Raw genomic sequence first — 72089 nt, 5'->3', positions numbered from 1 at the left:
GCGTACACACTAGGACAGTGATGGGGGGGGACAGCGTACACACTGGGACAGTGATGGGGGGGGGGACAGCGTACACACTGGGACAGTGATGGGGGGGACAGCGTACACACTGGGACAGTGATGGGGGGGACAGCGTACACACTGGGACAGTGATGGGGGGGACAGCGTACACACTGGGACAGTGATGGGGGGGACAGCGTACACACTGGGACAGTGATGGGGGGGACAGCGTACACACTGGGACAGTGATGGGGGGACAGCGTACACACTGGGACAGTGATGAGGGGGACAGCGTACACACTGGGACAGTGATGGGGGGGACAGCGTACACACTGGGACAGTGATGGGGGGGACAGCGTACACACTGGGACAGTGATGGGGGGGGACAGCGTACACACTGGGACAGTGATGGGGGGACAATGTGACAGTGATAGACACCAGTATGAGCAGAAGAAGCGCTAGGCCGGGATATACAAGTCACCTTCCTCCTCCTGCTGCAGCTGATCCGTCATTCTCCCAGGGCCCTGCTCCTCCTCTGAGTCCTCCTGCCGTCACTGAGTCCTGTCACGCTGCACACTCACTTGGGCTTGTCCACGTCTCCAGCTAGGGGGGGATTCTCTACAGCGTCCTCAGTAAAGAGAGAGCAGGTGTCCTCCACAGTTCCTGAATTGAGTCATTACCAGGCGGGCTGCCCTCTGCTCTCGTCCGGCTTTTCCGAATTCCAACTCCCGGAGTCACCACAAGTGGCAGTTTCTGATTTGGAACAGTGATAGGGGACAGTTTACACAATGGGACAGTGGGGGGGGGGCGACGACAACAATATACACAATGGGACAGTGAGGGGGGGACATTACACACACGGGGACAGTGAGGGGGGGACATTACACACACACACGGGGACAATGAGTTGGGTGACATTATACACACACACGGGGACAGTGAGGGGGGACATTACGCACACACACACGTTGACAGCGAGGGGGGACATTACACACACAGGGACAGCGAGGGGGGGGACAATACACACACACACGGGGACAGCGAGGGGGGGGACAATACACACACACACGGGGACAGCGAGGGGGGGGACAATACACACACACACGGGGACAGCGAGGGGGGGGACAATACACACACACACACGGGGGCAGCGAGGGGGGGGAACATTATACACACACGAGGCAGCGAGGGGGGGACATTATACATACACACGGGGGCAGCGAGGGGAGTACATTATACATACACACGGGGGCAGCGAGGGGGGGACATTATACACACACTGGGGGGGGAAGCGAGGGGGGGACATTATACACACACACGGGGGCAGCGAGGTGGTGACATTATGCACACGGGGGCAGTGAGGGGGGGACATTATACACACGGGGGCAGTGGGGGAGGACATTATATACACAGGGCAGTGAGGTAGGACATTACACAAACGGGGGGACATTATACACACGGGGGGACATTATACACACGGGGGCAGTGAAGGGGGGACATTATACACACGGGGGCAGTGAAGGGGAGGGACATTATACACACGGGGCAGTGAAGGGGGGACATTATACAAACGGGGGCAGTGAGGGGGGGACATTATACACACACACGGGGGCAGTGAGGGGGGACATTATACACACACACGGGGGCAGTGAGGGGGGGACATTATACACACACGGGGGTAGTGAGGGGGGGACATTATACACAATGGGGCAGTGAGGGGGGGACATTATACACAATGGGGCAGTGAGGGGGGGGACATTATACACAATGGGGCAGTGAGGGGGGGGGACATTATACACAATGGGGCAGTGAGGGGGGGACATTATACACAATCGGGCAGTGAGGGGGGGACATTATACACAATGGGGCAGTGAGTTGGGGACATTATACACAATGGGGCAGTGAGTTGGGGACATTATACACAATGGGGCAGTGAGTTGGGGACATTATACACAATGGGGCAGTGAGGGGGGGACATTATACACATGGGGCAGTGAGGGGGGACATTATACACAATGGGGCAGTGAGGGGGGGACATTATACACAATGGGGCAGTGAGGGGGGGACATTATACACAATGGGGCAGTGAGGGGGGGACATTATACACAATGGGGCAGTGAGGGGGGGACATTATACACAATGGGGCAGTGAGGGGGGGACATTATACACAATGGGGCAATGAGGGGGGGACATTATACACAATGGGGCAGTGAGGGGGGGACATTATACACAATGGGGCAGTGAGGGGGGGGCATTATACACAATGGGGCAGTGAGGGGGGGACATTATACACAATGGGGCAGTGAGGGGGGACATTATACACAATGGGGCAGTGAGGGGGGGACATTATACACAATGGGGCAGTGAGGGGGGACATTATACACAATGGGGCAGTGAGGGGGGGACATTATACACAATGGGGCAGTGAGGGGGGGACATAATACACAATGGGGCAGTGAGGGGGAGACATTATACACAATGGGGCAGTGAGGGGGGGACATTATACACAATGGGGCAGTGAGGGGGGGACATTATACACAATGGGGCAGTGAGGAGGGGACATTATACACAATGGGGCAGTGAGGGGGGGACATTATACACAATGGGGCAGTGAGTTGGGGACATTATACACAATGGGGCAGTGAGTTGGGGACATTATGCACAATGGGGCAGTGAGGGGGGGACATATACAGCAGTGGCCGCCAGAGCAGCATGGGGGCAGCGTCCAGGGACATGAGACACAGGGAGGGAGCGGTAGTAGCGGCAGCCGGAGCTAACATGTCGGCAGTGGAGAGTGGACACAGGGGGGCCGCTCCGCAATAAAAATCAATGCCTCTGGTCACAAACAGCGTGACATCCTCCCCGCCGCGGCTCCCCTGGTGGCCGCACGGTGCACAGCTATACATCCCCCTCCCCGGCCGGTACTCACAAGGCAGCGGGCGCTGCGGGTCACACACGGGGATGCGATGCAGCCCTGATACAGCGCTGCTTGCGGGGGATCTTCCTGTCTCTGCAGAACCAGCGCCGTGCTGCTGCTTCTGCTGCTCCGCCTCCTCCCTGGTTCTGCTCCATGTCCCGGGTAGCTAGGTGTACCGGTGCTGTAGTGTCATGACCCCAACACATCACCGGCATCTGCTTCCGTTTCAGTGTGTGGCCACCCGTCTGACCAATCTTACGACCGATTGCATGTGATTAAAAGCACATGCAATCAGGTCAGCAGTAGCATCCCTGCTCTGCTGAGTGGCTGGTGCCGTCTCTGCTACTAGCTGTCCTGTCCTTCCATTGGGTGCAGGCAGCTGTCAATTGAGGCAGCGGGGAACCCAGAGCTCAGCGTAGCACAGAGCCACACTGACGCACAGATTTCAATGCATCCAGCCCCGCAGACCCCATTTGCACTGGCCACTGCGAGGTCTGCGCCATTATAGCTCCGCCACTGGTGTCACCTCATCAGCAGCCTCAGCACTCATCTCCCTGTGAATTCTGCAGAACCCTCGCATCGCCGTCGGCCATCTTAATACACCCAAGTGAGGCCTCTGTCTGTACTCCCCCTGATGGACGCACTGCGCATGCGCAACAAGTTGAGCTCTCCTATCTTTATAATGGGAGACGTTTCACTAAATTAAAAAAAAACTGTACCTATCTGAAAATCCTCAACCCCAAAAGGCACTCCACTGGGACAATATCTACCTAATAAAACAAACCCCAAGTCTCAATTGTTCCCCTACCCTGAGTTATGCCTTCCCAAAAAAAACCTCATAGACTAACATGGGTGACAAAGTGTCATTTCTAAAGTGTCAGAAAAAAACTGGCAGTTGGAAGTTTAGATCGCTCCCAATTGGTCATTTTTTAATATTTCGACCTGCAATTTGGCACGCAGCACCGGTTGACGATTCTACGCGTACATGCCAAATTTCAGCTCAGTACGTCCAGTCACTTTTGAGGTGCAGTCCCTCAAACACCATGCCCCCATCCGAAAAGTTCCCTATGGGAAAAATCCGTTCGTTGGATTCAGCCTTAATATAAGGGCACTACCGTGCCCTTATAATACATATATATATATATATATATATATATATATATATATATATATATATATATATATGTATATAAGCAAAATAGAGGAGAAGGGCGCCTAATGGTGCAATATCATTTGGTTTATTTGAATAAAATATTAAAATATTTCAAAGTACATTAAGCGTACCAGAGCATTCGTCAGCGGTGGACTTAAAAACCACCTGGCATAAAATAGTATCCACACTGGCAATCAGCTACAACTGCGGTTGGAGAGAGAGACCCTCTCGGTGCACTCATGGTTCCCCGGCTACACACTGGATGTGTGCAGGAACGGATTCACCACACGGCACAGCTCTCGGGATCGCAGCTCTCTCCTCCGCTTCCACAAACAATTGCGTCAGTCAGGGGCGAGACCCTCTCGGTGCACTCACGGTTCCCCGGCTACACACTGGATGTGTGCAGGAACGGATTCACCACACGGCACAGCTCTCGGGATCACAGCTCTCTCCTCCGCTTCCACAAACAATTGCGTCAGTCAGGGGCGTGGCCTGACTGACGCAATTGTTTGTGGAAGCGGAGGAGAGAGCTGCGATCCTGAGAGCCGTGCCGTGTGGTGAATCCGTTCCTGCACACATCCAGTGTGTAGCCGGGGAACCGTGAGTGCACCGAGAGGGTCTCTCTCTCCAACCGCAGTTGTAGCTGATTGCCAGTGTGGATACTGTTTTATGCCAGGTGGTTTTTAAGTCCACCGCTGACGAATGTTCTGGTATGCTTAATGTACTTTGAAATCTTTTAATATTTTATTCAAATAAACCAAATGATATTGCACCATTAGGCGCCCTTCTCCTCTATTTTGCTTGTAGATTTGTGTTTCTCTCGTGGGAATCAAGAGTGAGGAAAGGAGCGACGGTCCATTGGAGGGACAAGTGCAGTTTAAAAAGACTGAAAAATTGACTACAGGGTTTATCCAGCACAGGTGCCTTCACACCCATTCCAAATCTGTCTTATATATATATATATATATATATATATATATATATATATATATTTACAGTTGTGCCGTTTTTTGTTATGCCTTATAATTGTTGTGAAGCCTGACCCTGATAACCTGAGTACTCAGAACAGTTCTCCCTTCATGTTAAACACTATCTGTTTTTCAAAGGGCTGTCTTGTAACATTCTGTGGAGATATCTTTAAACATATACAGTACTTCAATGGTATCCAAACTAGCTATCATGCTTTATGTGTAACTATCTTCTAAGGCAAGGTGGACACTTCCACACTAATGTAGGGTACACACCAGGACGACCACCGTCGTCCATGACCGATAGACGACCATGGAACGATTTCCCTTGGACTTCCCGGGAGCTCCCAGGCAGTCCCCAGCAAACGATTAGCAAAAATTGTGTTTTTTTTGCGGAACGATCTAGATCCGATCCCGATGCGCCCGTGATGGTCGTTAAGACGGTCGGATTGCTGGTTTTTGTTTTTTTGCAAGAACACATGCGACCGTCGTCAGATTGGCCTTTGAAATTTAAATGAAGGGGCTGGACTAGCAGAGGATATAGGAATAGCAGCAGCCATTTTAAACCAGTGTATTTCTGCTTTGTTACTAGTGAGGCTTGGTTTATACCTGCTGAACGCTGGACATAGCTATTTACACATTACTTTGTTTTGCCAGCCATTACAAAGTGTCTTTTAACCCTGCACTATGGAGAATGCAGTGATGGGTAGTCACCAGCAACATTACCTGCTCTATTATGCAGTGCTGAAGCTCAGGCGTCAGAGGGCCCAGCGCAGGACAAAGCAGTGGCTACTGCAGCGTCAGACTCGTTCGCACATGCCACTGCTCAGGGACATCAGGGAAAATAACCCAGACGACTTCCGGAACTTCTTGAGGATGGATGATGCCACATTCCAGGAATTGCTGCGTCTGGTGACTCCCCACATCGAGAAGCAGGATACCAAGTATCGTGTGGCTATCCCTGCTGAGGAATGGCTGGTGGTGACCCTGAGGTTTCTGGCGACAGGACGGTCTCTTGCTGACCTGAAGTTTGGATCCCTCATCTCCCCGCAAGCTTTGGGCCTCATTATCCCGGAGACCTGCAAAGCCATTGTGAAGGTGCTGCAGTACCAGTATTGCAAGGTAAGGATGAAAAATACACCGTACACTTTATTGTGCAAACAAAAAATTTTTAATTATAATTTAGGCTTAGGACAGAAACAGGTTTTTTAAGCCTTTCATATGTAAAACATGTAAAATAGTAAATAGATTAATTGTGTCAACACAGGACTTCCGCTTCCGGCATCCTGGAGTGAGCAGCGCCTCCGATCAGCTCCGTCACCTGTTTGATCCCAGATCACCCGCAAGCTGTCTGTGCCACGCAGAACCCGTTCCAGGTCTCCTCGACACTGTCCTGCAACCATGGACAAGTTCCTGGGCCCGTCTCCACCCGCGAAAGTCGCTTCCAAGACGCCGCAGACGCCATTACCGCAACGCCATGAAAAACGGCGTGGAGAGCACAGCATGGCGCTGGAAGCAGACAACGCCCAAGGCACTCCTGTGGCTAAGAAGCCAATCTCAGAGTTGGAACCCGACGCAGACCTTAACACCAGACTGGCAAGTAATGTCAATATTGCCTACCCTGATTTAGTAGCAGCTATTAAGGAGACATTAACCCCTTTACTACATAACGCTGTTGCAGAAATAACGTCCCAGATGCAGGGACACTCAAAGCGTCTCTCCACTGCTGAGATTCAAATAGGGGATAACACTGACCAAATACATGTGTTACAAAAGGAGATCAAGCTCCTTAAAATCACCAATAAAAAACTGTCAGACTCAGTAGAGAATATTGAAAATCGTTCAAGACGCAAAAACATTCGCATAACTGGTCTGCCGGAGACATTAAAGGGCACACAACTAGACAGATTTGTACATGACACTCTCCCTAAATTACTGCATATTGAAGAACAGTGCAAAGATATTGTACTTGAGAGAGTACACAGAATTGGGGCTTTAAAACCGAACTCAGATGCCAGACCCAGAGTGGTAATAATAAAGGTACTGAATTATCTGCACAAATCCCTTATCTGGACAGCCTCCAGGAAAATTAACCCCTTGATCTGGGAGGGAAATACACTCCGCATATACCAAGATTATTCTCCAGACCTAGCTAAAACCAGAAGATCCTTTAACAATGTATGCTCTATGCTGGTAAAGGATAACAAGAGATTCCACATGATATTCCCAGTTCGATTGAGGATCTTTACAGCTACAGGATTTAAAGACTTTTTATCCCCAAAGGAAGCAGAGTCATATTTAAAGAATGACTTGACAATCTTGGAGACCGAAAGTATTGCAGATGACCCAAAAAGTTAAGATCTGATTTTCTGAAGTTCCAGTTTAAAGTTTTTCTTTTTTTAGAGACTGAAACTAGCACATGAAGCTCAAATGTGCACTAATATGTCACAACGCTTTGGTCAGCACTGTAGAGAAATTCCATCTTCCTGCGCATTTAGTGCACCAAGTTATGACATATACTGTTTATTAACAGACGGTTTACAGTTAAGTGTTAATAGCATAAGTAAAATGCATGTATGTTATATGGGTAGCAAACGGGAGTCAGGAGCTAAGCCGACCCCTCTTGTTAAGGTATGAAGATTATATATAAGCGTATAGTACAGGCGACATACGCTTTTTTCTATGATCGGAAGTCATACTTTCTAAAGCTTATTGCTGCATTATTAGTATTAGATTTAGTGTTGTCTTGTGAATTTACATGTTCCCTTTTCTGTCTCCCCCTCCCCTCCCTTTGCACTGTGAGATTACATGTGAGTTTTTATCCCTCTATAATGTTTAAAGATGATCTCTATAGGATCTCTTAATATAAGAGGTATACACACTCCTTGTAAGAGACGCAGACTTTTAATGTACCTGGATAAACAAAAAGTCGATTTAATATGCCTTCAGGAGACGCACTTGATGAGAGAGGAGGTAAAGAAATTGAAAATGCTTAACTGGACAGTATTAGGATCGGCGTCCCTAAACACAAAATCATGTGGGGTGGCTATTTTAGCCAAAACACACCTAAATACCCGAATCATCTCTGAAAGTGCAGATCCTGAAGGACGTTTCATCATTTTACAGGTAGAAATTGAAAATAGAGTGCTGACCATTTGTTCTGTCTATGCCCCTACACAGTATAAAAAGTCTTTCTTTGTTCAGTTGTTGGCCAAGTTGCATGCGTATGACCCAGGTTCCTTGATAGTGGGAGGTGATCTTAACCTAATAGCCTCACATTATATGGACCGATCTCCCCCTCAGAAACATCAAAAACCACTCCCAAAGATAGGAATACCATATATTTTGAAGTCTTTGAACCTGATTGACAGTTGGAGATGTTTAAACCCTCTAGAGAGGGAGTTCACCTGTTTGTCCCTAACATATAAGACTTGGACCAGAATAGATTATTTGCTTCTTGCTGAATCTATTCTTCCCCTTCTTAAAGCCTCCAAAATTAACCCACCTGTGCTTTCAGATCATGGCTTGATCACGGTTGATATTGTTTTGCAGAAGGAACAAAGAGTCCCGCCACAGTGGAGATTTCCATCTCACCTTTCTCAGTCTCGAGACATGGGCGATACACTCCAGAAGGTATGGCTCCAATATGCAACGGAGAATGAACAGTGTAAAAAAGACAACCCCGTTCTTTACTGGCAGGCTGCAAAAGCTGTTTTGAGGGGAGAGTTGATCGCCTATGTCTCGAGAAGGAAGAGACGTCAGATGACAAATTATCTAGATCTCCAGGTAAAATTAACAAATTCCTACCAAGATTTCAGACTAAATCCCACTGTGGAAAATAGAAATATATCAGTCAGCAAAAAATAATTTTAATGAATACCTTAAACTCCAAGGTGATAATTACCTGTTTAACATAAATGTAAAGTTCTATAAATTTGGCAATAGAGTCGGGAAACTACTCACGAATCTATTGCAAGGATCTAGAACTCAAAATGTAGTTAGACCTTTGAGGACACCTGGTGGCTCCCTCTCTGAGTCCAATCAGCAGATTGCGATGATTATGAAAGATTTCTATGAGAAACTATATGCCTCTCCTGGGGGAGCTCCTGAGGACCCGATATCTCAATCTCCTTCAAACTTTACTTCCCATTATACACAGGACTTCTGGTTTTCTTTGACCTTTCCCAAGATTTCTGACTTAGATTCATCTAAATTATTAGCGCCAATTTCCACGGAAGAGGTTAGATGGGCTATCAAACAATTAAAATTGGCAAAAGCCCCAGGACCAGACGGTTTTTCGAATGAATTTTATAAATCAATGATAGAGCAAGTAATAGAACCTTTAACATCCAGTTTTAATGAAATAATGGAGAGGGGAATACTACCTGATCATTTTTCTGATGCCATTATAAAGGTGATACCTAAGCAGGGTCGAGATTTAAATGAACCAGGGTCTTATAGACCAATTTCTTTGCTTAATGTCGACTATAAATTATTTACTAAGATACTTGCAGAAAGAATGAAACCTATAATGCCTAATATTATTCATAAAAATCAGACAGGCTTTGTCTCAGGCCGACAGTCAGTCGCAAATATCCGCAGAGTTCTGGCGGCTATTCAGGAATCGGAGGCCTCCTCCGCGTCGACGGCGGAACCAAAAGCTGTTCTGGCACTCGACGCGGAGAAGGCCTTTGATATGGTTTTATGGCAACATCTGTTTGATACACTTGATCGTTTTGACTTCCCCCCTCCATTTGTTAGAACTATTCGTACACTATATTCATCCCCCATATCTACAGTAGCCTGTAATGGCATAATGTCACCTCCGTTCAGACTCGAGAGGGGCACAAGGCAGGGGTGCCCTCTTTCCCCCCTTTTATTCCTTATAGCAATAGAACCTCTTGCGATAGCAATTCGCAACTCTAAGGACATTACGGGAATCCGAATAAGGACAGAAGAATTAAAAATATCTCTGTTTGCGGATGACACTTTAATATTTTTGTCTAACCCCACTGTCTCCATTCCCCCCCTTTTGGGCCTTATCGGGTCCTTTGGTGCTCTCTCAGGATATAAGGTAAACATGGCCAAGTCTGACCTAGTGTTGTTAGGAAAGCCATATAGAGATTCACTTAACGTGTCGGAAATCCCATTCACAATTAATTTAACGCATTTTAAATATTTAGGTATTCAAATACCAGTTAATCTTTCTCAGTTATATAACTTGAATTTTTCCCCAATAATTGCAAATATCTCTATAAAGTTGGAGTCTTGGAGGGATCTACCGGTGTCACTATTGGGACGTATAGCTATAATTAGATCAATAATCTTCCCAAAACTGTTCTACGCTATGCAAATGATCCCATTAGCTTTAACTAAACAGGATATCAACAGACTGGAATCAGTTTTCTCGAAATTTGTATGGCAAAATAAAAGGCCCAGAATTGCAAAAAATAAACTAAAATCTCTTAAATCGCAAGGTGGATTAGGATACCCTGATATACGGCCTTACTCTCTAGCTGTGTCCTTCAGGTATATTAGTGAATGGATCCTGAGCAAATCCGTTTACACAGATAGAACTTTAGAGGAGGCAGTCTTTGCCCCCTTTGCACCAGGGGCATTAGTCCAAACAAAAATTTCAAACATCCCACATCATATCAGACAACACATATTATTCAAAGATACGTACGCGAATTGGCTAGCGCTGAACAAGGCTTGCAATAGAAACCCTTTCATTTCCCAATTTATCCCCCTATGGGGAAATCCTTCCTTTCCCCCATCCGTTAATAATCCAGTTCTATTAAATTGGAAAATGAGGGGCATAGACAGATCAAGTAAGGTATTCGACCCAGGTGGCTACATAACATCATTTGATGCTTTGGCGACTCGGTATGATCTGCCAAGGTCTCATATGTATATCTTTTTTCAAGTAAGACATTTTTTTAATTCAATTAAGGCACCTCCCCCGGAAACTAAAACATATTATCTGGTCTCGCAAATCATTAATATTGATACGCTGTTGAACTATTTAGTAACTAAATCCTATAAGATCAAGCTTCTCTATACATTAATAATGAATATAGCATATGTTAATACCGAACAGTGGAATCTTTTACTAAACAAATGGAAGCAGGATGTTCCATCTATTGACACTAAAGAAGATTTGATTTGTTTATATACAAGGTCCTTCTCCTTTTTGAAATCTACATACCTTCAAGAAGTATACGTAAGAACATTGCATAGAGCCTACATTACCCCACATAGAAGAAAATACATGGTTAAGGGAGAAGATGGTAGCTGCCTCAAATGTGGAACGGCAATAGCAGACTACAAGCATTGCATGTGGGACTGTTTCAAACTGAGAAGATTTTGGAATAAATTGTTAAATTTTCTTCAACCTATTTTCAACACTACTTTCCCAATGAACATTCCTGCTCTTATGGGACTGCACTTCCAGGACTGGCCTATGGATAGAATCGATAATAGAGCGATACCCCTACTTATAACCATCCTCACAGTAGCCAGGAAGTGCATTCTAATCCAATGGACCAAGAAATCTGCCCCACAAATTTCTATGCTTAAGCGAAAATTATTGCAAATATTGTATTTTGATAGATACTATGCTCGGATTGATTTGGTCAACGGATATAAATCTTTTTATAGGAAGTGGTCCTTTTATATTAACACCTTGGATCCATTGACCAAATCTCATATAATGTCAATATCTGAAAACCTTGCTCTGCTTAATGTTTCATAATAGAGACTTAATAACGACTAATGAACTGTATAGAATTGATATATACAAAAAGTAACTCACAGTGCAAAACCCCTCCCCCCCCCTCCCTCTCTCTTCCCACCTCTTCACCCCCCCCCCCCATCTAGCCTTTGTCTATTGTTATTCCCCTTGTAATTTTTCAGAAATAGTGCTGACGGCTTAATATCTATTCAAGTGAATAGACCACAGGGGTTTTAACCCTTAAGTATATCAATGAATATACTAATATCAGAGGTGCAATATGAATACACAGTGCAAATGTAAGACGTACTTTGATATTAGATTATGCAACATTCAACTTGCACTCAAATTTTTATTATTGTAATAACACAACTTATGGTCGTTTTGGAAGTGTATTTTTACGTGGTCATATGCATTTATATCGCATTTATATAAATTGCATCTATATTGTTTTCTTTTTTTATGATATTGCTGTCAACACTTTATTGCCGACAATTATAACAAATTGTTTAAAAAAAAGGAATAATGACAATAAAAATCATTTAAAAAAAAAATTGTGTCAACACAAATATATTATAATACCATATAAAAGATATTGTACAAAAAAACACACTATATATAAACATTTAAGTATGTATGACCCAGTTTAAACTTTCCCAATAAGTACGGGCTACTGTGTTGCAGAGGATATCTGCCGCAGATTTGTAAAGGCTGCGGCCCACATGGTGCATGGCGCAGATGCAATGGTCCCGGCCCCATTGATGTGCGCCATAAGCCATGTGAGCAGTGGCCATCACATACCTGCAGCTGAGACCATGTCTGCCGCACAGTACCCCATACTATTGGCAAAGAAAAAAGGGCAATAAATGGAGTTTGCTCTCCAGATTGAGGAGAATCCTGTTCTCCCTCTGGTAATGCAGGAACAGGTAGCAGCATATATGTAGAAAACCAAGACAAAAGACACTCTGGTAACTTAGGAAACAGGCCCTTGTGTGGCAGAGGATGTCTGCTGCAGATATGTAAAGGCTGCGGCCCACATGGCGCATGGCGCAGATGCAATGGTCCCGGCCCCATTGATGTGCGCCATACGCCATGTGAGCAGTGGCCATCACATACCTGCAGCTGAGACCATGTCGATGGTAAATGATAAAATAGCATATTTTTTAAGACAGATCCTCAAAAACAGGAGACTCCGGATGATCTATCAGTAAAGAACTGTAGAATTGACGGTACTGGGAGGGTTGAGAAGGCTGTGTAGGTGTTGACTGGGTATGTGTTGGAAGTGTGCTCGACTGGCCTGGTACGGTGGCAGGCGGAGTAGGTGGTACGGTGGCAGGCGGAGTAGGCACTGGTGATTCTAATGACAGTGGTGTGTCTTGTGCACTACCCATGCCAACTATTTTAGTGCCACTGTTGAGATACCCTAAACTGCCATTATACACCAACTCCATGCATAACTTTTCAAAAGTAAGTTGCTGGTCAGGAGCCATGTTGCGAACACACTCTGCCACATAAGTGAAGTAGTTGTCATGTTTGTCTGGGTTTCTTTGCAGGACTCGTTGTGCCCGCATCATAAATTCTTCATGTGCTGCTGCTTCTCCTTTTTTTCCTTTGCCACACATTTTTTTTGCACGGGGGAGTGGTGGAGTGGGTTCCAGAGTAGGTGGTGGAGTGCGTGCCGGAGTAGGAGCTTCGCTCGATGTACATGCATTATCTAATAGGACAGACAGGTCTGGGGTTGGAGGTGGGTAGTCAGCAAGCTGTAAAAAAATTGAACATGTTTACTAATCAATTCTATTTACTTCTAATTTCAGTTCCCTACCAGCGTGAATGAATGGAAAGTCATCGCAGAGGAGTTTGAACAGCGATGGAACTTTCCAAATTGCGGTGGAGCCATTGATGGCAAACATGTCCTCATAGCCCAGCCTATCAATAGTGGTTCTTACTACGTTAACTACAAGGGCTATTTTAGCATTGTACTAATGGCTGTGGTGAATGCGAACTATGAGTTTATCTTCCTGGATGTAGGAAGGAATGGCCGTGCATCGGATGGTGGCACTTTCAAGGACACAAAGTTCTACGAAAGGCTCATAGCGAACACCCTTCACTTGCCGTCTGTCCAGGAAACTAAACAGGGGCTTAACTTTATGTTTGTGGCAGACGGGGCTTTTGGCCTGCACGAGCATGTCATGAAGCCATATGCGCAAAGGGGCCTGAACCATGACAAAAGGATCTTCAACTACAGGCTATCCAGGGCACGGCGCGTTGTGGAAAATGTTTTTGGCATCCTGGCTAGCCGGTTTCGCATTTTCCACACTGCCATTAACCTGAGGGTGGACAAAATTGACTGGGTTGTCATGGCGTGCTGTGTCCTGCACAATTTGCTCTGCAGAAAAGCCACACAGCAAAGGGCTACAGGCACAGCACTCCAAGAAGACCAAGATCTGCCAGAGGAGGTAGTGCAGATATCCTCCTTGCAAACCCCAACACAACACTTCACAGGAAGTGCACGAGCCAAACAGGTGAGGGAAGAGTATATGGCCTACTTTAATGGGGAGGGGGCTGTGGATTGGCAGGAGGAATCAATTAGATAGCCAAAAAAATAGACTCACCAATGCAGACTGCGAATTCTCCTCTTCCTGCGCCGTGACTTCTTGGTTTTCGTGTTCGACCATCAGGACTACTCCTATCCTCATCGACTCCTGGCTGAGGGTGAATGTCAGCCTGTCGTAGTACCAGAGCGATGTTTGATACATCTCGTCGACTCCAGCACCAGACTTCTTTGCAGCCTCCACCTTCTTGTGTTTCCGCACCCATTCTACATTGGCCTCTGGATGAAATGGGAGACTGTAGCGAGACAAGTCCTCCAAGGCTTGGTTTCTTTTCATTTTATTTGAATACTCCTTGGATTTGGTTCGCCACAGGCATTCATGGGAACGATACTTCTCGATAAACCCTTCTAAAAATTCTTGTTCTTTTGCGTTGGACATTGGGACTGTAAAAAGATAAAACCATTTTAGTTGTTATAGTTATAGCCATGTTTTGTTTCATATTTAAATTTTTATAGTTATAGTTACCAGTTTACCTTGTTGTTATGTTTTAAGTATTTAATATGTTAATAAACTTTTATGAAAACCACTATACATTTTATTGTGCAGATTGCTATTCACACACACAGGTGAATGGGGCCTAGCAGAGAGGAGTGCATGGAATACTGCAATGGTGGACAATGGTTATATCTATATGTATATATCCAGGGCTATTTTCCAGCAGGCTCCAGCAGGAACTGAGGTCCTTATTCTAGTTCACTCTTTCTGACAAAATATTTCTTAGATGGACAAAACCATGTGCACTGCAGGTGAGGCAGGTGTAAAACCCCACCCAAATCTAATTATCTCTGCACAAGTAACACCTGCCTCACCTGCAGTGCACATGGTTTTGTCCATCTAAGAAATATTTTGTCAGAAAGAGAGAACTAGAGTAAGGGCCCCAGTTCCTGCTGGAGCATGCTGAAAAATAGCCCTGTATATATCTATATATATACACAAACACACACACTCAGGTGAATGGGGCCTAGCAGAGAGGAGTGCATGGAATACTGGAATGCTGGACAATGGTTATATCTATATGTATATATCTATATATACACAAACACACACACACAGGTGAATGGGGCCTAGCAGAGAGGAGTGCATGGAATACTGCAATGGTGGACAATGGTTATATCTATATGTATATATCTATATATACACAAACACACACACAGGTGAATGGGGCCTAGCAGAGAGGAGTGCATGGAATACTGCAATGGTGGACAATGATTATATCTATATGTATATCTATATATACACAAACACACACACAGGTGAATGGGGCCTAGCAGAGAGGAGTGCATGGAATACTGCAATGGTGGACAATGATTATATCTATATGTATATATCTATATATACACAAACACACACACAGGTGGATGGGGCCTAGCAGAGAGGAGTGCATGGAATACTGCAATGGTGGACAATGGTTATATATATACACACACACATGGGGCCCACCCGAGCAAACAGTGACATGGTCGGGTGCACGGTTGCCAAACCAGTGCTCTATACACACTATATACATTGGTGGCAACAGTGAGCATGCATAGGAGAGCATTGGGAGTGCAAACATACCAGGTTGTTGTTCTGGGAGATGAGACAAGAAGGAAAGTCCAACTGCTGCTGCAGCACTGTTTGCTATGTGGAAAAACATGGCGCCGGGGGAAGTGTTTAGGAAATGCCACTCAAATAGGCTGGATCAAACGACGGACGCACCGACGGACGGCCGACGGAGGCGGCAAAAAACACTCACGATCTGCATGCGATTGACGATCGGTCGGCCTGGGATTGACGGATCCTACCTGCAGCACGTAGGACCAAAGATGCGACCAAACGAGTGGCGTGTACGCGCATCGGATCGGAATCGGATCAAATAAATTACAAAAATGCACAAAAGTACATACAATCTGCATACAACCGGTCGGTATTGGATCTAAATTGACAGAATCGGGCCCTAGTCATCCTGGTGTGTACCCAGCATAAGTAACAACCTCTTGCAGGTGTGACAGATTTTACATGCAGCAATGAAACATTGTAAATGCTATGGACACACAAATTGTGTCTCCCAGTTAACCCTGTGTATGCCTATCAAACAGGGTTTTAAAACACATGCAATTCTGAGTATTGGAGCAGGCTAGTGCAAACAAGAGGATAAATGGCCACAATAAAAATGACCAAAGAATTGTAGGGACCAATCCCCTGACATTAGCGCAGCACTTCTTAAATAATTTGCCGCGAATGTCAGGAGAGGTCCGATTACCAGTTCCTGACACTGGAATATCACCAACAAAAGTTTTTTTCACGTTTTTTGGGATGGTGATATTCCTTTAAGAAAATGTCCAATGTGCATATAAATACAAAAAAGCATCAACAAATAAAAATAAGAAATCAATAAATCAGACTATCACTGTAAATAATAAATAGGTGGTTAATGCTGCTTTCCCACTGCAGACCAGTTTAAAGTACTGGTAATCTTAAATGGTATTTAAAACGGTATTAGCATTCCCACTGCAGCAGATTACCATTTTAAATACCATTTAAGTACCATTTCCATTGAACCGTGTAAAATGTAGAGTGCCTAACCCCCCCCCCCCCCCAGTGTAAAGAGTGCCTAATCCCTCCCTCCCCCCCAAGTGTAAAGAGTGCCTAACTTTGCGCATATGTAATGAGTGCACGTGCATAATAATGAGCCACTCATTACATATGCACATATGTAATGAACAGCTCATTATTATGCACGTGCACTCATTACAGGTTGAAATACCATTTAACTTTAAATGGTATTTCAACTCTGGCACTTTCCCACTGCAGCCTTAAAACGGTAAATTGCGCTGAAAATCTGTAATTTACCGTTTTTTAGCTGCAGTGGGAAAGGGGCATTATGTTGATATAATTACAAAAAAATCACACAAGGAAACCACTCAAAGAGGGGGAGATAAGGTGAAAATTGCACTGCTGAATGTAATAGTATTAATAGGTATTAATATCTCAATACTGGCTTGAACAAATTGCATAGCGGACACACTGTTTAAATCTCAAATTTATATATAAAAATAAATATAAATAGATACATTCAATTACTTACACATAATAAACATAGTAGACATTACGGGTGAGACTTAATGGGATGAGAGATTCAGAAAGTGAGAGATTTGGTGAGAAATCTCCAGTTTTTTTAAAGCAGCAATCATTTACACTGCTAATCCAGTTTGATTTTGCAGTGTAAATGATTGCCGCTTTAAAAAAACTGGAGATTTCTCACCAAATCTCTCATTTTCTGAATCTCTCATCCCATTAAATCTCACCCTACATATGAAACAAAAAAATCTCTAGTAAAATAAAACACTGTTGCTGCTGAACTGGGATCCCGGTTTATAACGTGCTAGAGTAGCTTGGCAATATCTGAAATGCCGGATTATTGGTACCAATATAAAGTCCAATTATTCTCTATTATGCTGATAAAATACAGAGGGCTATTTTATTTATGTCCAGCTGAAAGTGAGGCTGACTCTCACATTTAGTGCTGTTGGCGTGAATACAGAATTAATGAGCGGTCATAGACTTGAATGTAATGCTGTGTGTATTATACAGGATAGACAATGTGCGCAAACAGCAGGCTAGGATACACAGGACTGAATAGCAGGAGAGGATTGTGGGACTTGTAGGATTCAACTGTCTAGGAATCCAACCGCGCTGCCGGAGTTCATTAGGATTGGCTAACACTGATTTAAAAGTCAGGTGCAGTGGGCAAAATACACACCTTGATAAAGTCCCCAGGCGGGGAGGAAACGCGTCGGTGGTGGAGCCCGCACCGAATACCCGTTTGTGCAGCTAAACAGAAGGAGGGATCCAGACACTTGGGGAACAGGACGGCGCGACAGAGGAGAAAAGGAGAACCGGTATCCTGACTCCAGAGAATTTGAATAACATGCTCATTTGAACTGTGCATCTACAGTTCCCTTGGATCTGGTAATCACCCCCTTTATATGCTGACAACGGAGGATACACTTTTATGTTCAATTGTTTTAATTGTTTCAAACGTTATGTCTCTGATGTAATAAATTTGTTACATGTGGTACTACACCATGAGAGATTCTGTTTATATATCCTACATGTGGAGTATGTGCTGAAAGAATTTCAGCAGAAGAAAAACGCTACAAAGCGCTGGATAAGTCTGTGACTCAATTTGTGTTTGTTTGGTTAAATGTAATGCTCACCCTTGTAGCAGCATGCTGTGAGTCTTTTTGGGTCCCGGCTATGTTTAGGAGCAAGAACCTTATCTTCTCCTGCCAGTGCCTGCTTCAGCGGTGGTGGAAATTGCGCTGGTCTGGTCCGCTGGTAGTCAGTGACGGAGTCACCATCCTGACCACAGCGGGACACGGAGCAAGGTCGATGGCGTGTAGTTGTTAGCGGGGGACTGGTGCTGTTAGCTCAGTCTGCAGCGTGGTGGAGGTCAGTGTCAGACAGCTGATTAATACAATATACAAAGAGTGGTGGTAACCTGCGCTCAGGACTATTAGTGGCTGGTGTATAGTAATTCTGATGTGCACGTTGCTATAAACTGCACGGAAATAACAGTGGTGACAGAAATGCAGCGTGGTGATGTGCACGAGGGAAATATGAATAACCAGAAAACATGAGATGTACAAACCATGAGATGCACAATATATGCTACACGGGTGGTAATGAAGGAAATAGGCTGTATAGGCAAGCAGTAGATGGATTTATTGTGATAATGCACAACAATACTGCCAAAGGTATGCAAGTGGGGATGGGGTATGGTGGGCTGCTGAGCAGCGGGGTGGTTATGGTGGGCTGCTGGGCAGCCGGATGGGGGTCGGTTCACAGTCCAGATGTGAGGGGAGAGAGAAATGTCACTGTCACAATGGGGGTGGGTGAGTGCACAGGGGTGGTGGTGCAGAGGGGCTGGCGTCCCGTCCCCTCCACAGTGCACCTCTCACCTGTGTTCACCGCTGCAAAGTTCCTCTGGGTCCCGGTTCTTCTGTCCGCTTGTGAAGTCCTTCTTGTCGGAGCTCGTTCAGCGCTGCAGCTGTGTGGTGAGCCCGGCTCCATAGTGCCTGAGCGGGATTGTCACTTCCGGGTTGTGGCGCGGGGTTTCACCGTCACCCGGTGTCACTGTCCTGCCGGCTCCTGTGCGCTCAACTCCCGGCCAGGAGGAGACTTAGGTGGATGGGGTAGTAGCTTGAAAGAATGGATGGGGTAGTAGCTTGAAAGAATGGTGTTGGAGGGGTAATTATCCTACACGTGTCGGCTTCCTAGCCTTCTTCAGACAGCTGATGACTGGCAGCGTGAAAGGGGTGGAGGCAGGGGCATAACTAGATATTCACAGGCCCCATAGCAAAAGTTTGTAAGGGCCCCTATATACCAAATATTGGCAATAAATGTATATAGAAAATATCATTTATACAGTAAAGATGGGCCCCCTTCAGCTCTGGGCCCCATAGCAGCTGCATCCCTTGCACCTATGGTAGTTATGCCTTTTGGTGGAGGCTGCACTTCAGCTGTGTGTCAGACTGGGGATAGTACGTCAAGTTTCCAGTCAGCAGGGAAGGTAGATGACGTCAACGCGTTTCGTTCCTGTAGTCAGCTGGGAACTTTTTCAAGACGGATTTCCCGAGTTTGTTTTCTTTCATTCTTTTTGCTAATTGATCCTTTTTTTACTTGCCAGAATGCTACTTCAGAATGAAGAGGATGTGATCTACGCCCGACACCTCAGTAAGTATAATTTCCTTATACAGGTACTCACCCTTGGATTTGTACTGGAGAAGAGGACTGGTGTATGATGGAACCCCTAGGTGAGTATATTAAGATTGAATGTATGTAGTATGTATTAAAGTTCTATTACTCTGGTGTCTGTCTGTTTTATTTAACTATTTGTTATGTTGTAGAACTACAAGTACCGGTGGGCCCTTTAATTCTCCACATGCTGGGGCTTGTGTTTCTCCATGTCCCTGCATGTGGTTCAGGCTTGCTGGGGCTTGTAGTTCCACAACATACCACAATAGTTTTCATTCTACTGTTACACTTCATCAGCCCGATGCCCACCCCCCTGGCTGACCAGTCAGGGGGATAATGCTTTGGCCGGCGGACTTGTATAAAAAATTTCTATTGGCTGTGCTATTACCCTGCTAGCTGTTTGGGTCCGGTGCTTTTTGCCAAACATGAGGGACCCCTATTCATTTTGTCCCCTGTATTTTGGAAACCGGTACACAAAAAGTAGGAAAATGGTACAGCGCTGTGTTCAATATTAAATTCAAAGATTTTTTATTAAAATAATTTCACAACATTAGTTAAATCAATGTGGCCAACATTGGGACAAACAAGACTTACAAACATAAAATTGGACTCTCCCCTCAGATAAAGGATCCTTTAAGTTCAGTCAATAATTAGCAGCATGCATTTTTCAAATGAGGGTTAGTGGTTGTTAAAAGTTAGTAATTTTAGCCTCTTGGTTAGTAGCCGGTATTTGTTTATAAAGTGCACAATAATTCAAATGAATACTTAGGTTTGTATCCGGATAGGCAAAAAACGGGGTCCAGTCTGCAGTCTCCAACCAACCTTCTCCAACCGCTGAATGTTTGGTGCGGTTCTAACTGGGATGGTGTGGTGGCTTTGTGGGGCGGCAGCTTCTCTCCCCAATCCTTATCCTCTAAGTGGGGCGGCAGCTTCTCTCCCCAATCCTTATCCTCTAAGAGGATAAGGATTGGGGAGAGAAGCTGCCGCCCCACAAAGCCACCACACCATCCCAGTTAGAACCGCACCAAACATTTAGCGGTTGGAGAAGGTTGGTTGGAGACTGCAGACTGGACCCCGTTTTTTGCCTATCCGGATACAAACCTAAGTATTCATTTGAATTATTGTGCACTTTATAAACAAATACCGGCTACTAACCAAGAGGCTAAAATTACTAACTTTTAACAACCACTAACCCTCATTTGAAAAATGCATGCTGCTAATTATTGACTGAACTTAAAGGATCCTTTATCTGAGGGGAGAGTCCAATTTTATGTTTGTAAACCTTGTTTGTCCCAATGTTGGCCACATTGATTTAACTAATGTTGTGAAATTATTTTAATAAAAAATCTTTGAATTTAATATTGAACACAGCGCTGTACCATTTTCCTACTTTTTGTGTACTATCTCTTTAAGGGGTTTGGTAATCCCCCTTAGGTACGAGCTGCAGTGTTGAATATCAATCAGCGCTAAATATCACTTTTTTCCTGTTTTTTTTGGAAACCAGGACTGGCCATTGAGCCTGGTTCTGGTTTTAGAAATAAGGGGGAACCTCAACTTGTTTGCCCCTAGATTTCTAAAACCAGGACCGGTTCTTTTGAGCCATGCCGCTTTCTTAAAATTATTTATTAATTTAATCTTTTTTTTTTTTAACACTGAGAAGCCTACACAAATCTGACTGATCCGTTCAGGCTTCCCTCAACTAAGGATGGGACACATGGTCTATATGCCATTAGTATTTACTAGTGATTCGTATTCTTATTCATCAGCACAAATCATTAGTAAATTTGTCGGTACCATTGAAAATAATAGGCTTTAATGGTCGTGTTCTCTTGATGGTACATTCATTCGTATGTTTTAGAAATTCTAAAAATATGACAAAAATACTAATCGTACTCATTTGTACATTCGTGTTTGTCAAATGGGAACAAATACAGCTATTAATATCCGTTTGATCTTTGTAATCGTCCCCCAATGAGTTATTTGTGAAACAGAGTAACAGAGAATGACCATTATAATGTTCTCTCTACATAACCATTCAAGCATAAGGACCTACAGTAAATAGTATATGCATGAGGGAAAGATCAACACTACCAGGATCTTTATTTCTCCATTGTCGTTTAGGTACACACTAAACTAAATAATATATCATCATAGCCTATAATGAACTTGGTCACATTTATGCTATAAAACCTGTATTTGTACATAAAATATCTGTATTATTTAGAAATATGTTTTATTTTTAAATTTAAGCGGCACTATATGAGAAACCTTCATTACACAGATCCCACTGGGGAAGAGATATTATTTAATGAGAGAGCAGATCTGCCCACTAAGTGGTCTATTGCAAACTGGGTCATATACAAAACTAATAACACACCGGAGTCTCTTCTAAGACCATTGATCACTTCAGAAAAATCACTAGAAGACCAGCAAGATTTCCACATAGATCCAGATGACATCATATGGAAAACAGGCAAGGTAAGATACAGATTGTGGCAAAAAGTGTATAGAATACAGAATACAACCAGATTCGCTGACGCAAAAAAGCAAGGACATGCCCAAGTTCTGATGCATTGATGGTACAGCCGGATATTATGCACTGCATATTCTGTCTCTCTGCCTATTGTATCATACAATTATCATTACTGCAACCATTGATACTTGGTAATAAAAGGATCCACATGATCCACAGTTTTAGTGTGATATATCGGGGTGATGAAGAAGGAGATTACCTTGCGTTGCCGGACGCTCTCGATTCCACACTGATTCTTCGCTGAGAGGGTTGAGACAACACTCCGCAGGAACCAAGACAAGGCGTTCAGTGGGTGCAACTTCTTACGTTTTATTTAGTACAGACAAAAGATAAATCATAGATACGCACCCAAGTTGCAGCAAGTACTTTAAACAATTTACTTATATAGTAACAATCTATACCCGCCTAGCGGCTCAATACCCCAGTGGGGTCACTAAACTCTATAACAAATCCCCCACAATTCTCCAGTATACTGGGGAGTGGGAACACTGATCCCGCCAACCGCCAACTGGGTCCCGCGGCCAACAGTATTTCCACTTGGTTATGCAAATATAAATGAGTGGCCCTAGCCACCTATTAGCATATAACTCCATAGACAAGCATACTGAATGCAAGACACAACATATATAATATAACTTAAGACAATAGACAACTTAATGCAGTCACTGGGTAAGTCCCTTCTGGTGCGCACCCTAGAGGTTGAGCAATTTAACTTTAAATCCGGACAAGAATTAACTCCGGACAATACTAGTTCTTGCCACAAAATGGCGGTGCTTCTCTCCAAATGGAGTTAACTGTGATAACTCCTCACTAGTGCTCACACAACATGGGACCCCACGTGGATAGGTGAAAGAGGAACAGTACCTCCTAATATGGGTAAAGTAGTGTGGCTACCTAGGCGGGCTACTAGGCTTAGTAGCCTTTCCCTGGCCAAATTAAGCTGTCTCTGATGGGGGTTTTCCTCCCCGATGGGAATGCTGCTGCAGAACTCTGGGGGACTGAGTCACTGGCCTCCGGTTACATGGCTCGAGGGGTATATTCCGGGAGCCCCAGGTGATTAAAGGGGTGGCAGGGCTCTTGGCACCCTTAGGGTGATTTCTGGCAATGGGGGAGTGTCTGACACTGCTAGGGTCTGGTAGCATGGGTCGAGGTTTGCAGGGTGATACCTGTTGGCTGGATCCCGTTCAGGCTCCTGCCTGTACCATCACATGGCATCTGGTTCCTCGGCTGTGGATGCTGCGTCCGTCCTCTTCTTCCTGGAGAGCGCACTAGTGCGGGCGCCGCCAAGGCAGCGTTGCCGCACTCAGTCACGCTGCTGTCTCTGTCTGCTGGAGCCGTGGTAGCTGGCTGTCACTCCCCGCCACCTCCGTCTCAGCTGGGCGTCTTCCTCCTCTTCCCCACAGGACCGCGTCTCCTTGGCACTCCGGCTGTCAGTCAGCTGGGTCCACAATCTCTTCCTCCACGCCGCTCCTTCACTTCATCGCCGCGCAGGTCAGTCTTTGTGCTCCGCCGTCCCCTCTCTAGACTTCAGCCTCCTCTTCCTCTCGAGCCAGCCACGCCACACCTCCCGGGACCTTTGACCACCCCCCTCTCTCCCATTCATTCCCCAGAGCTGTCAATCAGCCTGGGGATACGCTTTCGCGCCCTAGAGTCCTGAGGGTATTAACCCCTTACAGGCTGCCGTCCAGCCAGCACTATGACATGGTTGCTTAGCAACCCTGTTACCGCAGATCCCTGTGGATAAAGTGGCCTAGGTTGGGGTGCCACATTAGCATAACGTTATTCGTCTAATATATTTCTCAAAGACTGTGTTCTGGAGCATATATGACAGTGGTTCCCAAACTGTGTGCCGTGGCTCCCTGGGGTGCCTCGGGACACATGCAGGGGTGCCGCGGCTTGGTGGTCCAGGACCAACTCAAATTATTAATGGTTAATTAATTATGAGCAAGACCAGTACTGGTGGCTGGCAATCATAGAATGTGTACAAACAGAAGCAAATCCTGCCCTTTACCACATAACTGCCGCTAAGAATCGCATATAAACCCAATCTAATTCATTTTTTTTTGGACCTAGGGGTGCCGTGAAAAAAATTCTGATTCTCTAAGGTGCCCTGAATCAAAAAAGATTGGGAACCTCTGATATATGACATATACTTATAAAGAACTCTGTATTCAAACAAAATACAATGCTTAGCTGCACATCTGCTATAGAGAGAAGGGGTTTGTTACAGTTACAAATAATGAAGAACTTACTGTATGTAACAGCATGTAGCCTATTCTGGGAGCACAGCGGGAAATGATGCAGTCGCACAATCAGATTGACCCTCAAAGTATGACATATTATCAGTTTACACCCACATATTTTACAGAGTGGGGTCATTCAGACCTGATTGTAAAGCTGCAAATTCACCCCCCCCCCCCAGAGTAAAATCCAAATGAATGTGCCTACTGTGTGAATAGATGTGGATGGCTATAAATCTATTTGCAGCCAAGCAACCCATCATAACAGACTCACCATCGCCTGATTCTTACACTGGGCACAATACATCATAAGCTCAGAGTAGCCAGAGACTTACTCAGCGGTGCGACGGATAAAGGCAGATCCGGGCTGGAGCTAATGTCGCACACCTTCCTCTGTAATGCTCAGACACGCCTAGTGTTATCCCGGACACTCCCAGTGCTTTCCAAGGCACCCTAGTGTTATCCCGGACACTCCCAGTGCTTTCCAAGGCACGCCTGGCGTTATCCCGGACACTCCCAGTGCTTTCCAAGGCACGCCAGGCATTATCCTGTACACTCCCAGTGCTTTCCAAGGCACACCTGGCGTTATCCCGGACACTCCCAGTGCTTCCCAAGGCACGCCAGGCATTATCCTGGACACTCCCAGTGCTTTCCAAGGCACGCTTGGCGTTATCCCGGACACTCCCAGTGCTTTCCAAGGCACGCCAGGCATTATCCTGGACACTCCCAGTGCTTTCCAAGGCACGCCTGCAATTTTCTAACCACACCCACTAAAAGGCCGGTTTCCATCCTCAGACACCTGAGTGGGTGGTGTTTACCTGCTCACTGGGCTCCAAACACTCACAGCTAGTGAGTGGATTCGGGTGGGGGGAGGGGCATTTAGAGGAGCAGCATTGGCTATTTACCAATTCGCTAGTCTACAAATATACACAGCCTAGCAAACAGATCTGAATCAGGCCCCAAGAGAGATAAATAAATGTTACAGCAAAACCAGATAACAATAGGTGAGACATTGATCTTTGTAATGTGTGAACACCATTGCTGGCAGCATTTACCCCTCCCGTGGTAAGACATGGGTACACATCTCCAACCTCATATAAATGCAGCCCGGGATGAGAGTGTCGGTCACCGATGTCCCGGCAGGAAACTGCAACTGAAACTTAAATAAGGAACTTAGGGGTTTATTCTAGTTCATACTTTCTGACAAAATCCTTCTTAGATGGACAAAACCATGTGCACTGCAGGGGGGCAGATGTAACATGTGCAGAGAGAATTAGATTTGGGTGAGTAATTTTGTTTCTGTGCAGGGAAAATACTGACTGCATGATTTTACACTTCAATATAGATCTCACTTTGAAGAAAACCCCACCCAAATCTAATTCTCTCTGCACAAGTAACATCTGCCCCACCCGCAGTGCACATGGTTTTGTCCATCTAAGAAAGATTTTGTCAGAAAGAATGGACTAGAATAACCCCCTTAGTGCCTGATTCAGCCCAGCTTGCTAGGCTACGTATATTTGCTACCTAGTGAGCAGAAAAATGCCACCCTACAAATGCACGCTCCTCCATTGCCCCAATCCCAGTGCTACACTGCCCGCTCCCATGTGCCGCACAGAGGAAAGATCATATGACTTTTACTCACCATTGATTGATTTTCCGAGGTTTTCCTCTCCTCCTGAGAGTTGTGAATCACCACATACAGATGGAGATGCTTCTCGTCCATCACCAGAGAGGCGCTCCATCTGACCGGGACGAGCGAGCATCTCACATGTACACGCACGTATTTCAGCGGCAGGGCATTGAATCCCTGCCCGCCTCTGCTTCAGGGAGATGGGCAGGATTAGGGGGTGGAGGGGGCTGTGGGCACCGATGAGGGAGCGGTGTGGTGGGCTCTGTCGGAGGGGGATGCACGAGCTTCTCGTGCACACGCGTCCCCATCCGGAAGCTGGTAGCAAACATCTCGCTTTCCATAAGAACCCATGTAGAGAATGCTCCAATTCAGAGGCCGCCATAGCACCATTCGAGAAAAATTAGTCGCTAAAGTGTCACAGACACTCCCATTGTGGATAAGTGTTGTATTCAGCCCACCCCAACCCTCGCCTCCCTCCCCCCTTCCATGGGAGACTTTTATTAAATATAGCTTTCATAAATGTTTCACTTTAAAAAAATAAAAATAAAAAATGTACACTTTAACTAAACACAGGTTTCCAGCTTGTACAGTGGCGCAGTTATCCACTAGCCTACGCCACCTGGTGATAGCAGCCGCTGCTCATGAGTTTATGTAAAGACAGAGCTGTAATGCGGTTCGCTAAAAATTAGATTGGGTTTTGTGTTCACCATATTCAGGATCGGCTAAGAGAACTACAGGTTGCAGTTATTATTTGCCTAGGGGACCAGAACACTACAAGGTCCATTTGTTTGTATTGCACAGTACAGTTGGAGCCGCAGCAATGTTCACGGAAATGAGACGCTTGAGCGTCTTATACGTACTGTATAGTAAGCACCCCCACTCTTGGTAAACGGCACAGTTCCAATGGTATATCAATCCGCCGCTAGATTGGTGGAGCATTGGCGATATGTTTGCATGGATATTGTATTGCATGCATCCACCAACTTGGCACACTGGAGCGGTATTTGTACTTACCATGAGTGCCAATGACGCCATTTGCACATCGCCGAGGGCAGGATGGTTGTCAGAGTGCACGCTGGTGCTCAATTCTGCTTTTGTGTTTAGGAAAATTTGTCATGCATTACATTTATGTCTTGATAAAAGACTACACCGCCCAAAATGTTGAGTGAACCCATCATGACCTCCTATCTTCATCATATATACAGTAACAAGCCTCATAAGTACCAACCCATTGATCACATATACTTATCTTAAGAGGTTGGGCAGTGGAGCAGTTGATTATTAATGATGAGTGCCGGGGATCAGTATGTGTGTGTATGTGTATATATATATATATATATATATATATATATATATATATATATATATATATATATATATACTTTTGGAATCCGCACACAATTCATTGGGTCATCACAGTTGTGCTCACTCCAAGGCACAAGACCATCAAATAGAGTTTTTTTGAAAGGAGGGCACTCACCAATTCGCAGATAAAATTTTCTTTTTATTCAGTTCATTTAAAATATTGAACTCAAGTAGTTGTCATCATGACAACTACTTGAGTTCAATATTTTAAATGAACTGAATAAAAAGAAAATTTTATCTGCGAATTGGTGAGTGCCCTCCTTTCAAAAAAACTCTATTTGATGGTCTTGTGCCTTGGAGTGAGCACAACTGTGATGACCCAATGAATTGTGTGCGGATTCCAAAAGTATATATATATATATATATATATATATATATATATATATATATATACACATACACACACATACTGATCCCCGGCACTCATCATTAATAATCAACTGCTCCACTGCCCAACCTCTTAAGATAAGTATATGTGATCAATTAGTAATAAAGGGACGTAACAACGAGATGGTCACTATACGATATGAGAAGCCCGATTATGTTCCGTTGTGCAAAACGCATTTTGACACTATAGCCATAGAGATAAAGAATGATCAGAACGAGAACATGTCATTCAAGTTTGGGAAAGCGAACGTGAAACTACATTTCAGACGTCGCAAATCCGAATTTTATTAAAGACGATGGTAGCCGTTAAAAATTATGGTGACCCGGGGCTCTACGCGCAATATTATAAAACAAAGACCGGTAATGGATTACCCGGTTTTCACGGCAGCGCCTATATGTACGGGTGCGGTTTAGGCGGAATTTTTCGAAGCCTGTTCAGAAAAGCGGTACCGCTTTTCCGAAGAGGTCTGGCGTTAGCAAAGCCCCACGTGAAGAATGCAGCACGCAACATCGCGAAAGACGTCATCGGACAAGCCACAGCGGCGGTTGTGAGCAAAATACACGACGCAAATCAAGCGAAGCAAGATGGTTTAGGTTTAATCTATGCCAGGAAAGGGGCGGCTAAAAATAAACAGAAGCAGCCAATACGACTTCCGACATGGTGCAGGCCCCTTTTAAACAAAAAACGGAGCAGACGCGGCTTAATTAAAAAAAGGAAACCGAAGCGGAGGGTCGGTGATATTTTTTAAGCATGTCTTTCATACACAATGAATCCATGGAATGCGCAAAATCTGAACTTGATCTTTTTGACGTACCACCGACGCAGACCAGCGTAGAGAAAAGCCTCTACGTCGAAGTTCAACCTTTGGCGGCATTATCCGAGACCGCGCCGCTTGAATTCTACATAGCGGCCAGCGGGGAACACTACTACGATCTGAACAACACGTTGCTGTACGTGACCTGCAAGATCGTACGGCCTGATAACACGGCTATACCTCAAGACGCCAAGGTCGCTCTTATTAATTACCCCATAGCAACTTTATTTAGCCAGGTTGATGTTACTTTGGGCGATAGGCTCATATCGCAGTCCAATAATCTTTACGCTTATAGGGCCTACATAGAGACCATACTGAATTATAGCTCATATGCGTTATCCACAAAACACACAACTGGATTATTCTACAAAGATGTGGCTGGAGAACACAACACCAGAACCCTGGATGGTGTAAACACAGGGTTTATAAAAAGGGCAAGAACAACGGCACAAAGTCGAACGGTTGAATTATTGGGGCCGCTACACTGCGACCTTTTTCATCAACATAAACTAATATTGAACGCCGTGGACTTGAAGATAAAACTCACCAGAAACAAAGATGCTTTCTGCTTAATGTCTGCTGAAGCGGAGGCCTTTAAAATTCAGATTGTTGCAGCATCCCTGTTTGTGAAAAGAGTTCAGGTCTCACCCGCTGTCCGGATTGGACACGCCCAGGCCTTACTGACCACCAATGCCAAATATGCTATCGATAGAGTGGGCATGAAGATCTATAGCATACCGGCTGGGAGTCGCGTATTTAATTTAGAAAATCTGTTTTTAGGCCAGGTACCAAAAACCGTTATAGCCGCTTTTGTAGATAATGAAGCGTTTTCAGGAGCCTATGACAAAAACCCTCTACGGTTTGAACATAAAAATGTAAACTTCGCATCCCTATACCTGGATGGAACACCGCATCCGGCCAAACCATTTCAACCAGACTTTGAACACGGTAATGCGGTTCGTGAGTATATGTCACTCATTCAGACCGGTAATGGATTACCCGGTTTTCACGGCAGCGCCTATATGTACGGGTGCGGTTTAGGCGGAATTTTTCGAAGCCTGTTCAGAAAAGCGGTACCGCTTTTCCGAAGAGGTCTGGCGTTAGCAAAGCCCCACGTGAAGAATGCAGCACGCAACATCGCGAAAGACGTCATCGGACAAGCCACAGCGGCGGTTGTGAGCAAAATACACGACGCAAATCAAGCGAAGCAAGATGGATCAGGTTTAATCTATGCCAGGAAAGGGGCGGCTAAAAATAAACGGAAGCGGCCAATACGACTTCCGACATGGTGCAGGCCCCTTTTAAACAAAAAACGGAGCAGACGCGGCTTAATTAAAAAAAGGAAACCGAAGCGGAGGGTCGGTGATATTTTTTAAGCATGTCTTTCATACACAATGAATCAATGGAATGCGCAAAATCTGAACTTGATCTTTTTGACGTACCACCGACGCAGACCAGCGTAGAGAAAAGCCTCTACGTCGAAGTTCAACCTTTGGCGGCATTATCCGAGACCGCGCCGCTTGAATTCTACATAGCGGCCAGCGGGGAACACTACTACGATCTGAACAACACGTTGCTGTACGTGACCTGCAAGATCGTACGGCCTGATAACACGGCTATACCTCAAGACGCTAAGGTCGCTCTTATTAATTACCCCATAGCAACTTTATTTAGCCAGGTTGATGTTACTTTGGGCGATAGGCTCATATCGCAGTCCAATAATCTTTACGCTTATAGGGCCTACATAGAGACCATACTGAATTATAGCTCATATGCGTTATCCACAAAACACACAACTGGATTATTCTACAAAGATGTGGCTGGAGAACACAACACCAGAACCCTGGATGGTGTAAACACAGGGTTTATAAAAAGGGCAAGAACAACGGCACAAAGTCGAACGGTTGAATTATTGGGGCCGCTACACTGCGACCTTTTTCATCAACATAAACTAATATTGAACGCCGTGGACTTGAAGATAAAACTCACCAGAAACAAAGATGCTTTCTGCTTAATGTCTGCTGAAGCGGAGGCCTTTAAAATTCAGATTGTTGCAGCATCCCTGTTTGTGAAAAGAGTTCAGGTCTCACCCGCTGTCCGGATTGGACACGCCCAGGCCTTACTGACCACCAATGCCAAATATGCTATCGATAGAGTGGGCATGAAGATCTATAGCATACCGGCTGGGAGTCGCGTATTTAATTTAGAAAATCTGTTTTTAGGCCAGGTACCAAAAACCGTTATAGCCGCTTTTGTAGATAATGAAGCGTTTTTAGGAGCCTATGACAAAAACCCTCTACGGTTTGAACATAAAAATGTAAACTTCGCATCCCTATACCTGGATGGAACACCGCATCCGGCCAAACCATTTCAACCAGACTTTGAACACGGTAATGCGGTTCGTGAGTATATGTCACTCATTCAGATCACAAATAAGCAGAAATCAGATTCGGGTATACTAATTGACCGTGAAGAGTACCTCAATGGCTACACACTATTTGCTTTTGATCTGTTGCCTGAACAGGAATGCGCGGAGCATCTGTCTCTAATCAGAACCGGAAATCTAAGAGCTGAATTCCGGTTTGCAGGAGCACTAGACCGGACAGTAAACATAATAATATACGCATTATTTGATAATATCATCGAGATCAACCAGAGGCGCGATGTGCTGTATGATTATCTATAAATGAAATAAATAATTTTTATATTTATCGTATATTTACCAATATTCATCACCCCAACAGCGATATGAACACATTACAGATAAATTGTATACTGTACGCTAATCCGGTGACGCGCCTGTTTTTTAAAGGGACCTACCCGTGCGATATGCTACCGAGCGGTAAACTATCGCAATACACCTGCGCGTTTGTAATCAACACACACACCAGCACCCAACCGGGGGAGCATTGGTTGGCCGTTTATTTTAACAACCAGCGCGAGTGTTACTTTTTGGACTCTTATGGATTAGAACCTGACAACCCCCTATTCCCAAAGGCCATAATACATTTTTTAAACTCAAACTCAAAAAGAATTTACCACCAAAATAAGCAGTTGCAAGGTTTTAACAGCACCGTTTGTGGACAATATTGTATATACTTTATATTTTTCATGTGTAAAAATTACAAATATACAGATGTGTTGGCCCGTTTTAGTTTCGATACAAAACGTAATGATCGCTTTGTATCAAACTTTGTAAGACGTCTCCCTAGAAGTCATTGTTTGAGTCGATATACGGGTAACTGTATACAGTCCTGTGTCACCAGTAACCAACATGTGTTTGATAAAAATAATGTGTAATACAAAATTGTTTGTGTAACTTGTAACTAATGTTTTGATTGAAATGCTGTATGTACATTGCTTATGGTTACTTTCTATTAAAAAATCTTGCTTATTGAACTTTACATCGCGTGATTGCGTATTTTTGCAGACAAACTGATTAGAATCAAAGAACAAAACAGTATTTTATAAATCATAATCATATTTTATTGGTACAGACAAAATGTATTTACAGCAAAATAGTCACGAATAACACGATAAACTTTACATTTAAAACAATACACTAAATATTCATGATACAATACAAATTAAACGTCATCGTACAAATTAAACACACAAAAATACATTGTATAAAAACATTATAAATTAGTTATATGTTAAAGGTTCAACCACTGCGAATCCTGAAACAGATTTACGGATCTTTTCCTCGGTAGTAAGTAGCCGTGTGGCGTTGTTAACCCGGGGGAATTTAAAACATTTATACGACTTTTTTTAATGTTGTGTATTGGGGAGGCTATATTTACATTGCCAATTTCATCATCGTAGATTTCAGCTTTTAAGCGATCTAACTGTAATCTGTTTGATGCATTACCAACTACAGTGGATGGGATATTCAACTCAGCCATAGCGCGCATAAATTCAATCCAGCCGTTAGGCATTTTATGACTCGTCACGCTGTGATTTTGCGTGATACCCCTTATCAAGTCTAACACATTGGATCCTGGCACTGTGACGCCTTTATACATAAACACACCCTTGCTGTCCCAATTCGCAATGTCTTTAGAGCGAACCATTTTACTCATTAGTATTTCACAGTTCTTTTTATACCGCGCATTAACACTGTTCAAGACATCGTGGTAAACAGCGTCGGTAGCAACGTCTTGTGTAGGATTAGTTGTATCCTCAACAGCATTTGCACCGGGTGATAAAAGCGTTAAAGTTGACATTTCTCTATCAGATTGTTTACTCAACACCAGGTATCTCTGTAACACAGCTGTGTAGCGTTTTGCCTTTTCATACTCTGATAAAGCATTATTATGTAGTATACTTATGATCTCAGCATCTAGGCTTTGCGTGGCTGTTTTGCGTATATCATCGCTGGTTGGTTTGTTGTTTAATTGGTCTATCTGTTGCTGGGGTACCAGATACATTTTCTCAGCGTATTCCATCACCAATTAGACAGTAGTCCGGTAATTAATGGAATAGCAAATCCTAGCAATGATCCGATAAACCCACCCGACTGTTTCACCAACCTCTTCTTTTTCCCAATGGCACATTTCTTATTACAAAGCGATTTTATAAGGTTCCTCTTCTTTTTAAGGTAGTTCAACTGACGCTGTGACAGGGGTATTTTACCTTTAAGCGTATTGAGAGCAATCTCACATATGGCTGTCACCAAATCGTTTGAAGTGTTGGATAATATAGCGTTTCTTTGGGACGGTTTGGCTTTAATGAGAGTTTTTAAAAGGGCCCAATTACGCCTTATCCTGGTCGACATGTTCACAGCTGTTAGAAGTGATAATGAATGACTATAGGATGCGCGGTTATAGCTATTTAGAACCCCGCTTCTTAACAACATAAGCTACTGGTGTGTCGGGCGGAAATAAACCGCTTCGTAAACGATAATCATCAAGGGCATTGTTTCTTAAATCAACCAGTAAATAACCGTATGGTGGCTCCGTAGCGGACTCATAGGCTTCAAGAAAAAAACAATATTTTGATGGGTACATTTGTCTAGCCAGAATGCTAACCTGCATTTTATCCCTGGGGTTTTTAAACAGGACCATATATTTTGTGTTTAAATGTATAGTCCTGCTCTTTCTACCTTGACAAAATATGTTTTGCACAAGGTACATGATACTGAGATTACGATGGTGCACATACTTTGTGAACGCTTTCTCAACCTCAGAATTATTACTCGCGGCATCCATCAAGTCATCTATCACCGCTAAATTAACCTTATCAGGGGGAAAAAGCTGGTCGTCGCTAAATGACTCGGGCAACCCCTCTATAAAACGCATACCAGGGTGAGCACTCAGAAGTTGATCATATATTGGTTGCCAACAGGTGTAAAACCAAACAATATTATCAGGTACATGCGTCATATGTGTGGATGCGTGTTTTATTAGCGTTTTCACAAAATAACTTTTCCCCGAATTGGAGGGCCCAGCTAAAATACAGGAGAAGGGGTGTTGAAAACGGATGTCTATCTTAATAACCAAACGGTAGGGTTGTAAAATTATCCGTAAGGTTACGTTTAGTGTAAACGCACTTTTGCGTTTTCTGCAGCATACGGGTTTCAATCTGCCAGTACTTTTTCACACGTACTATACCGGGCTGCCTGGTCACAATTTTTTTCTGATCCTCGCCTTTGGGGTTTAAAGGGTAATCTAAGACCAGTTCTTTCAGACTGTCAAAGTTAACGTGCTGCTCATTACAAACATTCAACATTATACCTTTGACCTTGAGGCTCGTCTTGCCGTTGCTTAGTCGATAGCCGTATGACTTGGGGCCTGCTGAAACAAACTCTGTTATATGCGTACCAGCTGGTAGCTCGGTGGTCAATTCCCCTAGATAATCACCTAATGGCGGATTCCAGTCACCGGGCCTGCTGACAAAAATTACAGAATCTGTATCGTGATACAGACATCTATCTTGTAATCTATCCAATAGGTTGTACAACTCGATGCGTGCGTGCGCTGTGGTAAATGCTGCTATAAATATATTTGTAGTTGAAGCCCTGGTATAATGGTCTTTGGCGTATTTCCAGTTGACCATAACAGTTTCTGAGTCTATGAAGTCTAAAGCAGACACCTCATAGTGTGGTAGGAAGGCATATTCAAAAAGCTTATCAGGATCTGTCACTAGACAAGTATTGGGCATGTTGCTACGTTGACCAAATTTACCCCATAATGAGTTTAAAAACAATTTAGAAATTTGTCTTTTGGCGGGGTTGACATTTATGTGTTCGTGTCTTAAAGCTATGCCCTCATTTTTTTGATACGCGTCTATGTACTCTTGTTGTTTCACAGAGTCTGTACACCAATCGGGGTAACCAGAAGCCTCCTGTTTATCTCTGAGGTGTGTTTTAATGTAACCTGAAAACAAATCATCAGATCTCTCATCAAAATGCTACACCTCATAGATTTTACACACTTTGTACCCCTTTTCTATAGCAAGATTTATCTCCACTGTGCACCATGTACCGGTGAGGGCGCGGTTTTCTGAGTCATGAACACATGGCTCACACTGTCCAGATTCGGCGCATGTGCGACACAGTGGAAACATTAACTTACCATTCATTTTAACCGGTAAAACCGGAAAGAAAAGGCCTCGCGGAGGATTAATTTTTAATTTAACAAAACCGAAATACTTTGTGACATCATCAAAGTCCTTATAAATGATGCGTGGGTGACGTATAGGATATGTTTTGGTTTTGTTGACAAATGGTTATAGGCTAGTAAAGTCAAAATAGTGTATTTTTTCATCGCACTCTGTCTTGTGATAAAGTTTTATGGCGTTAGTGCGGCCGCCATAAAGACCATCACGAGGATCCAAGGGGTCAGGTATTTCCAAACCTTTCAGAAAAACCTGTAGATCCACATCTGTCGCCCTCATTTTCTTCCACATGCAACCCCACATCTCCCTTATCTGAAATCCACACCGTTTAAGGAATTGTATCCTCAACAGCGTCTTGTGACGCAGTTGACCGTAGGTCGTTTTAGTCAGATTGTTTTCATCATCGGCTTTGTAGCAGGCGTCACAACCGTGATAAAAACACCCCTGGAATTCAAAAGCTGTTGGCACGCCGTTAATCACGGCGTAACCGTCCAGACTGTATCTGCCGACTTTCTTCTCCCCCCCTTGTAAAGCGTGTCTTATACTCACACCTTCTTTGTGTTCTATATACATTAACCACTGTATGGCTGGTGTTGAGTAACGCTTCTGGGTCTTGTGATAGTTATCACCCGGTACAAGAGCCAATGTGTTTGCCTGTAAATATTTACAACGATACATAGCCATACAAACCGACGCTAAAGTCGTCAGTTGGAATGGATCAACGTGACGTTTAACGGCTACATCTTTTTTCTCTGCCGCTATTACAAATTCCTGTTCTGTCATGGCTATAACGGCTGATCTGAAAGCGGCGCACCCTTTTTGCAATATTCTCACATCCTCTTTACAATATCGTATTAATTCTTTTTGAAAATTTAACGACTTGTGCTTGTTTTTTTCGTACCACTTTGTAACTTCAGCGGCCTCCTCAGGCATCATGTGTTGTAGGCCAAAATATTCTATTGAGGGCATGTCCCCTATGTAATTTTGGTTATCGGCTGTGTTAAAAAAATGCGGGAAATGACCTTTAACGCCATCAAATCCCATGGCCTTTGGAAATCTGCTCAATTTCATGGGGAGAAAGTTGAGAGAGTCTATAAACCTAATCTTCAGATCTTTTATTGTGATACACATTATATTTCCGCCATTAGAGATGAGGGATACTGTATACCGTTCTTTGATGATCTTGTTCAATACAAAATACGCATCATACCGCCCAGCGTTATGGGCTATGAATGTGTAATGCGCAAATTTTGGTTTCATGAACGTCTTTACAAAATCATCGATACAACCTTTGCCCTTAAACTCCCAGGATTTCTCACCCATTAATGTGAGAGCATAACAGTAGTTTGGTATATGTATACCTGTCTCCTGCATACATTCAAAATCAAAAAAGATGTATTTGGTGGTGGGTTCTTCCGCTTTGATGGGCTGTATGTAACACAAATGATCCGCAAACCCATCAACATATGCCTTGCAAGTAGAACACTTTAGCCCCTGACACTCATGAGACCTGCGACGGTAAAGACAACACCTGTCGCAATAAACATGTTCAAGACAGGATATTTTGCGATCTAAAGCTAAGGATTTGTGCTCCTCTAAACATTCACTCGACCTGCAAAATACCCTACAAACCGAGCATCTTAATGCGGAAACCCCATCATCAGCGCACGCTTGTCTGTGACAAGCATTACAAAAGAAAAGACAATCGTGGCTGTTCCTACGCTCATAAGTTCTATTACAGAACCCACAAAAATTCCTCGCCCCTAGAAACGCGGCAATATGAATCACGCCATAAAAGTGTGAATCGTGATATAATACATACAGGGTATCATCGTAGCGCGATACTGAAGAAAAGTAATGCCAAGAACGATTATTATGATATAATATTGTAATTTTTGTTTTTAAGTGTTTTTCAAAAACAACAACGTCGCTAAAGCTGACTGCTTTATCGATCGGTAGGTTCAAATCCTTATGAATTTGAAGCGCCCGATCGTGTATTTCAGCGTCTGTGGCATTACCTTTATCCAGAAGTTTGCAGATCGATGCCGCAAAGCACAAATAATTGTGCATATTGTTGAAATCATACAGGTGTCTTCTGCGCCTTTCTATAATTAAGCTGTATGGAATGCGTCTAAGGCCGCGACCAGTTAGGGCCCCACCCGATCTATTTCTAAAAACAGTGATCACAAACCTTAAACCCGTGGCTAATAAGAATTCAGCGTTACTTTGAAGAGTGTTTGTAATTTGATTCAAGAAACTGACTGCGTCTAATGATTCTTGCGGCTTTCGGTGTGAGTAGATGGCGTTGTGTAAACCACCCCCCTCCATTCTTAACTGTACACGATCATTAGGGTCAACACCAACCATGAATTCATCAATCATAACCTGTATAGCGTTGTGTATGGCTTCAACACCCTCTGCAAATGATGTAACTCTTTCCAAATTAACAAATTGAAAATGATTATGATACTCAACGGCTCTGAAATTAGGATGGTGTCGCTCATACCTGTTAACAGCTTCTAAGTACACATCTCGCCGACCTTCACCATTACCGGGTGACGCACCCCCCTCTATGTCATTATGCATGGGTGTTGCGTGGTGTTCAACATTGTCAGGTGATGCCGCGTCACCCGGTAATGGTTGGTCCGGTGATTTGTCAGCCTGTGCACACTGGGTTGGGGGTGTGCCTCGCACCCTGTGTTGTTTACGCTTTCTCAGCCTGTATATGCATTTTAAAGCCTGTTTTATTTTCGAACGGCGAAATAAGTGTGAGATTTTGCACGGTACATTTGCTTTAATTCTTGGGTTTTTTTTACACACATGTAAATCACGTTTCAACCCATACCCCACCATGCCTAGTCACGGGTCAGTTTCAATTATCTCAGCAAAATGATACATGTTCGCTTTAATAAACTCCCTAGTCTTCACCATCTCTTCTATATGATTTGACATCACATTCATATACATTTCTACAAGCTCTTTAATGATTTTTGGTTTCCTTTTTGAACCATAAAGGTCATCTTTTATACGGTTCAACAGGGAATTGACATTTCTACGCATGTGTCCTATATGCTCACGCATCCTCCCCATAACCGCATAGTATTGTATTTCCGCATCTTGTCCTAATTGCTCCTCATTCTGACCCCCATCAACTATGTCTGTTGATACCACGGGCGGCGGGGCAGCATCATCGCCCGATGCGGTTGCCTCGCCTCCTTGCGTAATCATCACCCATTGCTCTATCAGGGATTCCGGCTACAGATGTTACAACCTCATCATTATTCTGCGGGGTACCTGAGACTGACTCTACACTAGGGGTGGTAAAAAATGTTTGCCCATTTAAGTCCTCATCATTAACAGATAATGTATCAGCAGGCGTGTTACTGACCACGCTTTGCGTTTCTGCAGTAGGCCGTTCCTGCGTGTCTGAAATCACAATGACATTGTCATCCATCAGCGGAGTGTATCTCTCTCTTGACAGCCGTAAAGTTTTATGAATCTTCGCAGTCTTTGTATTACCAGGTATATCAATGCCGGATTCAGTAGGTGTTGCAGGTGTGGTAAATGCGTGCGGGTAATCCACATTACTCACGGTTGGCACTGTTTGTAATGCAATCCTTTTTCTTACAGGTCTACCTTCCGAATATTTCAGCCTTCTTTTAAGGTCTGATAAATCTGACTTGTTTTCTTGATCCGTTCGACTTTTTGGATTTCTGCGCTTGCTTGGCTTGAAATCGTCGCGGTCGGTGGCCATGATCTCGGCCCTAGATACATCTTCTTGGTGTTGTGGGTCGATCACCGTTTTAGCGCATGCTCCCCCATCCGTTTCAGCATTGAGTTGTTGAGCAACCCTGGCAGAGGCTATCATTTTTGCGTATTGTCGCGGATCCACTATAAATAAAAAATAACAACGTTTTAGTTACACATTCGCAGACACTAAGACAATCGCTTTATAACACCTTCAGGACCGCCTCCCAAAACCCCCACCCCTCCATGTCGGTTTGCATCTACACAGTCTGTTTAATACCTGTGGTTTCCAATTGTAAAGAGCAATGGTGAATGCGGTCCTATATAAGAAACTAAATAAATAAACATTACATTACACACCTGGGTATTTGCCAGATATTTCCAACGGCGTGGTTCCTACTGTAATAAAAATCACACTGTTTTAGTTACACATACACGGACACAAAGACAGTCGCTTTATAACACCTTCAGGATCACATCCCAAACCCCTCCTTGTCGGCTTGCGTCTACACAGTCTGTTTAATACCCGTGGTTTCCATTTGTAAAGAACAATGGTAAATGCTGTCCTATATAAGAAAACAAATAAATAAACATAACATTACATAACATACCTGGGTATTTGTCAAAGGTTTGCGCAGGCATGGTTCCTTTAGCCAATGCCCAGAAAGATTGATCGATGGTCTGGGCTCTTTTTGTGCCTTTAGCCAATGCGCAGATGGGTTGTTTGGCGTCTGATCTAACACCAGGTGTCGGTACTCTGAATCCGGATGGTCCAGCTTCACACGTATCGGCCCTAGGTACCGTAGGTTCATACCGGCTAGCTATAGCATCTGTAATACATATATTATCATTTAATGACACATTCGCTGACTTGTGAAAAAAAAAAAAAAACACCATTTAAGTCATGATAACAACAACCCATGTGGCAACTATTCATGAATTTACGGCGATATGCAACATTTAACACAAAAACACATTATAAAAACAACGCTACCCATGTAAATTCACCTTGTATAGCCGGGTTCTGGTATAACGGTTTATAGTGTTTTGCCGATGGTAAATTCCAGAGATCATCCATTATGTGTTCTGCATCAGCTTTCGACATAATCAGTGACACTAACAGAGAACAAATAACACATTAATATTACAGGCAGTATAAAAAATGAATATAACTGGATATATATATATATATATATATATATATATACATATGAGAGAGAGCGAGAGAGTGCGCGCGAGATAGCGTGAGAGAGAGAGAGAGTGAGAGAGACAATTTTTTGGAAATTTAGACACGCCCCCGTATATTTCTTTTAACATACATTACATTTTTGATGGCTTATATGAATATGTATACCTACATTTTTGCGATTCGGACAAATCAGAGTATGCGGCGTATGGGTTTTCGAATGTCGTCAGATCCGGCCCGACTGTGAAATCCGAACCAAATGACCCAACTTCAGATGCGTCATTTGTGATATCTGAAACTGTTTTATGAGAATTAACAATTTTAATAGAAAATAGATAAATACATAAAAAATAAAATAAAAATTAACACAACAATTTTGTAGAACGAAAAATACAATCAACACGTGTAACATTTATACCAATAGGGTGCTTGTCTTAACAGATTTCGTGACTAACACAACTGACCCTGATAATAATAATTAACACCAACAGCGTAACATTTATAACCCTCTTAATAGGCCCTGTGTCTTAACAGATCATGCCCTAGCAACAACAATGTGACTTTGATATGTAAACTTACAAGTATTTGACTGGTCATACGATTGCGGTTGATAGCTGGGTAAATCTTGAAAATCTCTGAGACTGATTGTATTTGCATTCATGATTTTGTATTCCTTTCTCTGTAATAAATAATAATAACATACATTTTTTTTTCTTTTTTCTTTTTTTTACAATACAACAAACTAGTGTTAAACTACTGTAAATGTCATATACACACACCTGCATGTTGACGTTTTGTTGATAGCTTAAGTTTAAAGGTATTTTCTGCAACAACCACTAGATGGCACTGTTGATAACAACATACATCATTAAGCAATCATAAAAGAATTTGTGTGCACAAAATCTGTATACCAAACACAACACGCTAATCACAGATCTACACATACAAATGATTGGTTATCAACTACAAGCACCCAGCATGCATTGGCATTGTATTAACAAGTCCTAATAGCAAAATTGAGGCCAGGCATACCAGGGTTTTGTATTTCCACAACATACTAAACCAGAGTAAGACTCTATACAGACTAGGCCACCGTAATAATTAGCATACAGCAACAAGCTACATTTTAAGATTATTTAAAAGCGTGTTAAAACCCCTGGCTCTAAATAAAACATTTTTAAATCGCTATATACAACACACTAATCACAGATCTACACATACAAATGATTGGTTATCAACTACAAGCACCCAGCATGCATTGGCATTGTATTAACAAGTCCTAATAGTAAAATTGAGGCCAGTCATACCGGGGTTTTGTATTTCCACAACATACTAAACCAGAGTAAGACTCTATGCAGACTAGGCCCCCGTAATAATTAGCATACAGCAACAAGCTACATTTTAAGATTATTTAAAAGCATGTTAAAACCCCTGGCTCTAACTAAAACATTTTTAAAATCGCTATATACACACACAACACACTAATCACAGATCTACACATACAAATGATTGGTTATCAACTACAAGCACCCAGCATGCATTGCCATTGTATTAACAAGTCCTAATAGCAAAATTGAGGCCAGGCATACTGGGTTTTGTAACTCCACAATTTTAAGATTATTTAAAAGCATACTAAAACCCTTGCGCTAAATAAAACATTTGCTATGTATAATACATTGTTAATACTATTATAAAATATTAAAACTACACTATAAATATAAATAACAAACAGATGTAGAATATAAGCAAACTCACCAGAGTAATGATACACTGCTGAAGATCTTCAACCTCAATGTGTGCTGACTTGTGTGGTAGCTGTCTGGTCATTTGCACAGCATATTTATACCCTTCAGCGTCAGTTAACACATCTGTGTTGCATTTGTCTCATTTGAATATTAGTGACGTGGTTATGCTTCATGAATCGCTAGACATTATTTTTTTATTTCTAAAATATATTTTTGATTTAAATAATATACCATATTATCCAAAACACAGCTGTGTTCAGAGTATATTGCTCGATAAATTGACACCAAATTGTCCTGTATAAAACCCTTATTCTTATTATTAAATAAATGACAGATATGGTTTACCAGCAACTGCATACATCAACCATATATATATTTATATATATATATATATATATATATATATATATATATATATATATATATATATACCATATTGCCATCACAGCTGTGATTATATATATATATATATATATATATATATATATATATATATATATATAAAATCCAATATGACCGCCACTCTGGTCTTAGCAGAAGTAAGCCTGGGAATCCTTGCTCCGGTGCCCTCAGACTAGAGGGAGAAGGTCCTCTGGAGATATACAGGATACAAATAAGCGGCAGTCCGAGTGCCGCTTATTTGAATCCTGTATATATAAATATATATATATAGAAATATATAACATATTGCCATCACAGCTGTGATTATATATATATATATATATATATATATACATATATAACATATTATCCACTACATCTGTGTAATTTGATAAACAATTTTATATATATATATATATATATATATATCTAGAGAAAATATAGAACAGAGGGGCGCTCCATGGTGCATGTAAACGATATATTTATTATGGAGGAACAAACACTCCTTAAAAAGGATAAAAGCAATTGCTCGTACCAATAAAAGAACAGTGTGGGCTGGTTACCACATGATAAAACAAACAATACTGTCCTGAAGACGAGCCATAGGCTCGAAACGCCGTTGGCAACACAGACGCATAAAGTCTTTCACACTTACAAAGTGCCTGGAGTGACGTTTTCTTTATCCAAGATATACATGTACCAGAGCTCCACTCTGGATAAACGAGCACCCGGGCCAGGTTTATTCAGTATGCCAAGAGGAGGCTCACAGTGCCGGACCCCTGCACAGTATATATATATATATATATATATATATATATATATATATATATATATATATATATATATATATATATATATATATATATAGTATGCTTTTTAATTTAAAATATATGCCATATTGACCGCACAGCTGTGATTCAAATATTTTATTTTCTAAACTGCAAATGCAATACATGGCCACTAGATGGCACACATGTTCTGTTGCAAAGATTTCGTGGCCTTTTTTTTGTTCTGTCTAACCTAATTAACATCTATTCATGTGAATGAGTTTTCTAATGAGTATAATTGCTAACACCCCTCTGCCCTTGAGTTTTCTAATGAGTATAATTGCTAACACCGCTCTGCTCTGTCTACGCTAATTACGTCATACGTATATATCGACGTCTTCAAAGACTATGGAATCCTGTGTTTAAAATTACTTTTGAAAATTACAATCATCCGTCAAAATGGGTTGACGTGTGTGTAAAACAATCCTCCATTTCTCAGGCTCCTGTGTCTTTAAATGTATAACATATGCCCCACAGCCTGCATCACCATTTAAATCAGTCTTATCAACTATACTTACACGGTCACAAGGCTTTTGTTTAAGCATATGTGTGGAGTATACCCTTATTTTTATTTTATTTATTTTTTGATACACGGTTGGTCAGGCACTTCGTTGTAGCGCTTTTGGATCGTTCTAAGGTAAGTGTTATTATAGTTGGTAAGGATCTGCCTGTATTATTCGCCGTGAAAGATCTATGAGCGATACCAAATCACTGTTGATTTATATCCGATACGCATATCATATTCCTTTTATAGTTTTTTCTAGCCGGTTTGTGCAATGTGTACGCGTCTTGCTCTTGTAACCATTTTCTCACATCGGATCTTTTAAATTTATTTTTCAAAGCTTTATAATATTTATCAATGCCGCAAAAACTACCCGGCTTTAATACGTTATAATACCAGGCTTTCAGCTGGCTGTTTTGATGATCAGCGTTGCGAGACATCCTACACAAATCAAATTTGATATAAAACAAGATCTACAGTTCTACGAATTATATATCTGTTGTATACCATATTTTTCTAACATCTTTTTTAGCATTATGTTTAGAAATTCTTCCAGCTGGATAAGATATCATTCAGCTATCTTTATAAATTAATTTATACAGCTGTGGTGTTATTTGACTGTTTAATATTAATTATACTACTTTGATATCAAACGCGATACGATCTATCAAGTTTGATATCAAACGCGAGTTTGATATCAAACGCGAGTTTGATATCAAACTTGATAGATCGTATCAAGTTTGATATCAAACTGTATAAAAGGGGTGTGGACCTGTCAAAACCAATTAGTTTGAAGAAAAAGTGTGCCTTATCTACTCAAACAGCAGTCTATGACAGAAAATATTAGGAGGAAGGCCAAGGAGCGGAGGAGGAGGAGAGACAGCAGCACCCAAATGAGCCAGGCAGACCAAATGACAGATTTTGGTCCCCCGAGCACGGGAAAGGATAGAATTCAGCACCAGGAAGCTGACTCCCTCTGCGATGGACAAGATTTGGGACCGAATTACAGATGAAGTCAATAAGGTGGCACCACTGCAGAGGGATGTGAAGTCTGTGAGGAAAAGGCAAGTGTGTTTTTTATCCTGATATATACTTATTTGTCTAAATATGGTCAATGTGTCTATAGCATTTAAAATAAAGGTATGTTTGTAGATATTGTGAAAACTTTAATGACACATGTGACCTCATTCATAGAGGGGAGTGCTCGGCTAGAGGTGAATAGATTTCCTAAATAGTGATTTCAATTTCAGCATCTGTGATAAGCAACATATATAGGTGACACCTGCACCATTGGTGTGAGGTGAGTTGTGGGCCGCTTTTGAGGTTATGTGAAGTATGTGATGGGTATTCCATAATGGAGGGTCACAAATGTAGTATCAGAATAAAGTGTCATTAGAATCCTCTTACTAAAACATAGAGACATATGTTGTTGCCGTTACCCTTCAATAGAGTTAAATATGTGAACGTGTGATGCTTTGTAATGGTTACAGAAATGTGTGACCTGCAAACGTATACAGATACAGTACATACCATAACAGCCACAATACCAAATTAACAGTAGTCATGCTGTGTAGTAGCAGAGGCCATGAGATATGTAGTGACTAAACATACTTTGGTTGTTTCTTAGGTGGACGGATTTCAAAACGGGCATGAAGAGGAAGATAAGTGATCGCTATATTCATAGCATGACCACCGGGAGTGGGCCTATGCCCTCCAGCCTGGAGTATACCACCCTGGAGTCCGAGGCCTTAGATATCATCGATGAGGTCGAGGTCAGGGGGGCATCCAACATAGATAGTGAGCTCCCGGTGGAGGTTTTTGCTGCTGAAGTAATAGGTACATTTGGAAAATGCATTGTTGTTGGTAAGATACATTGTTTATTGATGTGATTCTGACAAAAAAATTTCCATAGCTGAGGTTGAGACTCCCCAAGCTTCCTCTCCATGCCCACCACTACAGCAGCCTCGCCCACAGGCTACCACACGGGCTGAGGATCCGGTTGCAAGCCGGCTGCTAAATAGCATCTTGCAGCAAGGGGTGGAGACTGGGGCCTGTCATGAGTGTCAGCTGGCATTAGCGGAGAAGCTAGTGGCTGGCATGACTACTATGTCAGAGCAGTCCAGCCACCAGAATGACATTCTGGCAGACCTTGCCACCTCTGCCAGGGTGCTTGTGATGGGCCAGGCAGCAATCCCATCAGCTGCCCCACCTGAAGCTGCACCACTGCCTACATCATCAACAGAGGCTCCTCAGTCCAGTGTCCAAAGAGGACGCTAACCTGCTGCCCCCAGCCCCCAACATCCAAGGGGAAAAGAGGGGGGAAGAAATGATGTGGTGTCACCTTATTGACTTTGTCTGTGGTTTGGCCCCAAATCTTGTCCTTTGCTGTGGTGGGCCCCTTCCTGTGTGCTAACTCTATTCATTCCTGTGTAAACGGAACTAAAATCTGTAATTCTCACTCTTGAAATGCAGTGTATTGGTTTGATGCTGTGGATCCTGGTTAGCATTATTCCTGGATGATGCAGTTCGGATGCTGGTGTGGCCTTTCATTTCAACATGCACCTGCTGTGTCTCACATGTTTCATGTAATGGTACTTTTTGTTCTGTCTGGTTGCTTTTTTACATTACCGGTCTAATTATTATTTGCAATTTTATCTACAATACATTTGAGCTGTGATGCTGAACAGCAATAAATATTATTTTAAACCATTAAATGAACGTGTTTGATGTGAAATGTTTTGTGTTCATTTTGTAACATCAATACATTATTTGTGTGCACATACTGTACACATCATTGAGTATGGCGTTGAAGTGTATTTAGTGATGACTTAATCATGGTTGCCTAGCTGACCCTCTCCATGAGGAAGAAAATGTTCACCTCCACCATTTAGCAGGTAATTTGTGATTGTCAGCACCTGTGGTGAGCGACTTAATAGCTGAGAAAGGTGTTTCATCGCAGGTGATGTTACTCATACATTACCAGTTAAGTCCAGGAACAGAGCATTGTCTCCTCATGGAGAGGGTAAGGTAGGTAACCATGGTGTTAATGAGACATTTGTAAGAGAGGAATACATATGTGTCCTCCCTTCCCAAACAACAGTGATGGATGCTGATAGTGAGTGGTAGAGGTGAAGATGTGTGATTCCAGCAAGCATGCAAAAATGGATAGCGTGAAACCGGCACCTAAGAAGTTAACATATTGTATGTTACAAAGTGATGGGCAGATGTTGCTAACCTTTGCTAGAAATATGTTTAGTAAATAATGTGCTTCCTGGCATCTTACATACAGAGTGTAAGAAATAAAGTTAGGAGCAGATTGGCAGTTAAACATCAATGTCCAAGATTACTTTTTGTAAGAACCATGGGCAAAATTGTGTCCATGAGCAGAAGACATTTAGCAAACATTGCAAGTAGAAAAGGTGAAACAAAGGGTACTTGTGTAGTTTCACGGCGCCACCGCGCGCACAGTGAAACTTTGAAACTTGGCAGTCTGCCAGACTATGTGTTTACTGTGCGCGTGCCGCTCTAGCTGTTCTCAGCGCAGCGCGTGGCTGCTTTCCTTATGTAAGCTACGTTATCTGCATAGTGCTGGGCAGCAGCAGAGCACCCAGCGCTGACACGTCACTGTGGTACTTGTAGTTCCACAGTGAAATAGGCAGTCCTGCGCACCGCTGACAACCCGGCAATTTAGACTCCTGCGCATCACTGACAACCCGGCAATTTAGACGCTAAATCGTCTAAATCCAGAGACTCCCTGAACCGGACACCCCGGAAAATTAGAAGTCTAGATTTAGACGTCTAAATCCAGACTCCCTGCAAACCACTAAGATGGGGGCATCTAAATTTAGACGCTAAAGCGTCTGAATTTAGTAGGGTCTAGGGGTACACTATTAAACCTGTTCACAATGACACTAGTCGACATAACAGCTGTCGATCTTGTTAATTCCGCTATCCACGCCAACCCGAAGTGTGGCGAGCGCAGCGAGCCCGCGACCTACGACCATCCTACGACCTTTTCATACTCCCACTATCCACGTCGGCGTGGAGTTGATTTTATAAAGTGTGCCGAGCGCAGCGAGCAACCGAGCCCGAAGCGTGGCGAGCGAAGCGGATACCTTCACAGGTATCCACGTCCCCTCGCGGGCTTCACAGGTATCCGTGTCCGCTCGCCACGCTTGGGGGTCGGTGGCTCGCTGCGCTCGCCACACTTTATAAAATCAACTCCACGCCGACGTGGATAGTGGGGGTATGAAAAGGTCGTAGGATGCGTACCGCCACCCCTCGCGGGGGACTCGCTGCGCTCGCCACGCTTCGGGTTAGCGTGGATAGCGGAATTAACAAGGTTGACAGCTGTTACGTTGACTAGTGTCATTGTGAACAGGTTTAATAGTGTGCCCATAGACCCTACTAAATTCAGACGCTTTAGCGTCTAAATTTAGATGCCCCCATCTTAGTGGTTTGCAGGGAGCCTGGATTTAGATGCTTTAGCGTCTAAATCGCCGGGGTGTACAGTTCAGGGAGTCTGGATTTAGATGCTTTAGCGTCTAAATTGCCGGGGTGTCCAGTTTACGTGCCCCCGTTGTCAGCGGTGCGCAGGACTGCCTATTTCACTGTGGAACTACAAGTACCACAGTGACCTGTCAGCGCTGGGCAGCGCTGATAACGTAGCTTACATAAGGAAAGCAGCCACGCGCTGCGCTGAGAACAGCTAGAGCGGCACGCGCACAGTTAAACAGAGCTTCTGGCAGGCTGCTAAGTTTCAGACACAGACTGTGCGCGTGGTGGCGCCGTGAAACTACACAAGTACCAAACAAAGACACATTGGTGCTGTTAGACGTGATAGAGGTGTGTAAACAAATAATGTGAAGTGTAGTGGAAAAGTTGACACATGTCAACTCCTATCAATTGTGTATCCGGTTTTCCTAACATGACAAGCACACTTGTATTATGGGTGTAGATGGGTCCAAAAAAACTAATTTCACATATTGCAACATGTGTTTCTGGAGTAATAAAACATAAAAAAACCTACCTTGAAATAGTGACAAGTGTAGAAAGAGAACCGTCCAATGTATTTCAGGGCTGTGTCTGGCTTGCAGGTACTGAAATGAGGTATTTCACTAGATGGGCTGCAGTTTTGGTTAATATTTGTATTTGTTGTTGTATTTGGTGTTAATTAGCAGATCCAGGGCATCCACACTCAGGCGGAAACTCTAAAAATGCACCGTACGCTCGCCGAGCGAGGCGGTTGTCCCTCCGTGCAGTTTTAATGCACACCCCCGTGTACGCCTAGGTATACGCCCAGTTTGGCCCACTTTTCTGGCCTCTCCCCTACAAATGCTCACTCTGACCGCGCGCTAGCGGGCATTATTTTTTTGATCGGCTAGGTCCGTGCATGAGTTTTTTAATACATGTTGCCAGATCCTTGACCACAGAGAGGTGCATGCTGGGCACACCATGTGCAAGGCATTCCACTGAGTAGATTTTAATGGAAACTTCAGAGAGACTTGGCAAATCATCAGGGATGCCAAATTAAGTGGCCAGGACCTCTGTCCCATGTCAAGTTGGTGTATACCAGGCAGACCTTTCTCTCGGGGAGTGTTCACGGCCTTCTACTAGATGGATTTCGTTGGAAATGTCACAGACAGATGATGAATGGTCTATGATGCCTAACTAAGTGCTTGGGTTCCTGGTGAGACTTCCATTTGGTGGGAGCCATGGAGATAATTGACTAGTGTCACCAGTGGTTTAGATTAAAACTTCACAGAGGGGTGGAAATCGATTGGGGAAGCAAAATTGGGAGGGTTGGGAGTTCAGGCTACAATACCTCCTAAATTAAATCAATCTCTGGGCAGAGTATCCTCTGATGCTAAAAGAAAGGCAGCAGCAAGAGCAGCTGAGACTCACAAAAAAAAAAAAAATAATAATTAAAAAAAAATTACAAAATGCTATGAAAAAAAGAAAAAGGCCTTGTTGCCCAAAAACCATTGAAAAAAGATTGCTTGACAGAGGGGGTTAACCCATCAATGTAAATAACACTAGACAGCCACCTCCTGGGTCTGTTGGAAGACCTGTCAATCAAAAGAAGGATAAAGGCCCTTATTCTGATCGCTTCACTCTGACCCAAATTCGGCCTGTGTTGTGTATATAAGAACCATTTCTGTGCATGTCTGTACGCAGGGAGCGAGCGAGAAGTCCAGTTGCCAAGTGGTCACTTGTGTCCTTCCGAGCAAAGGGTGGAAAGGTGTATCGCGGCCTGATCAGGGTCATTACCATATGCGCATGCCCTGCGTTTCATGGGCGTTCCCATGAAAATGCAGGGCGTGCATATGGAAATGTGGTCATGACGTGAATGCCGGGGCGGACAGCTGACTTTACCTGATGTCAGCTGCTCACCCATATCCCGGCTTTTCTTTGCTCAAATGTACGGGTGGTCTAGACCACGTGCATGGGTGAGCGCTTTCCACATCATTCAATGGTCACTGACCATCAAATGATGGGGGAGGTCCCCACAGGCATTCGAATGGATGTTCACAAAAAAACATCCGTTCACATGCCGACCGTCCAAATCCAGTGTGTGAATGGGTGGCGCCAGCGATACATTTGCTAGGTGGTATTTGGTACATTCGATTCGGCACGTGCATGGGTCCGAGCGAAGCAATGAGAATAAGGGCCAAAGTTCAAGTAATGATAATTGCACAACCAAACTGATGGATAAATAATAAGTAGGGGATTAAACCTCCAAAGCACTGCCTTTAAAATGATTACAAAATGTGAAATGAGTGTAGTTTTGGGCTGCACTGAAAGCTGGCCAGACAATTGGGGGACCCCACGCGTGGTTGCAAAATAGAAAATAGAAAATGTAGTTTTAGGCTGAATTTAACTGAGGGATGCAGCAGTTTAACCAATCATTTGTGACTAGAGGTGGTGCCATATTTAAGGAAGGGAATAGAGTCCTAAGGGACAAGCTTATTAAGCCTTAACAAGATATAAAATGGAGAGTGATAACAAGTGATAAATGAGCCAACCGGCTGCTAACTGCCATGTTACATCATGTTGTGTTTAAGAAATGGCAGTAAGGAGATCATTGGCTGGTCCTTTATCATTTGTTATCATCCTCCACCTTATCTCTTGTAAAGGCTTAATACATCAGACCCTTAGGACCCTACTCCCTTTCCTTAAATACACCATCAGATGCACCACGTCTATACACAAATGATTGGTTAAACTGCTACATCTCCAACTTCAATCCAGCGCACAACTACACTCACTTTCCATTTTGCAACAACATGTGGGGTCTGTTCCAATCGTCTGCCCAGCTTGCAGGGGCTTTTGGCTACCTCTGCATCGGGGGATTTGTCACCAGACTGCAGGGAGGTAATGGTGAGCAATCCTGCGCTCAGGTGGGTCAGCTTCTTCCAGATGCTTAAACTTGGACAGCATTGTGGATATGGGACCGGAGCTGCTGATCGCTGCAGCGTCTGTGCCTTTGGGGGTTATTCTGGTTGAGTCGGATGGCTCCGAATGCAGATGGACAGCCGATGGTTGGTGTTTGTGCATGTGCAGAGACGTATCTGCGCACGTGCGAACGCCGCGCACGTCCGAATATGGCGTGAATTTTGTACAGAAAACGATCGGTCGGAGCAATCTGAACAGGGGTGGAGAGGGATATGAAGGGCTGTTTGGGCTCATTACCATATGTGTACGCCCCGCATTTCATGGGCGTTCCCATGAAAACGCTGGGCGTACGTATGGTAATCCAGCAGTGGCGCACGTGTGGGGGGCGGACATATGACATAGCCGGATGCCAGCTGCCCGCCCATATCCCTGCTTTTGCAACGAGAAATGCCCGAGTGGTCTGGAGCACTCGGAGCTGTCTGACCGCTCGGTCCAGCATTTGATGGTCGGCGACCATCGAATGATGGGGGAGGTTCCCAGAGACGGGGGAGGTGTTCACATGAAACCTCCACTCGCGGCCCGTTCGGTCGGCATCTTACCGCATTCGGACGGTGTGAGCGATCTGTACGGCAGGCGGGGCTAAGAACACTCGGTTCCTGTCCGAAAATACGCATCCGACCGAATCAACCAGAATAAGGCCCTTTGTCAGCAGCGATGTATGTTTTAACTAGCGTAATAAGATGCACATTTAGCATTGTGTTTAACTAGTCTAGGTCAATGAGACACACGCACAGCAGTGCCATTACAAACGTGTAACCTATGCCATTGATAGCTGCATAGATGTGGGCTCCCATGAAGACTTGGCTGGAACCCGGCACCCATATTGTTAACCTGAGCCTGGCCTACAATATATACAGTACTTTGACCATACTGTATACTTGCTCACTTGTCACCATAGCCCATTTTAAATATTGAAATGAGACTCACGTCTATGCATTAGTATTTTCTGAGAAAACATATCTATTAAACATACTGTATTGTACAGTATAGTAAAGTAAGGTAGTTCTTGCACTGTACAGCATTTCAATCAGGACTTCACACATGCGCAACGTGGATTCTTTTTCTATGGTAATGAATTAGACATCTGACACATGCACAGGGGTGATCTTATAAAGTGACATCTGGTGGATGATTGCTGGTACTGCACTCATCAGGTAATTCAATACACCATATGCCATGCTGTATGACTTATTGAGCCAGATTGCACTGTGATGAGCTGTGGGGTCAAATCCTATAGGAAGCATAGATGAGGGTGGCTCCATCTTTATTACCTCATTGATTTATTTGTCTAAGCTAAGGTCAGACATCTGGTAATATAAACATGATGTGTATTTAACTCAATAACATTTCTCTGTGTCAATGTACAGTATGATCAATGATGCCGCTTTCCCATCACAGACACAGATCCCGACCCAACCCTAGCTCCGCACATGCACATTAAATCTGACACCCCCCCCCCCTTATTTTACAAAGAGCCACCTGGGTTGGATTTGGTCAAAATCCCGACGGTCAAAATACCGGCAGCTATTGACCGACGGTCAAAATACCGACAAGGTCAAAATACTGACATTTAAAATCCCAACAAGGTCAAAATACCGACATATAGAAGGTAGACAGGTGAAAAAGTTAACATGACTTTCGGACGACAGGTCGCGAGGTCAGCATGGGTTTTTTTCACTGTTTTTTTTCACTGTCGACTTCGACACAGTTGGAAGTCAACTGCAACCTCGTTCACCACTTGCTTCGTCCACTGTGCTCCGGGCACACTATTTTGTTCTCCCATCACGCCCTAGTGGATGGTAGGGCATGAAATACCGCTTGTCGGCACATGTAGGGTCAAAAAAACTGTGAAAAAACCCATGTCGATTGAAAGTCATGTTGACTTTTTCACTTGTCTACATTCTACATTTTGACCTTGTCGGGATATTAAATGTCTGTATTTTGACCTTGTCGGGATTTTAAATGTCTGTATTTTAAGGTCGGCTTTTGACTGCCGGGATATTGACTGCATCCCCCTGGGTTTAATCCTTCTCATAACCTGTGTCAAATTGGCAGGGTGCTCGACCTCGGTTATAAGGTTTGGTGCTTTCACTACGCACCTCAACCTGGCAATATCCCGGTCCAGGTGCAATGGGAAAGTGGTCTAAGGTGCCGATGTATGAAGCTTTAAAAAGTTATAAAGTGGAGAGTGATAAACATCCAGTTAAGCAGCTTATAACTGTCATTTTTCAAACCCAACCTGTAACATTGCATGCATTTCATTGACCTGAATCTGGTTGGTTTGCAAAAGAAAACTCCTTCTTTAATGGACAAAATCATATGCACTGCAGGTTGGGCAGATGTAACAGGTGCAGAGAAAGAGAGAGAGTTACATTTGGGTGGGAAGTGTTCAAACTGAAATCTAAATTGCAGTGTAAAAAAATAAAGCAGTCAGTATATACCCTGCACAGAAACAAAATAACTCATCCAAATCTCCCTCTGCACCTGTTACATCTGCCCCACCTGCAGTGCTGCATGGTTTTGTCCATTAAAGATGGATCACCAGAATTACCCACTTTATCACTATTTGAACCTTGATACTTCTGGCCCTGTTATTGAACTGTACCCTTTTTTCAATATACAAAATACTTTGTTCTACAGACAAGGACATACACAGATGTATATAATGCAAGAGTCAGATACCAATATCTCCTGTACAATGGTAACAAAGGGGAAACATCACACTTATAATAAATAATATGTTTAGTTAATGGTTGTAATTATTTATAAATGAAATATATTAAACCTATTAAGATGGAATATTTTGGATGAAATTCTGATTCATATTATACATTTCATTACTTACACAAGATGCCCAAAGCTCGGTGCAATGACAGATGTCCTCCTGGGTACAGAAAAGCTTCTAATGGAAGAATCAAAGTCTGCTGCTATGACTGTGTCCCGTGTTCTGAGGGGGAAATGTCCAATGTTACAGGTACTGATGTGTTGTACACAGAAAGAATCGTCATGTGTGTAACTGAGGCTATGATTGCTATATGATCACTACAGTAGACACATGTTAGTAACTGAGGCTATGATTGCTATATGATCACTACAGTAGACACATGTTAGTAACAAAGGCTATGATTGCTATATAATCACTACAGTACAGTACAGTATGTTAGTAACTGAGGCTATGATTGCTATATAATCACTACAGTACAGTACAGTATGTTAGTAACTGAGGCTATGATTGCTATATGCTCACTACAATAGACATATGTTAGTAACTGAGGCTATGATTGCTATATGCTCACTACAGTAGACACATGTTAGTAACTGATGCTATGATTGCTATATGATCACTACAGTAGACACATGTTAGTAACTGAGGCTATGATTGCTATATGCTGACTGCAGTAGACATATGTTAGTAACTGAGGTTATGACTGCTATATGCTGACTACAGTAGACATATGTTAGTAACTGAGGCTATGATTGCTATATACTCACTACAGTACACATACTGTATGTTAGTAACTGAGGTGATGATTGCTATATGCTCACTACAGTAGACATATGTTAGTAACCGAGGCCATGATTGCTATATGCTCACTAAAGTAGACACATGTTAGTAACTGAAGCTATGACTGATACAGTATGTGCTCACTACAGTAGAGATATGTTAGTAATTAAGGCTATGATTGCTATATGCTCACTACAGTAGACATATGTTAAAATTCAAACAATACACAAAAATAGCAAATTAAGTTCATCTCAGTAGTTCAATGAATTTGAAACATCTGTAACATTACTAATGACAATACTTTTATTGAAGCACACTACAAACCCAACTTTAATACTATTATAGAGGATTTGTTTGTAAAATACTCATACTGTATGTTACCATAATAAGCAACACAAGGGAAATATCATGCTTGTGGTTACATACAATAACACCTTAAAACCAAGTATAAAACAAAAACAAATTATGTTATCTCTGCGCCAGTACTCTAATAGACCTTTCAAATTGCACCTAATTACTGAGATCATGCCGGTTTCTTGCCAGTTTGACCTGGTAATTGGTGCGATGTCAAAAGATTTACCAGGTCCCGCAAACCAGTAGTAACTCTCAAAACTGAAAGTGGATAAATCAATGGGGCCAGATGGGATACATCCAAGGATACTAAAAGAGCTTAAAGGGAGCTGGTAAAACCAATAACAGGATTATTCAACCAGTCATCAGCTACTGGAGTAATCCCAGAGGACTGGAAAACAGTGAATGTAGTCCCACTGCACAAAACTGGAAGAGGTAAGCAACTATCGACCAGTGAGCCTTACATCAGTAGTAGGGAAATTGATGGAAACACTCTTAAACCAGCAATTTACAGGATCCAAAACAGCATGGGTTTACTGGGGGAAGATCATGTCAAACAAATCTTATTGACTTTTTTGACTGGGTGACTAAAGTAATAGATCAAGGTGGGGCTGTAGATGTAGCTTATCTAGAATTTAGTAAGGCTTTTGACACTGTCCCACATCGCAGACTGTTAAATAAACTTGTAAGCTTGGGATTGGATTCTAAGATAGTTGAATGGATAAGAGCATGGTTGCAGGACAGAAAATAGAGAGTTGTAGTAAACAGAGTACAGTCAAAGGAGGGAAAAGTTACAAGTGGAGTACCCCAGGGATCTATACTTGGACCATTACTTTTTAATATCTTTATTGGTAATATTGCAAATGGAATTGAGGGTAAAATGTGCCTTTTTGCAGATGACACAAAGGTATGCAACAGGGTAGACACACCAGGAGGAGTAAAACAAATGATTGATGATCTAGTTAGATTAGAGGAATGGTCAAGAGCAAGGCAACTACAGTTTAATGCCAAAAAATGCAAAATCATGCACTTGGGTTGCAAAAATCCAAAGACTAAATATAGTATAAATGGCACTATAATGGAAACTACTGAGGAAGAGAAAGATCTAGGTGTCACTATTTCAGGGGACTTAAAGGCAGGTAGGCAATGTAACAAAGCAATTAAGAAGGCAAGTCAGATGCTTGGCTGCATAGGGAAAGGTATCAACAGTAGAAAGAAAGAAGTAATAATGCCACTGTATAGGTCATTGGTGTGACCTCATCTAGAGTACTGTATTCAGTTCTGGAGGCCATATCTCCAGAAGGATATAACTATATTAGAGCTGTACAAAGAAGGGCAACTAAAATGGTGCATGGCCTACATCACAAAACTACCAAGAAAGACTAAAATATTTTAATATGTATACTTTAGACCAGATAAGGGGGGGGGGGGGGACGTGATAGAAACTTTCAAATATATCAAGAATTTTAACAAGGTACAGGTGGGAGACATTCTTCACAGGAAGAGGAGCAGCAGAACACAAGGCCATGCACTGACACTAGAGGGAGGAAGATTCAGGGGAAATCTGAGTAAGAATTACTTCACAGAAAGAGTAGTAAACAAGTGGATTAGCCTCCCATCAGAGGTGGTAGTGGCAAATACAATAGTACAATTTAAACATGCTTGGGATAGGCATATTGATATCCTTACAAACAAATAAGGATTACATATGGTTTGAGGTAACATGTTTAAAAAAGCAGCAGACTAGATGGGCCAAGTGGTTCTTATCTGCCATCAAATTCTATGTTTCTACGTTTCTATGTAACACGGGAATAAGAATCAGTAAAAAAGAAGGGTACTTACCATTTTGTGACCGTGTTGCTTTGCGATGTGATCGGGTTAATTGGGTTGAGTGTATGAATAAAGATCAGGTTAGAGATATATGGATCAATGGAATTAGAGATGGCCCTGTATGTGCATGTGATGTGTTTGAAGATAATTCTGTAGGGGAGTGGGAGCTAGTACAGATTTTGTTGAAGGGTAGAGTCAGAAGTAGAGCGGTGGGAGAGGAAGATAACCCTGGCTGCAGAGCTGAGGACAGATTGGAGAGGAATCTGCTGGGATTGAGCTAGGCCAGTGAGGAGAACATTGCAGTAGTCGAGCCGTGAGATGACCAGTGAGTGGATGATAATCTTAGTTGCACTCTGTGAGAGAAATGTTGCTTAACTGGAATTGACAAGAATTGGCCAGAGCTTGGATGTGGGGTGCAAAGGAGAGGGAGGAGTCAAGAGTGACACCAAGGCAGCGGAGTTGGGGAACAGAGAAGATGATGGTATTGTTAACAATGATAGAGACATTAGTAAATGGTGTAACTCTGGGTGGGGGAAAGATAATAAGTTCAGCTTTGTCCAAATTGAGCAGAAATCGCTCAGACATCCGGCAGGAGATGGCAGAGAGGCATTTGGAAACCTGAGAGAGAACAGTGGGGGACAGATCAGGAGAGGAGAGGAAGCTTTGGGTGTCATCAGCATAGAGGTGGCATTGGAAGCCAAAGGAGTTACTGAGTGCACCCAGCGAAGAGATGTACAGGGAGTACAAAAGGGGCTTAAGGAAGGAATCCTGAGGAACACCGACAGGAAGGATGGAAGGTGGTGAGGTGGAGCCAGAGGCAGAGACTGAGAAGGAATGGTTGGTGAGGTAAGAGGAAAACCAGTTGAAAACCGTGCCAGAGAGGCCAATGTTTTGGAGTGTGTGGAGGAGGAGAGGGTGATCCACAGTGTCAAAGGCAGCTGAGAGGTCCAAAAGGATAAGCAGGGAGAAGTGACCCATGGATTTTGTTGACAGCAGGTCATTATTGAATTTCACTAGGGCAGTCTCAGGGGAGTGTAGTGGGCAAAATCCAGATTGCAGGGGATCAAGGATGGGGTGGACAGACAGGTAGCTGGTGAGATGCATGTAAACCAGCCAGTCAAGTAGATTAGAGCTGAATGGGAGAAGAGAGATAGGGTGGTAGCTTGTGGGAGATAAAGGGTCCAGGTTGTTTTTTTATGAATAGGTGAGATCAGAGCATGTTTGAAAGGTGACAGAAAGATGCCAGTAGAAAGGGATAGGTTAAAGAGTTGAGCAAGGTGGGAGCAGCCAGTGGGGGAGAGGGAACAGAGGAGATGGGAGTGGATGAGATGAGGGAGTGGACTTCCTCAACCATATTAAGGCAGAAGAAGGACAGAGTTGGGTAGATGGAGGGGGAGGATTAGAGGAGATTTCATGTTGGATTATCTCAATTTTAGAGTGGCAAAGTGAGTGGCAGTGAGAAATGCATGGATGAGTGGTGGAGGAGGGTGAAGGATAGTGTTGAAAGTTTCAAAGAGATTGCAGGGACTGGAAGAATGAGAGGAGATGAGTGATTTGAAAAAAAAGATTGTTTGACAACGGATAGAGCAGCACTATAGGAGGAGAGAATAAACTTGAAATGGAGGAAGTCTGCCAGAGAGTGAGATTTCCTCCAGAGGCGTTCAGCAAAGCGCAAACATTTTTGCAAAAATCATGTTAGTTTGTTGTGCCAGGGTTGGGATTTAGAGCGTCAGAGGGGGACAGTGAGGAGGAGGACCACAGAGTCGAGAGCAGAGGAAAGAGAAGAGTACTAGAAAGAGGCAACCTCGTTGCGGCAGGTCATGGTGGAAAGAGGAGAGAGGAAAGTCTCCAGGGAGGACATGACAGTAGGGTCAAGAGACCTCAGGTTGTGTCTGGTGCTTGTGGGTCTGGCCAATGAGGGGAGAGGGGAGGATGGGAGGGTGAAAGAGAGCAGATTGTGGTCAGAGAATGGAAAGGAAGTATTTGAGAAATCAGATTACAATGGTGGGTGAAGACGAGGACAAGGGAGTGTCCGAGATTATAAGTGGGGGTGGAGGTCCATTGAGAAAGTCCAAAGGAGGCGGAATCGTCAAGAAGATTAGAGGAGGCAGCATTATTGATGTCAATAGGAATGATGGTAAAAGAGGAAGTTTGTCACGTTTTATAGTGCACCAAGGAGGGATAGTAATGTCAGTCCTAAAAAATTTAATTTTTATTGAGTATTGGGATAAAAGGCGGAGTATAACAACATACAAACAAACAAAAAGTGAAACAAGACACCATCAATTTTTTAAAAGGACTGTGTGTGTGTGTTTCTATGCACAACACCAATTAAATTCTTTATATGCCCAGCGTCTCATTGTATATCCACTGTCATAAGTATCAATAAGCTTCTCAGCTAATCATGGGTATCTATAAAACAATTGTGCTCCTCAATTTTATTAGTAATCCATAGTACGTTTCAGTGTCTGTGATTTAATATCCACTGAACCGGCCAAGCAACATACAGTATGTTGCAGTTTGTGTGGAGAGGCAAATTTTATCAGGCAGTGAAACAAAAAAGAATACGTTTGTATCAGTATTGTCACTCTCCACAGTGCAACCAATTAAGTTAAATATAGGACCCCTTGTAGCTAGCGTAATTAGTAACTGGTTGGTCACCCCCACTTCTCCCCACACCTTGTGAGACTGCTCTTTTCACAGTCAACAAATCCAGTGTAAATTCTGTAAATTGTACATCCAAGTCCCCAAGTCCCCTAGCCAGTAACCCAAGCTGGGCAGATAATTGGAGGGGTCCACACATGTGGTTGCTTGCCACTTCCTTGCCAGTGTCAAACAATCTAGTAGTTAGTCTTTCTCCTCTTTCATATGGTCAGCACTGAGTTTGTAGGATACCTAGAACCAGAGATATCATGGTAAAAATGACATATTTTCCCCATAGACTAAAATGGGCCCATAAATTTAGAACCACCATGGGTTCTGACGCTTGCCATTAGCATTTGGAGGTTTCAGAAATTTAGGGTTCATAACCTCTGGTAGCTAACCATCTCCCCCTCCATATGAACCTGGTTCTGAGCTGATTGGACAACCAAAACCGGAGAAATTAAGGTTTAAGCCCCTTTTTTATGCATATGGTTAAGCTAAAGCAATACTATAGCAGTGTACCTTAACACCAATGCTGCTGACACTTTAACACATGCTGGACTATATAATTGGAGGACAGATTACCATTCCAACCAATGGCTGTATTGGTTATGAGACTTAGAGGCTCACACAACTTCCCAATTGTCGTGCTTTAGCTAGCAAAACGAGACACTGGTTAATGCTGACTGGTCACCCCCACCTCCCCCTTCCCTCTCCCCCTCCCCTTGAAGACTACTCTTTTCACAGTCATCCTCTATAAGCTGCTGGATTCCAAAACACTGTGCTTAGCATTTCTATACATTTATATATACATTATATATACATGGGCTGAACATATCACCATTACACAGAGGGAAAGATCGATTCAGAAAGCTTTGCAAGCAGGAAGTTTTCTGGATGCATTTGATAGGTTGTATTCATCCGAACGGCCTAAATGAAATGGTCAATCTCAACCATGATTATCTGACTTACTCTCCCCCAATCGGGTTATTGTGACTCATTAAAATATCTTAAATTCTCATTATATAAACTATAAATGTTGTGTACATAATTTATTTATAGAGTGCTTAACTGATCAGTATAGTTATGTACATTAGCTTATGTATTACTTTACAAAACAATTAATCTTAATTCAATATGCCTGAATAATACATAAATACCATTCTTAGCTCTGGAGTGGAAATCAATAATTGAGTGGTTGCTGAGGCAACTTAGGATCTTGCTGAATAATTTATTTACAAATGTCATCATTTTCCGACCTGTAAATGTCTTGCGAATACTATGTATTTAGATGATTATCTCCTAATAAAGGAATATATTACCTCTATTATCAGGGGTTTATATATTAAACAGAGGTCCCTTGAAATAGCTTTATTATTAACTCTTGATTGCTTACTGTATGTATATTTTTAATCACGGGCGTAATACAACAAAGCAATTGCCATGGTTACCGGATTATCAGTTGGGACCCACGTGATGAGGAGGTCCTATTGTGGATGCTGCTGCACAGCATTGTCTATGCAGCTGGAGGCGGTGACAACAGCAGCAACCACACAATTTCATTCCCTGGGGCAGAGGTCACGTCGTCTGTGCACCAGCTATGACTATCTGGGTAATGTAGTCTCCTGGAGAAGACGCAACCATGTGATTTGTATCCTGGCAAAAAGGGACGCATATCTGAGGTCATTTGACCGCTGCCACAACTCCATTCTCTGGGGCAGAAGTCACATGGTCCGCACTCCGGTTATGCCTAGCTGGGTAATGTAGTCTTCCGGAGAAGACGCAACCACGTGACTCGTCTCCCAGCAACAGGAGATGCACACTTAAGGTCACCTGACCGCTGCCACCTATGATATGCGGTAATTACCACAATACCGGATATTTAAATTTTATCTACTTCAAATTATTTTTATCTACTTCAAACTATTCATTAAATACATATGATTTTTTTTATGGTTTAACCATTTATACATGTTTTTAATTCCAAATGAGTAGATAAGGCACACTTTTTCTTCAAACTAATTGATTTTGACAGCTGCCACGCTCCCATTTATACAGGTTTGATATAAACTCGCTATAAATTTCGTAGAATTTTATATCGTCTTTAAATGAAAATTTGATTTGGATAGGATGTCGCGCAAAGATGATTATCAAAACAGACAGCTGAAAGCCGGATATTATAACGTTTTAAAACCGGGTACTTTTTGTGGTATTGATAAATATTCTAAAGCTTTGAAAAATAAATTTAAAAGAGCCGATGTGAGAAAATGGTAACAAGAGCAAGATGCGTACACATTGCACAAACCGGCTAGAAAAAACTATAAAAGGAATATGATATGCGTATCGACTAAAAACCAAAAGTGGCAATGTGATATCGCTAATAGATTTAGTGTTAGAACGGTGTTAAATATATATTAACAGTCATCGATATATTCAGTAAGAGGGCCTGAGTTGAAAGTCTGACTGCTAAGAGTGCTACAACAGTCGCTGACGCTTTTGAAAAAATATTCCAGCAGGGTGACGTTCCGAGGAAGCTACAAACCGTTAATGGTAAAGAGTTTCTAAACAAAGTCCTAAAAAAGTTGTTAGAAAAATACGATATACAACAGTTCACAACGAATAATGATGTGAAAGCAGCCGTTATAGAATGCTTCAATAGAACTTTAAAAACATGAATGTGCTGATATTTCACAGCAAATAATACATACCAATATATAGACGTTTTACAAGCTTTCATTACCAGCTATAATAACACTTACCATAGAACGATTAAGTGCGCTCCAAACGAAGTGGGTGACTCTAATGGACTGAGCGTCTTCAAGACTATATATGGCGATTACTTTAGAAGTAAGAAAACAAAGGCTTGTTTAGCGTTCGGGGATTACGTTCGTATCTCAAAATATAAGGATATATTTCAGAAAGGTTACGAACAGAGTTTTTCTGAGGAAATATTTGTAATATGCGGCGTGAACACTAAAGGACTTAAGCTGCTTTACACATTGGAGGAGCTCTACGGGGAGGCTATAACAGGTAGTTTTTACCCCGAAGAACTTAAATGCATATCAAAAAACTATAATAGGATTTAAAAAGTTGAAAATATTTTAAAAAATAAGACGCTTGAGGTCGGAAATACGCATTAGTCAAGTGGCGCGGATACCCCACAAAATTTAACAGTTGGATCGCCGCATCGGAGATAAAGGATATATAAACAAAGAGGAAGATGGATGACAAACCCTTCTACATACCAAAAAATAAGATTTCTAACTGTACGACAAACCTGGCAAGGCCGATAGACTTAAGCGGCGATCGGGAAGTAGCTCTTACAGAAATACAATATCCTCACACCTGGAATACACTTGATGTGCGTGATTGTGTCTTGAAAATAACAAGGTGGGATGGGTTGGGCGGTACAGTCACGAGGGTTTGCGTTAAACCGGGGTTTTATGAAATTGACCGGCATAAACTGGATGGAGGTATATAACTATGGTACGACCCGCTTGGAGGAAATGTAATCATCGACAATAAGGCTATGTACAACATCTCAGCCAGACCTAAACTGCCAAGAGTACTGGGGTTACACCCGAAAACTACGTTTTTAAAACCGTGCGCTGACATCAGCGGAGGCCAATATACGCTGTTCGTGTACACAGATATTATCGAACATCAGAGGGTCAGCGATAGTTATGTTCCGTTGTTGCAAACTGTTGAAATAAAGTGTAGTTACCACTGTTATTACAAATTCCTGTTCTGTCATGGCTATAACGGCTGATCTGAAAGCAGCGCAAACTTTTCGCAATATTCTCACATCCTCTTTACAATATCGTATTAATGTTTTTTGAAAATTACACGACTTGTGCTTGTTTTTTTCGTACCACTATGTAACTTCAGCTTTCTCATCAGACATCATGTGTTGTAGGCCAAAATAATCTATTGAGGGCATGTCCCCTATGTAATTTTGGTTATCGGCTGTGTTAAAAAAAAATGCGAGAAATGACCTTTAGCACCGTCAAATCCCATGGCCTTTGGAATTCTGCTCAATTTCATGGAATGAAAGTTGAGAGAGTCTATAAACTTATTTTTGATATCTTTTAGCGTGATACACATTATATTTCCGAGATTAGAGAGGAGGTCAATGGTAAATCTCTCTTTAATGAGTTGGCTTAATACAAAATATGCATCATGCCGCCCAGTGTTATGGGCTATGAATGTGTAATGCACAAATTTTGGTTTCATGAACGTCTTTACAAAATATTCGATAAACACAACGCCATAAAACTCCCAGGATTTCTCACCCATTAATGTTAGAGCGTAACAGTAGTTTGGAAAATGTATACCTGTCTCCTGCATACATTCAAAATCATAAAAGATGTATTTGGTGGTGGGTTAATCTGCTTTGATGGTTTGTATATAACATAAATGATACGCAAATCCATCAACATATGCCTTGCAAGTGAAACACTTTAGCCCCTAACACTCATGAGCCCTGTGGAGGTATACACAAACCTGTCGCAATAAACATGTTCAAGACAGGATATTTTGCAATCTGAAGCTAAGGCATTGTGCTCCTCTAAACAATCATTTGACCTGCAAAATACCCTACAAACCGAACACCTTAATGCAGAAACTCCATCATCAACGCACGCTTGTCTGTGACAGGCCTTACAAAAGAAAATAAAATTGTGGCTGATCCTACGCTCATAAGTCCTATTACAGAACTTACAAAAGTACCTCTCGCCTAGAAAAGAGGCAATATTAATCACACCATAAAAGTGTGAATCGTGATATAATACATACAAGGTATTATCGTTGTATAGACTAGCTGTGCATAAATAATGGCAAGACCCATTATTATGGTATAATATTTTAATTTGTTGTTTTTAAGTGTTTTTCAAAAATAAAAACGTCGCTAAAGCTGACTGCTTTATCGATCGGTAGGTTCAAATCTTTATGAACCTGAAGCACCCGATCATGTATTTCAGCGTCATTGGCATTACCTTTATGCAGAAGTTTGCAGATCGATGCTGCAAAGCACAAATAAATGTGTATATTGCTGAAATCAAGCAGGTGTCTTCTGCGCCTTTTATAGTTAAGCTGTATGGAATGCGCGTATGGTCGCGACCAGTTAGGGCACCGCCCGATCTATTTCTAAAAACAGTGATCACAAACCTTTACCCCACGGCTAATAAGAATTCAGCATTACTTTGAGTTAAGTAGTTAAGTATGCTTCTTAGCAACCTATCCAATGGCACGTTGTCATGGAGACAGAAGGTCCTCTTGTTTACATGGCGACGTGGGAGGCTTTTCCCCTTCGCGTATCTAGACGCTCCTGACGCGCCGGGTGACGTACCACGTTGCACAGGCACGTGGCGCCTGACGCGAAGGGAGGGGAGTGCGCGAGAGGGGGGAACCTTGATGACGCAGGGCTTACCCGAGTCACGTGTGATCACGTGACGACGGGTTGCCTAGCGACACATTGGACGCGACTGCGAGACCGCAGGAGGAATCCCCGCTCCCTCTACCGATACCGGCAATCGGTGAGGAGTAGGGTCTCCCTGTCAGGTAAGAACAGTCACCGAGTCCGGGCACCACCATGAATTGTTTTATAGTGGGCAAATTGTTGCCGTTTGAAACGTATATGCATTTGCAGCCTATTTCCGGGTCATGTGACCGATTGACACAGATATCTGTAGTTACCAATTGCCTCTAACTTAAGATTCCTTACATGATTTTCAAATGTATTAACTTAAAGATTGCCTCCTGATAAAATGTATTATTCAAAAAGATTAGTATACACACGGTTCTCTGAGTTTAAATTGTTTTTATTATTATGTAACAAGTCTGGTGCACCTGTGAATCATTAATCAAATCAGCAGCACAGGTATAAAGCCTGAAACCGGCTGCTCACACACCACATTTGCTCCTGAGGAAGCCGGAGGAGGATATTCCGGGGAAACGCGTTGAGCTGTACATTACCTGCTGACTCCATCCTAAAGTGACCTGGTTCAACACCCTACAGACACCCCTTTGTCTTACTGGATGAAAAATCGTTTGGGTTTGCATTATCCCTAAAGATCCATACAGAGGAGGAGAAGTCTTCATTTAAAAGGGAACCGTGAGCCTTTGAAAACATAAGGCATTCTAGAACCATCGTTGTCACAGATTCTGGACTCAAAACCTTACCAGACGGATTGATGGTAATATAAGTCAGCTTACAAATCCCCCCTATTACGGGACTTTATCTTATATGAGAATAACCCCAAGTGATAAATGATTCACCAGCCTTCAATTTTATTTCTATATTTATTTTTATTTTCTTATTAAATGTATGTATGTATGTATTTTATACGTTAATTAAATATCTTTTTATGAGAACCGTGTAATTACTGAAACAGCAAGCGCTGGCACACAAATATTTCTTTTTTCTTGTTTACCAATTGGGGCCTGACAAGCCCTGTGCCAGCAGCTAATTGATTGCGCAACACACAATTACCTCTTTTTTCTCCTTTATGATTATGACCGACACAGTAAACATTAGAATCTGGATGAACATGCATTCTTTTACCTCTTCTTATTTAGAAATTAAGGTCATCTGACCCCGGTTGACCCCGCTGAACGTTCACCCAGACTTGTTGTATTCAGTCCAGTCTTAATCAGACACTCTACTTACATTATACGGCAAGCATTGATTAGATAATTCTGTAAAGGTAATTTCACCTCGCCTCCATCTATGAACTCTAGACCACTAATTATTCAGATATTTTATATTAAAAATACATCCTCCATCTAACAGATTCTCCACATCTAGAAAAGTGTGGGACCAACAACAGTCTCATCATACATGGACCTATAAAATTCCATACTCAGTTGTAACACCAATTTAAGGTACATATTTTCTTAGGTATATGTTCCCTCAGGAAAACATTTCCTATATTTATTTTCAAATTATTTTTCATAGGTACTCCCCTCCCTCTCCATCCATCTTATACTATCATTGTTCTTTAATCCTCTAGATCGCGACCTCTATCATATAATTGAGTTTCACCATATAAATTGAAAATTTTTGAGGCATCTCCATATATTCCTGTTTGGTATGTACACAATGTTTGTAACCATGGATACTGTACTATTTGAACAGCCATTTTATTGGACACAGTAGTATTTATACTCGATATGTTTTTACCACTTGCAGTGTCTATTTTAAAACCCCTGATGAAGTCTTTCTAAAGACGAAACGCGTTGGGTTGTTACCGTCTTCAAAAGAACTGAGACACCACACGTTTTCCTACAAACGTTTTAATAAAATATGTCAACTTTTCAAAAATGTTTTGATCATTTGTACATTTGACACATTCACTGCACTTAAGGTGGTGAAAACCTCAGGCGCTCTCTATTCTTTCTACTATCCTACCTATTGTCTCCCACTAACAGGGGAGTCTTTTTAGAGCAGCAGCCTTTTGTGTGGCGCGACTAGAGTCACTCCTAGTTATATATATATATATATATATATATATATATATATATATAGTAGTTTTGAAAAAATATAGACGCACACATTATAGACTGACAATATATATATATATATAAATATATATATATATAAATATATATATATATATATATATATATATATATATATATATATAATGTAGGCGTCAATCTGCATCTGTGTAAGTAAGATAAACAAATATATATCTTTTAATTCAACACAGCTGCGTTTAAAATATATCTCTTAATATAATGACACCAAATTACATATATATATATATATATATATATATATATATATATATATATATATACTGTATATATATATATATATATATATATATATATATATATATATGAGGGCGGAGTGAAAAAACTGAAATTAAGAAATTCAAAATCGGTTAGTGTGGGAAAGTTGTGACTTGACCTGAATAAGAAACGTGCAAAAGCTTTTTGATCAACATCTTCTGTTCTGACAAGAGGCCTGAAGTTTCACTTTTTTGGTGAAAATGATGAAAACTGTGAAGATGCTCCGATCTAGTTAGAATTATGTCATGATGTCTTAGAGTGGTTTATTAATATACTTTAGCTTAGTATAAGAGAGTACGAGCTTGTCCGAGTGCAAAGTGACTGACTTTGGCGGGAGAAAAAATCCCTGATAAATGACCCATTTTCATGGTTTCAATTGCGAATATGGTGTTTTCTTTTTATTTTTTTATTATTATTTTTTTTTGGGGGGGGGAGGATGCTCTGTAATTGATGTTATTAAGAAAATAAACTTGGTGAAAAAAACCCCAGGGTAAATACCTTTTGTTTGCCTTTAATAGAATAGTGCACCTATGTGTCTTCTAATGTCCAACAAACTCTTTACTGAATGCTCCAGTAAGTTCGGTAACAATGCATTACACTCTGTTCTTCAGGTGCAGTATTTAAAACACTTCTGTTTATTGTCTTTACTTGTGGCAGTTTATTTTAAACATGAATTGTTCTGAAAAACAGTTTTCATCCCCTATGCTGGGAACATGAATGGGCTGCATTACGGCATATAGTTATGCCAAAGATAAGCCAATATATTAACAGTTAAATACGTTGAAGTGTATTATGATGTAATAAACAATTACATCTAATGTTTAGTGATATTTAAAATGATACATTAAACAGTTTACACTGTTACTTGTAATACTTATTGTAACAGTTACTGTTTTTCAATAACATAATATATATTAAACTGTTTAAAATAGGTGATTGCAATCATACATTAAGAGGGAAGTCCAGAAACAGACCAAAGTCTCCCTCCTGGAGGGGGTCATGTTGGGAGGTATGCATATTGTTTAATGTTTGTTTGAGCAGACATTCTAAGCTTTATAAAAAACGTTTTTATTATTTGTTTCAGAATGTGTTATTCTCCATTTCAATTTCATTGACTTTACTATTGTGGACATACAAAAATGTATTCACATAGATACAGATGGAGTTACTGTAATCTGAATGTTTATAAGCAAATAGCTTAGTGTGCCTTGGCGTGAATGAGGAGTGCGTGCATATGAGATGCTTATGCTTCCATGGACCTGCAAATGGCATGCTGAGTCATCACCACAGCGCACCGGCGCATCCAACAGAGGTGGCTCCATGTGTAATACAGAGGTGGCTGCATGTGTAATACAGAGGTGGCTGCATGTGTAATACAGAGGTGGCTGCATGTGTAATACAGAGGTGGCTCCATGTGTAATACAGAGGTGGCTCCATGTGTAATACAGAGGTGGCTGCATGTGTAATACAGAGGTGGCTGCCTGTGTAATACAGAGGTGGCTGCATGTGTAATACAGAGGTGGCTGCATGTGTAATACAGAGGTGGCTCCATGTGTAATACAGAGGTGGCTGCATGTGTAATACAGAGGTGGCTCCATGTTTAATACAGAGGTGGCTCCATGTGTAATACAGAGGTGGCTCCATGTGTAATACAGAGGTGGCTGCATGTGTAATACAGAGGTGGCTCCATGTGTAATACAGAGGTGGCTCCATGTGTAATACAGAGGTGGCTCCATGTGTAATACAGAGGTGGCTCCATGTGTAATACAGAGGTGGCTGCATGTGTAATACAGAGGTGGCTCCATGTGTAATACAGAGGTGGCTCCATGTGTAATACAGAGGTGGCTGCATATGTAATACAGAGGTGGCTGCATGTGTAATACAGAGGTGGCTGCATGTGTAATACAGAGGTGGCTTCATGTGTAATACAGAGGTGGCTCCATGTGTAATACAGAGGTGGCGCCATGTGTAATGTAATTATAATCGTTATACTGAGCGCTAATGCCACATGAGATATGCTGTATAAGGGGTATTCAATCTTGATCAATATTTCTGACAGGCGGAAATATCAGCCATCAGTATTTACTCCCAGCTGTTTTTGTCCGGGATTTACTTGTGCAGATTTTAATTTATTTAAAGTCAAATCTGCCTTATCGAAAACAGCCGCTGGATTGTTAAATCCATGGCCATATTCAACCATCAGCAGATGTCTTTGCCGATATGTCAACTTTTCAACTGTCTTAATTCATTTGGACGATTGGACAAATGGACCAAATGATGAATCGGTTGAATTTCAGTTCAACTCAATCTTGACTTAATGGACAATATTTCCAACCATTGGAAATATCGGCCGGGATTGAATACCCCCGTTAGCATAACAGATGGAAGAACATTCTTTTGATAATAAAATGGATAGAGGCTGTTTTATTCTAATGACTATTGATGTGTGTTTTATGTTTCATTGTAGACAGTGAGATCTGCCATAGGTGTCCTGATGAGGAATGGCCGGATGAGAGACAAGTCAGATGTGTTCCCAAAACATACAACTTTCTGTCATATGAACAGGACTTTGTGGTGCTAATATCTTCAGTCACAGCTTTATTTTTCTCTGCCATAACATTATTCATACTAGGGAACTTTATTTATTACTGGGACACCCCAATTGTGAAAGCCAATAATCGGACTGTGAGCATCATTCTCCTGGTCTCCATCTTGCTGAGCTTCCTCTCTGTGTTCTTGTTTCTTGGCCGGCCGTTGGATATAACCTGCAGGCTGAGACAGACGTCATTTGGGATCTTCTTCTCCACAGCTGTCTCTTCTGTACTGGCCAAAACTGTTAATGTCTGCATTGCTTTCAAAGCCACCAAACCCGGCAGTCCCTGGAGGAAGTGGGTCACACACAAATTATCTCATTATGTGGTCATTGTGTGCTCCTCTGTCCAAGCTCTGATCTGTAGTGTCTGGCTGTCTGTGTCTCCTCCCTACCAGGAGTATGACCATCACTCCTACCAGGGAATGATTATCATTCAGTGTAATGAAGGGTCAGTGATTGGGTTTTGCTGTATGTTGGGTTACATGGGGATCCTGGCTGTTTTGAGCTTTGTTCTGGCTTTCATGGTGAGGACATTACCGGACAGCTTTAATGAGGCCAAGTACATCACCTTCAGCATGCTGGTGTTCTGCAGTGTGTGGATTACAATGATCCCGGCTTATCTGAGCACCAAGGGGAAAGATGCGGTGGCTGTGGAGATATTCGCCATACTGACTTCATGTGCTGGAGTTCTGGCCTGTATATTTCTCCCAAAACTTTATATTCTGCTTATAAAGCCTGAACTTAACTCCAGAAAAATCATTCTTGTGAAAAACAATATATAAAGCCTCATGTAGAGCATTATTATACAATGCCTCAACATTTTTCCCTGATGTCACATCCTTATATAAATATGTATAGATACTTCTAGCAGAGTTACACAACTAACCTATTACATTATTACATGTAATGCTCTGTGTAAATCATTCTAATACAATAGTGAAAATACAGTATTTAGACATAAACATTGGCCCACCCCTTGTCTCCTCTCCTGCATGGTTTGATTATTTGCCAGGTATTTATATAATGTAGGTATTGAGCAAATACATTTATTACAATAAAAAATAAAGAATTATATGATCACCGGTCACAACTGATGTCTAAATAAATGGCATGTGATGCAATGGAAATTCAACATCACAAGACTAAGGATAAAATGTAATATGGTGAGATTTTTAGACATGTGTTTTTTTGGGGAATAAAACAGGTGAATTTGCATGTTTAAGTAACAAGACATTGGTTCCCCCAGCACACTGAATAGTATTAGTAACCAACCTTGAACAATACATGATAATAGAATTCAGAGATCATTTCTGAATTATCTCTGAATTCTATTATCATGTAGTGTTCAAGATTGGTTACTAATACTATTCAGTGTGCTGGGGGAACCAATGTCTTGTTACTTACTCAGTATTAACCCCTCCCTTGCATGCACCTGAATAGTATTACTGAACTAATTTGAGCATCTACCACTATCTGTATGAATTTGCATGTTTAAAAAAATTTCACATGTAATAACATGAGAATTGCGGTAAAATTCACGTTTTGACCTCTCTATAACTTGGCACATTAAAAATCGCATCCATATATTTGTTATAGAAAACATCAAAATTGCAAATGTAAAAGGGTGCAAATTTTCAACAAATGTAGGGGTCTCCTGTATTTTGTAACCAGCTTCAACAGCAAATGGTTTCATACGACAGTCGGGGCTAGGTCACCTGGCCATCACATGACTATAGGCGAATCTAGGGGGTGGTCTGAGGGATGGGGCTTTCCAACGAGCCCAGCCCCGTGTCTCTAGCCCCCTGGGAACCGGAGATACT

This window comes from Crinia signifera, chromosome 1, assembly GCF_055691185.1.
Source record: "Crinia signifera chromosome 1, ASM5569118v1, whole genome shotgun sequence".
In the NCBI taxonomy this organism is placed as follows: domain Eukaryota; kingdom Metazoa; phylum Chordata; class Amphibia; order Anura; family Myobatrachidae; genus Crinia; species Crinia signifera.
This window is presented reverse-complemented; position numbering follows the sequence as displayed.